Source organism: Syzygium oleosum, unplaced genomic scaffold (assembly GCF_021117445.2).
Source record: "Syzygium oleosum isolate NSW1041296 unplaced genomic scaffold, Sole_v2.1 Sole_v2.10, whole genome shotgun sequence".
Taxonomy (NCBI): Eukaryota; Viridiplantae; Streptophyta; class Magnoliopsida; order Myrtales; family Myrtaceae; genus Syzygium; species Syzygium oleosum.
In genome coordinates this window covers 3,548,138-3,620,226 of record NW_026607494.1, presented here as the reverse complement: position 1 = coordinate 3,620,226, position 72,089 = coordinate 3,548,138, and the positions used below count along the sequence as shown (strand labels likewise).

The 72,089-nt window shown below is 40.8% G+C and overlaps 2 protein-coding genes, 1 long non-coding RNA gene and 4 pseudogenes across 4 annotated transcripts; 2 read left to right on the top strand and 5 right to left on the bottom strand.

The window, feature by feature from the left end:
- Positions 1–11,400: 11,400 nt before the first annotated feature.
- On the top strand, positions 11,401–15,320 carry LOC115678645 (leucine-rich repeat receptor-like tyrosine-protein kinase PXC3). The gene is made up of 2 exons (XM_056315431.1): positions 11,401–14,503; positions 14,645–15,320. Exons 1-2 carry the CDS (start codon positions 12,160–12,162, stop codon positions 14,968–14,970), a joined length of 2,670 nt encoding a protein of 889 aa, XP_056171406.1. The 5' UTR covers positions 11,401–12,159; the 3' UTR covers positions 14,971–15,320.
- An 887-nt stretch (positions 15,321–16,207) lies between these two features.
- On the bottom strand, positions 16,208–19,503 carry LOC115678572 (uncharacterized; annotated as a pseudogene).
- Positions 19,504–25,861: 6,358 nt separating this feature from the next.
- On the bottom strand, positions 25,862–30,386 carry LOC115678697 (disease resistance protein RGA2-like). 2 transcript variants are annotated; one of them, XM_030602111.2, is made up of 2 exons: positions 27,657–30,386; positions 25,862–26,147 (listed from the first exon to the last, which is right to left on the bottom strand). In XM_030602111.2, the coding sequence occupies exon 1, from the start codon at positions 30,258–30,260 to the stop codon at positions 27,657–27,659; it is 2,604 nt and encodes an 867-aa protein (XP_030457971.2). In that variant the 5' UTR covers positions 30,261–30,386; the 3' UTR covers positions 25,862–26,147. The 2 variants fall into 2 exon arrangements, with proteins under 2 accessions (XP_030457971.2, XP_030457972.2); XM_030602112.2 differs by having other exon boundaries at positions 25,862–26,142.
- Positions 30,387–41,635: 11,249 nt separating this feature from the next.
- LOC115678698 (disease resistance protein RGA2-like) lies at positions 41,636–42,921 on the bottom strand (annotated as a pseudogene).
- Position 42,922: 1 nt separating this feature from the next.
- On the bottom strand, positions 42,923–44,226 carry LOC115678573 (putative disease resistance protein RGA3; annotated as a pseudogene).
- A 2,615-nt stretch (positions 44,227–46,841) lies between these two features.
- On the bottom strand, positions 46,842–50,546 carry LOC115666780 (putative disease resistance protein RGA4; annotated as a pseudogene).
- Positions 50,547–54,906: 4,360 nt separating this feature from the next.
- On the top strand, positions 54,907–57,170 carry LOC130139135 (uncharacterized). The gene is made up of 2 exons (XR_008817358.1): positions 54,907–55,079; positions 56,860–57,170. It is a non-coding gene; the product is annotated as an uncharacterized LOC130139135 (long non-coding RNA).
- The last annotated feature ends 14,919 nt before the right edge of the window (positions 57,171–72,089 follow it).

Here is a 72,089-nt window from a genome sequence, read left to right as displayed (position 1 = left end):
ATACAGTAGGGCGCGGAAATATATTATTAGCGTCGACACGATCACGGTCGAAGAAGGACGATGGTCAGGGCCAAATTCCAAATCTTCCCAAATGGATCTGAAAATTGTTGAGCTCTTTTCATCATTGGCACATTGATTTGCTCGTTTGTGTTTTTTTGCTAGAAGATTTGCTCGTTTGTTATTACATTGGCCCAATATGAAAATGGCGAAGTAGATTCAAAGATGGAATACAAAAAGCCCATATTTCCAAAGGCCTTTTCTTCGCTTGGGGCTGGTCCATGGGCCTCGCATCGGAGCAATCATAAGGCAAACAGGAACATTTGCATGGGAAAAAAATAATTTTTTCAATTTCATCGGACCAAATTTTCTTTTTCTGAGTAAAACTGCAGAAATTGCAAACGTGCAGCCTCCCCTGCTTTCCATTTAGCGTACAAGTTACAACAGATAGCGGAAAAAAAATTGGATGGTCTTTTCTATGTTCTTAATTATAATGAAGAGCGATTCTCAAATTCATCATAAAAAAAGAAAGATGACGAAGTTTACTAACTTTAAACTGTAAGGGGGACATGGCTGAAAAGGGGGGAAAACCTGTAATTGGGACATGTGACCAAATAAACTTGAAGCTATAATTGGGACAAGAGTTGTGAAAAAACGGAAATTACACGAATCGCCGGTTATACGATAAAGTACTGAGAATGATTATAAATTTTGGGCCAAACAAAACCTATTCATCAAAACTTTTGGTACGAAAGAAGTGAAGATTTCGTCCGAAACTAAACAAGAAGGTTGATTTATCTACATATTATTAGTAACAATCTACGCACCACGACCAACCGCTAACTCCAAAGATAAGGGCATTACCGATAACTTGTTGAGTCGGATTAGGTTTCGAGGACCCGCCACATGAATCTCGAGCCAGACCTAAATCTGTAGGATTTTTCAAAGTGGGGACATCTCCAAATCACCCAAAACATCTAATGTGAGAGAGAGAGAGAGAGAGAGAGAGCAGGAGGGGACCCCCTTGATGCCATGGACAGGAGAGACAGGCCATGATGCAAGGGGGGGTCATGATGCATGTCTACTAAAGGGAGAGCCCCAATCTCAATCAATCAAGATTCTTTATTTCTCAACAGGTCCTATCAGTGCCATCACCCTTCCACCTTTTGCTTTGGTTTTTTCCCTGCCTCTCTCTCTCTCTGTGCTGGTTTTGTGAGGTTCATATGGGAGGACAACCATCCAAAAGTGGCTTCCCCACACCATCACTCGAGCACATGCCCATGGGTACAAGGGGTGGACAGTGGAGTCATGTCTCTCAGAAAGTGAAGTGGAAAAGGTTTTGGGTCGGGGGGAGGTGGGGAGGGTGGCTTTGTCCCTTTTTAGCTGTTCTTGGTACAGAGGATGAGCACCTTTTTATTATTTAATTTGATTCATTTTCTTGATTAATGTTTAACCCTAAGGGGTGATTGGGGGAGACCTGTAACTTTAATCGATTGTGTGGACTTTACCATTCAGTTCAATCAAAAGCTCTTGAAGGTGCACTAAGTTTGGCATGAAGCATGATGCATAGGCTCGAGGATTTACTAGGCAAAAAGCAAACATACTTTCAATGAAAATTATCAGGCTGTTATGATTGAACAGTTGAGAGGGAGAGGGAGAGAGAGTCCATGAAGCCAAATACACCTCCTGCCGACTAGCAGAGAAAACAGTATCATTTAAGGGTAATTCTTTTTACTAACACTCATGGGTTATTTTCGCAATCGATGAATATAAACTTTTAGAACTATTGGAATACGATGCATATGATATTTTGTAGTTTAGCACTACCCCGACGCGAAAACTAATGGTGAGAAAATCTTAAATTATTTGAATCCAATATGAATTATCCACGGACAAGGTACTGTAGAAATCTAAGGCAAGAAAAGAAGTTCATAAATGTATGAAAGGAGGTGCATGAAGAACCGAGTTCTAGTCATTTGATTTCAGCATCAGATATGCACGCCATTCTACACTCCAAAGACGATATTATAACGACTTTGAGGATCCACGTGGGTCGTGTCGCGCGGTTAACGTCGGACTTGGTGTTTGACAAACTTTCTCAACAATATTCACCGTGATTTAGTTCATTACCATCCTCTGCCTATCCTAATAGTCACTTTATCCGAATCCTCTTTTACTCGACTGATCATTCTCTACCCTCTTTGGATCAACTAAGAATCTCATATGTTCTCGAACCAAACGTCTACCGGAGAGGATCTTGTTTACGATTCCATCTATCTATCTGAGTTAGGTAAGCCAAGCCCTCGAGGAGGAGTATTAAAGTAGTTAGTAATCATTTGGGAGGGGGTCTATAAATAGCATGGCAAGCCCTCTTTTGTATTTGATGTGGGATTATAAGTGTCATAATACATGTTCTCTTTTATTGCTTTATCTCTAATCTTGGTCGCTTTACCTTTTATAGTGATTTTGTGGGCAGTGAGAGAATGAGACAATTCTTCGTTCCTTGAAGAGGAGGCAGGTTTCGACCAAAAAACATAAAAAGAAGAAGAGGAGGCAGGTCTATGAAAAAGAGGGTTGCCGTTGCCATTAATCTTAAGGTTAATATCAAGAAAAATCTCAAATTGATACATCAGTGACAAGTTTATCATAAACTAATTTTTAAATCATAAATAACCTCCAAACTAGTACACGTGACAAATTTAATACTATAAAAAATCACAAACTGGTAAATCTGATACCAAACCCTAAATTGGTACTCCGTAAACTGCCACGTGTCATTTAACTCAGCAATTTGACGATAAAATTTAACGAAAACTAACAGAGGATAAATTTGTCACAAGTGTACCAATTTGGTATTTTTTGTGATCCTTTTTTTTAGTCGGTTGTGTTTTCTTGTGATAAAAAAATTAATTTGGGGTAAATTTATCACAGGTGTACCAGTTTGGGGTTTTTAAAAAATATATATTGCTAAAACACTATGGATAATTTTTTTTTAAATATGGATAATTTAACATCCGTTAAATTGGATTAATATTATGAAAAATCACAAACTGGTAAATCTGATACCAAACCCTAAACTGGTACTCCGTAAACTGCCATGTGTCATCCAACTCAGTAATTTGACAGTAAAATTTAACGAAAACTAATAGAGAGTAAATTTATCACAAGTATACCAGTTTAGTATTTTTTGTGATCTTTTTTTTTAGTCGATTGTGTTTTTTGTGATCAAAAAATTGATTTGAGGTAAATTTATTATAAGTGTACCAGTTTGAGATTTTTTGTGATATTAAGCCTAATCTTAACCACATTAAAAAGCACTTTTGTGTTAAAATCTCAAAGGTCTTTCTTTCTCAAATATATCGATGTAATGGGGCTTCTAAAATCCCGCATCAGATGGTAGAGACTTTCTCAAGTGATTTATAAGTAAGACTCACGCTAAATAATTAATTACTCATTTGTAGACCTGTCAAATGGGTGGACCGAGTCGAAAATGGTCCGACTCATATTGACTCATTTAACCCGTTTTGATTCATTTTCATATAGTACAATTTTAGCGACTCATATTTGACCCGATTTATACTCGACTCGACTCATATTGCTAAAAATACTTCAATATTAAATCCAATTTAGAAAAAACTTGTTTCTTATACATTTTTAAAAAAATATATATTGCTAAAACACTATGGATAATTTTTAAAAAATATATGATTTTTTTATTTTTCTTTATTTTTCTTTCTTTCTTTCTTTTCTTTTTTTCTTCTACATTCGGTGACCGGCGACGACCGGCAATCAGTAGTGGCCGACAGCGTCCGGCGACGATTGATGACCGATGACCGATGACCGGCAATGTTCGGTGACCTCTAATCGGCTGGCGATTGGCAACCTGCAATGACCGACGACCAGTGGTGAACGGTGATCAGCCAATGACCCTTATTAGATTTTCTAGAAAAAAAAAAAGAAAAAGAAATAAATTAAAATTAAAAAATTATGAAAAATTAGAAAATTAAAAGATTAAAAAAAATGACTTATCTATTTATGACTCACTTAAACTTATTCGATAACTAACCTATTTATGACTCATTTAAAACCCATTTAAGATACATTAAGTTGATAACTATACCAATTAAGCTTGTTCTTAAAAGTTAAGATAACCCATTTTTTACTCACACCATTAAATAAATGTTAATATATGGGTTATAGACCCATTTTGCCACCTCTACCCGCATGATGTAGTTACACCTGGATACTTATTTCTTGAGTTTGGGTTACAGGGGACGGATTGGGTTATTACAAATGGCATCGAAGCAGGACATCTTCTAGTAAACGTGGTTCGTGGGTGGACTAGATCCATACTCACTCGATGAGAGTGGAGAGTGGTCATCGGGCAAGAGAGTTGGACAAAGTGCAACTCCTAATAGGCTTCTAAGATGGTAGGGGTGAACTGAATTGACTGAATGATGCATAGAATGAAAAGGAGCATCTCTGGCGATATCCGCCAACACTATGGCAATGTCAATGCAAAGTTTGCGATATCTCAATTTCTTGTTCCAAATTAGAAATGCCTTCTTGAGTGTTTACAACTGAACACTCATTTTAAAGACTTGCATATAGATCAGGTCAAATCATTTAGTTCATTACCATCCTCTGCCTATCCTAATAATCACTTTATCCGAATCCTCTTACTCGACTGATCATTCTCTACCGTCTTCGGATCAACTAAGAATCTCATATGTTCTCGAACCAAACGTCTATCGGAGAGGATCTTGTTTATGATTCCATCTATCTATCTGAGTTAGGTAAGCCAAGCCCTCGAGGAGGAGTATTAAAGTAGTTAGTAATCATTTGGGAGGGGGTCTATAAATAGCATGGCAAGCCCTCTTTTGTATTTGATGTGGGATTATAAGTGTCATAATACATGTTCTCTTTTATTGCTTTATCTCTAATCTTGGTCGCTTTACCTTTTATAGTGATTTTGTGGGCAGTGAGAGAATGAGACAATTCTTCGTTCCTCGAAGAGGAGGCAGGTTTCGACCAAAAAAATAAAAAGAAGAAGAGGAGGCAGGTCTATGAAAAAGAGGGCTGCCGTTGCCATTAATCTTAAGGTTAATATAAAGAAAAATCTCAAATTGATACATTAGTGACAAATTTATCATAAACTAATTTTTAAACCATAAATAACCGCCAAACTAGTACACGTGACAAATTTAACATCCGTTAAATTAGATTAATATTATGAAAAATCACAAACTGGTAAATCTGATACCAAACCTTAAACTGGTACTTCGTAAACTGTCACGTGTCATCTAACTCAGTAATTTGATGATAAAATTTAACGGAAACTAACAGAGGGTAAATTTATTACAAGTGTACCAGTTTGGTATTTTTTGTGATCTTTTTTTTTTAGTCGGCTGTGTTTTCTTGTGATAAAAAAATTAATTTGGGGTAAATTTATCACAGATGTACCAGTTTGGGGTTTATTGTGGTGTTAACCCTAATCTTAACCACATTAAAAAGCACTTTTGTGTTAAAATCTCAAAGGTCTTTCTTTCTCAAATATATTGATGTAAGGGGCTTCTAAAATCCCGCATCAGATGGTAGAGACTTTCTCAAGTGACTTATAAGTAAGACTCACGCTAAATAATTGATTACTCGTATGTATACCTGTCAAACGGATGGGCTGAGTCGAAAATGGTTCGATCTATATTGACCTATTTAACCCGTTTTGATCCATTTTCATATAGTACAATTTTAGCAACTCATATTTGACCCGATCTATACTCGATTCGACTCATATTGCTAAAAATACTTCAATATTAAATCCAATTTAGAAAAAAATTGTTTCTTATAAATTTTTAAAAAATATATATTGCTAAAACACTATGGATAATTTTTTTTTAAATATGATTTTTTTATTTTTCTTTCTTTCTTTCTTTTCTTTTTTTCTTCTACATTCGGTGACCGACGACAACCGGCGATCAGTAGTGACCGGCACCGTTCGATGACGATTGATGACTGATGACCAGCAATGACCGGTGACCTCTAACCGGCTAGCAATCGGCGACCTGTGATGACCGACGACCAGTGGCGAACGACGATCAGCCAATGACCCTTATTAGATTTTCTAGAAAAAAAAGAAAAAGTAATAATTTAAAATTTAAAAATTAAAAAATTATGAAAAATCAGAAAATTAAAAAATTTAAAAATGACTTGTCTATTTATGACTCATTTAAACTTATTAGATAACTAACTTCTTTATGACTCATTTAAAACCCATTTAAGACATATTAAGTTGATAACTATACCCACTTAAGCCTGTTCTTAAAAGTTAAGATAACCCATTTTTTACTCACACCATTAAATAAATGTTAATATATGGGTTATAGACCCATTTTGCCACCTCTACCCGCATGATGTAGTTACACCTGGATACTTATTTTTTGAGTTTGGCTTACCAGGGACGAATTGGGTTATTACAAATGGCATCAAAGTAGGACATCATCTAGTAAATGTGGTTCATGGGTGGACTAGATCCATACTCACCCGATGAAGGTGGAGAGTGGTCATCGGGCAATAGAGTTGGACAAAGTGCAACTCCTAATGGGCTTCTAAGATGGTAGGGGTGAACCGAATTGACTGAATGATGCATAAAATGAGAAGGAGCATCTCTGGCTATATCTGCCAACACTATGGCAATGTCAATGCAAAGTTTGCGACATCTAAATTTCTTATTCCAAATTAGAAATGCCTTCTTGAGTGATTACAACCGAGCACTCTTTTTAAAGACTTGCATATAGATCAGGCCAAATCATTTTATATTGTGCTAGAGATGATAAGATTGATGTACAAAATGAGTTACGTACTCTTAGTGAATGCTTACATATGACCTATTATTTAAATACCGACTTTAGATTTGTCTTATAATTAGATACAAATTAATTTTATAAATCAAAATTTATTTTCCTTACCGCTTCACTTGAATAAGAATGGCATGCTCGTTCAGCTTTCCCATTTCTCTCGAAGTACATAATTTATTTGAGAGCCATTAATTCCGTATCGTCACATCTAATTAGGAAGTAGATGATTGTGCATGTATTCTACAACATGGATAATTGCAAACTTTATAAATATGTTGTGAATCTTAGTGGTTATTAATGAATGGGGATGTGTCAAGCTATATTAGACCAACATCATAGTAAGCTATTGACAATTAAATATCCAATCTTCTCTTTCTGCCACGACAACTGCTATCGACCGTAGTTGCCGTCTTTGTTGGCACCGCTTCCCTTCTCTTACTATCTCTCCAACTCTCGCTTGCTCAGCCATGACGAAGAAGATGGCACGACAAAGGCTCTAGCATCAGTGCCAAACCCTTCGGTTTCGTCACCGGCAAGTCCGACACCACATCTCCATGTTGTGGCCGCAGTAGGAGTGCGCATACGAAGAGAAGAGACAAGGTTGAGACTAGGGTTTCGACCGACGTGTAATTTCATGCAAAGTTGTAGGCCTAATGCGGGACATTACATTTGTGATTTAGCTAAATCTTGATTCTCAATTATTTAAGTTTGTTCTCTGCCTGCAACCAAATAAGAATAAAATGAAATGGGAAAATGACACAAATGGTTCTAATGTGATCTCTAAATTTTAATTTATTCAATGTGGTACCTAAACTTTAACTAAATATGCAATGCAGTCTCTGAATTTTTAATTTATTCAATATAGTCCCTGAACTTTTGGCACATGTTCAATTTAGCCTCTGAACTATATGAAGATGTTTAATGTAATCCTTCAATTAATTCAAATCATTAATTTAAGATTAGGGACTACATTGAACTTACATTGAACATATATAAAAAGTCTAGGTATTATATTGAACAAATGACCATATGGAATATTAGGCTAAAATTCACGGATCACATTAAACAAATTAAAAATTTAGGGATCACATTAAGTATTGGGTCAAAGTTTATAAATTATTTATGTCATTATTTCAAAATGAAACTAGTCACTCCGGACTCTTAGGTATTGGCTAAAACTTAAACGAAAAGTCATTATATACTTGAAAATTAACATAAAAAATTTCTAATTTCAACTCCTTCCAAAGCTTATAGAACCTCTTGTCCGCATTGATCACTCCACATTTCAAAACACACGTCACATCGAATTAATTAGCACCCTAATAAATGCATTCATTATAAAAATTAAAGAAGGGGGGTTCGATAGGGGGCCCCACCAATAGTAGTGCAAGCAAATATAAAATTAGGAATTGCTCAATGTTGGTCTTGGCACGCGAGCCAAAAAAATCCATTATAGCTGCGAAATTCCCGCTCCAAGCCATCACCATCGTCATCGCAACTCTTCGAGTAAAGTCTCGATTGCTTATTCAAACATTAATCATTAGCGCAACGCCAAAAATACAAACAAAATAAAGAAATTACCATTATCATTTAATAAAAAGATGAATGCGCTGAAAATCTTAAAACTCATGACGAAAGTGTAATCGAATTCTAAAATTTTCAAAAAATATAATCAATTACTAAAACTTGTCAAGAAAATACAATCGAGCCCTAAAATTTTTAAAAAATATAATTAAGTCATAAAATTATCGCAAAAATACAATCGAGTCCTAACACTTTTAAAAAATACAATTAATGAAAGGATTTAATCGAACCAATTTAACAAGTTTTAAGTTTTAGGATTTAATTGTATTTTCGTGATAAATTTTATGACTTAATTACATTTTTTTAAAGTCTTAAGATTTAATTGTACTTTCATAATAAATTTTATGACTTTCGATGTATTTATACCTTTAATAAAATATAAATTAGGAAGCACAAGGTTGAAAATTTTGGACTTTCGGGCACCAGTCCAATAATTTTTTATTTGTGGGATTTGGGATGGGGCCTCGCGTGGAAAGTGGCGGTATACATTGACACTGCATATCATGAGCAAAAAGTTGCTAGGGCATCTATTGGCACAATGATGTTGTCCATGCTCCCTTTTTTTCTTTTCTTTTGTACTAAAGTCTTGCGTATAGGTCAAAAAAATCATTTATCTTTATTGTACATGGTATCTGAAAAGAAATTGGGGCAAAAGGACCCCGAGGTCCACATGAAATGATTCACACCAATTATGTGCACAATTATCTTTTTTCATGGGGGGGTGGGATTGCGTCTTTCGGCGAAGAATTTATTAAATGGTACGGAAAAATTATAATATTCTTCATCAAAATGCCCGTACAGGAGAAAAACTAAAAAGAAAGGGTACTTTAGTATACAAAGGATATTCAGATTTAAAAAGACAAAGTAAGAAAAAAAATTCAATTGGTGATTTTTTTTATGACGCATGGCCTCTTTCTTGATTATGTTTCCGGCAGCCCTGTGCGCCGAACGTGATTTTTCTGAGGGTAAGATATTTTTATGAACTATTTGATTTATTATTTCTCGGCAAATTCATCGTGGTAGTATAGAGAAAGACGGACCACAATAAATTTGCATTATCGAGAGGTTACTGCATCTCGTATTTTGAAATTATTTCGAAATTGGATTTTTGTACTGACAATTTCAGATAAATTAATTGCACAATATTAAAGTGACGTGATAAATTTTCGTCGGGTGCTTACTGGGTGTTAATGAAAAAAGAAAAAAAAATCTTATTCAGTAAATATTTGCGATCGTGAAAAGGGAAAGCGTCCGCTCGGGGAATATAATGAAGATGGCAGAAGACCCACCTGAGAGAATCCTAGGTTTGCGTTATTGTTTTTGCATGGACATGTTTGTTTTATTGAGTGTCTTTGCCCATTTGAATAAGTTTTTAAGTAGCCCAAGGGCAGAAGAATAAGGCTAGCCTTTCCATGACAAATTCTTTTCTCTCTTTTTTTTTTTATGATTTTATTAAAAGGATTGAGATGAACTTTGGCCATGATCACCAAAGTTAAACCTACTTTTAGGAGATCTAGGGATTGGAATACTAATAATACATCGTATATTGATTCTTGCGAGCTTGTATATCTATCATTTTTGTTTGATTGCGATCGGTTGATGTTCTCGGTTATTGAGTTGGTGATCTAGATAGCATCTCATTCTGCGTTCTGTTGTACTCTTGCTTTTTCAGTAGTGCATGGCGATGAGATGGGAAGGGGCTCGCTACTTCTAGCCTCGCTCCATAGCCCTTGACGCTGTGTGCAAGTCCTGTCCTCCTCCGTTCGTGCCTAGCTCGACGATCCACGCCATTACGTTCCATGCCTGTGCAGTAGAACGATGCGGGGCTTTGCATTGTTTTCCCATTTGCCTTGTCAAGATGTTGCTCAAGAAGCTCTTACATTTGATGTGCCATTTATAATAACAAGGTTTTATTAGAATGAAAACGCTATATATGGTAGTAAGTTATATAAGATCTCAAATTAAGGAGCTTTTGAGTTTTTTTTTTCACGCAACAAGGGAAACTTGGTAGAATTTTTGTAAAAATTACGTGGTACTCGCTCGTATTAGGAACAAGGAAAAGAGAAACAAGAGCAATGAAGTATGACTCATGCATGATTCATGAGCCATGAGCTCTTCTTCAAGTAAAACATGCAAAAAAGTGTGAGTTTTTAAGTATCTCTATGTTTAGTTTTATGTTTTCATTATTACTCGTGACTACCCTTCGGGGTTCTGTCATAGGAGAATAGTTCTCTGTCAATTTCCAAATTCTCGAGTGGTGGGCGTTACCTTGGATCAGACTGAAAATGTAGATATAATTTGGTGCGTAATAGTTGATTCATATTATTTTCAACATGCATGCAAGAGACACATTGAACTTGGACACACTCACAGAATCATGCATGTCGGAGATTATGCATAATGATAAGCCAGAAAAGAAGAAAAATAGATTGCCGAAGACATGGAGGTTAATCAAGAGCTCGTTAAGGCATCTTTGCTTCTCAAAATGAGAGGCTACAAGGCAAATATTGGCTTGCAGAAGCACGACTCAAAAAAGTCGTTACTTACATATCTTACTTTTAATCGAGTCGAAGTATCAGCTCAATTGAAAAGTAAAAAAACAAGATTGAAAACATCAGGCTGACCGCCCGAAACAGACCAGACCAAGAAGCATGGCTTATAAAAGCATCATCTCAATGGTCATAAATCTTAGCTGATGCATAATACTCCTTGAGGTTGACGGACACATTGGTGTACATCTTCAGTAGCAGCACCACTTGAGAAGAGTTTTTCAACGTGAAAGTACCTGATGAAAACCCATTGCTGGAGCTCAATTGTGGAGAACAGAATGATTAATAAACAAAGCCAAAAGGTTAAAAACATCAAACCAAAACAGGACATGAATCCCCTGACTAGGAACAGCGAAAGCAAAGCCCCCCCCTGACGTTGTACCTTCCTCCTTCCCCCAAAGTTAAATTTGCTGGTTTTTCTCGTGCACCATTTTGCCAAGACAAAAGCAAGAAAGTCACACAGGCTCCGCATTTGTCGTGACAGGACGCAAGCGCAGACCACCAAACTCTCTCTCTGTTTCTTTCTCTCTCTCTCTCTCTTGGAGAGACAGAGAAACACCTGGCCCGTGAAGCGCTTGTCTTCTGTACTCGGTGCTCTCTGTGCCCTATTGCTTCCCTCGCCTCTTCCACGTTTGCGCTCTGGTGAGCGAGTCTCCATCCGGGGGTCGTTTTCTCGTTCGATTCTGTGCGCTGATTTGAGCGGACCAGGATGGGCACTCTCGTCTGCCCACCACCACCACCCACGTTCTGTGAGCTCTGCCCTGCTGCTGCTTTTGGTCCTGCCTCCGTTCCTCGTTACCTCGTGCTTGTTCTCTAGCGCTCGTATTATTGTTGGCTCTGCATCTAAATGGGGCCGTCGGTTTCACATCAAGTTCGAATCTTGTCGTCGGCAACTTTTCTTTCTTTGAAAGGTTTGGTCTCGACAGAGTTGAAATGCAGAACTAGTCGGGAGGGGCTTTAGGGGGACATGGTCGCTCCTGGTGAAGAAATCTTGAAATGGGTTTCGTCGTTTCCGGTGGATTTGTGAAGATGTGAGTGTTCTTGTCGAGAAGGCAAGAGTGTGAGAGAGAGCCCAAACAAGAAAAATCAGTCTAAAGCAGAAGTGGGTTTCGTTTCTCATGATATAAGGGTTGCTTTTGGAGGAGATGCAAGTGAAGAGGGGGCGATAGGCTAAAATGGCAACGTTGTGCCTTCTCACTCTTTTGATAGCAGGGCTTTCGTCAAATTTGGAGCTTGTGGGGTGTGCTCAGCTCAGTGATGAAGCTACACTGTTGGCCATCAACGAGGAGCTTGAAATACCAGGATGGGGCTTCAACGGCTCTGATTTCTGCTCTTGGCCTGGCATTGGCTGTGACCTGAGAAATTCCACTGTGGAAGAGATTGACCTCTCTCATCGATTCCTCAGAGGTAATGTCACTCTCATCTCTGATCTGAGAGCACTCAAAAGGCTTGACCTTTCCAGTAATAACTTCCATGGTTTGATCCCTCCGGGTTTCGGAAACTTGTCTGAGCTAGTATTTCTTGATTTGTCCATGAATAAGTTTGGTGGGTCAATTCCGAAGGAGTTGGGTGGTCTCAGGAATCTTAGAGCACTAAACCTCTCCAATAACTTGCTCACTGGGGAAATACCTGATGAACTAGAGAGCTTGGTGAAGCTCGAGGATCTTCAGGTGTCTAGCAATCAGTTGAATGGTTCGATACCGTCTTGGGTAGGTAACCTGACCAGTTTGAGGGTTTTCTCGGCTTATGAGAACGAATTAGGAGGAAAGATTCCGGATAATCTTGGTGCTGTTTGTGAACTTCAATTGCTGAACCTTCACTCGAACCACCTTGAAGGATCAATTCCCAAAAGCATATTTGCGATGGGGAAGTTGGAAGTTTTAGTTCTCACCCAAAACCAACTGAGTAGGGATATTCCTGAAGAGATTGGTAACTGCAAAAGCTTGTCGAATGTTCGGATTGGGAATAACAATCTCATAGGAACCATTCCATGGACGATTGGAAATGTGAGCAGCCTTACCTATTTTGAAGCAGACAACAACAATCTATCTGGCGAGATTGTTTCCGACTTTGCTCAATGCAAAAATCTTACCCTCCTAAATTTAGCCTCTAATGGTTTTACGGGATCCATCCCCCCGCAGCTCGGCATTCTTGGGAATTTGCAGGAATTGATTCTTTCCGGTAACAATCTCTTCGGTGATATTCCCTTCTCGATTCTTGCATGCAAGAATCTCAACAAGCTCGATCTTAGTAACAATGGATTTAATGGCACCATTCCTATGGAAATTTGCAACGTGTCAAGGTTGCAGTACTTACTTCTAGGTCAGAATTCTATAAAGGGAGAGATACCTCATGAGATTGGAAATTGCATGAAGCTGCTTCAGTTGCATATCGGTAGCAATTATTTGTCCGGTAGCATTCCTTCTGAGATTGGTCACCTCAAGAACTTACAGATATCTCTGAATTTAAGCTTTAATCATCTTCATGGGCCACTTCCCCCTGAGTTAGGGAAACTGGACAAGCTTGTCTCTCTAGATGTCTCCAACAATCAGCTCTCTGGTGCTATCCCACCCGATTATAGGGGAATGTTGAGCTTGATAGAGGTAAATTTCTCAAATAATCTTCTCACCGGGCCGGTACCTAATTTTGCGCCTTTCCAGAAGAGTTCCAATTCGAGCTTTCTTGGAAACAAAGGGCTTTGTGGAGAGCCGTTGACCTTCTCATGTGGAAGCTCTAGTGGGCCTGACCATGAGGGTTATCATCACAGGGTTTCTTACAGAGTCATACTAGCCGTGATCGGCTCTGGTTTGGCAGTTTTCGTGTCCGTTACTGTAGTTGTTCTTTTATTTATGATGAGGGAGAGGCAAGAAAAGGTGGCAAAAGCTGCAGGGGTTCCAGAGAATGAAACCAGTGATCTCCCAACAATATTGGCGGGGAATGTCTTTGTCGATAACCTCAAACAGGCCATAGATCTTGATGCTGTCGTCAAAGCCACAATGAAAGATGCCAATAAACTCAGTAGTGGTACTTTCAGCACGGTTTATAAGGCAATTATGCCTTCGGGGCTGATTCTGTTGGTGAAGAGACTAAAATCTGTTGATCGATCCATAATTCATCATCAAATCAAGATGATTAGAGAGCTAGAAAGGCTTAGCAGACTCTGTCATGATAATCTAATGCAGCCCATTGGGTTTGTGATTTATGAAGATGTTGCCCTTTTGCTGCATCACTACTTACCAAATGGGACTTTAGCGCAGTTGCTGCACGAATATACCAAGAAACCCGAGTACGAACCCGACTGGCCTCAAAGACTATCAATTGCTATTGGTGTGGCTGAGGGTCTGGCTTTCCTTCATCATGTTGCAGTGATTCACCTCGATATATCTTCAGGAAATGTATTCTTAGATGCAAATTTCAGTGCCGTGGTTGGCGAGGTTGAGATATCAAAGCTCTTAGATCCATCTAGAGGCACTGCAAGTATTAGCGCAGTTGCGGGATCCTTTGGGTATATTCCTCCAGGTATGTTTCCCTGAATACATTAATGATGTCTGGTGTTTCCTTCTGAATAGATTTTTCTTGCTTGCGAGGCATGTATTGTTTAGCCCCCCTTTTTGAACTATCTCCAAGTTTTATCTGCTGACTGTTCACTGCAATGCTCAGAGTATGCATATACGATGCAAGTCACTGCACCTGGAAATGTGTATAGTTACGGTGTAATTTTGCTCGAGATCCTTACAACAAGGATGCCAGTGGACGAGGTCTTCGAGGAAGGGGTGGATTTGGTGAAGTGGGTTCACAGTGCTCCTGCAAGAGGGGAGACCCCGGAGCAAATTCTTGACGCGAGGCTCAGCACAGTCAGTTTTACGTGGAGAAAGGAGATGCTGGCAGCTTTGAAGATTGCATTGCTCTGCACCGATAGCATCCCAGCGAAACGTCCGAAAATGAAGAAGGTTGTGGAAATGCTTGAAGAGATTAAGCAGAACTAATCATCTCATACTTTTAACGCTGTTAGATCTATGGTCCATGATTGGTAATCTTCAGGGCCTAGAAGATTGTAACCTGTGGATGCGTAACGCATCTGCTGGAAAATGTCATTTGTGAGGGATGTGGCAAGTTCACTGCAATGCTCATCATCCGTCGACGAGATTTGATCAGATTTGGAGCTCATAGTTGATAGCATTCACCAGTAGTGGGAAAAAGAATTGCCTCGAATGCATCAGTTTTACTGAGCTTTCATCTTTTATAGTGGGCCTCCAAATGTAATTTTGATGTCTCTGGTTGGAACTGTGTTGATTTTTTTGCTTTTATACAAATCATATCTACACTTTCAATGGGAGTTCTCTGACCTTGAAAGAGGGGCTATTAGCTTATTCTGAGTCGAACTCCGCATGCTTTTCGTGGGAGAGATCGGATTGAAGATGGCGAAAAGGTTGCTTTCATTCCGAGTCTTTCTTGAATAGGCGACGCCACATTGTGGTATCTAGCATGACCTGGACTTGCGGTTTGATCATACATGGTTGTTCAAAAGCTTGCCTGTTGTTCATGGACAGCGGCGATGCCTCAAATAGCTGATCGGGCATATGACATGAATGGTAAGAGATGCAGAACATATCACAATGTAATCGAGGTTGAATAAGATCGGTCTCACACGCGATAATCATTCGACTGAACAACTCCGCCGGCGAGTTCAGTTACCGGGATGTGAGTGATCTTGGGCCGTTCCTCGCCAGCTTCAGGCTGATATCACCAACTCGATTCTCCACATTTTACTATACCTGACTTTCTGATTGAAGCGAGGTGACACACTCCCTGCGGTATGAATGATATCTTAGGACTCGGATTGAGCATGATTGTATGATGTTCTTCAACTTCATATATGAGGGACTAAAATTTCCAATTGATTCAAAGCTTCAGCCTATTCCGATAACAATCATTAAAAGAAAAAGTACGCACATATATATTTATATGTATATCAGATTCCAATTTCTAAGTAAAAGGAGAAAAAAGAGAATCCATCATAGGAATCAAATTGCACTTTCAAGTGCCACATGAAACCGGGAAATTGGAATTTGCCAAAAGTTGCGTAATGCATTATTCTCTTATCCTAATTTTTTTTAAGTAATGAAGTCAGGAAAAAATTATAAAAATAGAATCTCAATATATATGGCCATTTTACATCTAAGAACGAAGAAGAAATGAAGGGAGAGGTAGATTGATGCGTACCTAATCCTCCGTCCATCGTACACGTTGAAGATCAAGTTGAATTCTAACAACGTGAGCAATTTTGGGCCAGTCCTTACCAGTTGACTGACATCTCTTGCTCAGTTCACCACAATGATCGACGAGTAATTCTTTCAGGGTGGTGGAGGACCGGATTCCTTGCGGCATTGACAGTAAGTTGGGACGTCGGATCAAATGAATTAATCTGAGATGTGTATGATTGGGCGGCAATTTGGGTATAGCTGTCAAGATTGGGCAGTCAAAGACAGAAAAGAGCTGCAAATTGTATGCTGGTCCTTCGAGACATCGGAGCAGCTCCTTCACTTGTTAAGACTTTGATATTCTCATCTTACGAAGATTTGAGAAAAAGTTGGACTTGTTTTCCTAAGTCCATATGAGCTTGCTATCATGATTTACCAAGGACCCTAGGAGAATAATTTCCCGGCAGACAGAGATATTGGTCTCCTAAAATTTTGAATTTCGAATTGCCGAAGGCTAGTCAATCGGTAAGTACTTTCGAACAAAAATTGGAGATTTTCGCAGCTATTGAAGCCCAAATATTGCAGATTTTCCAAGTATTGTATTCTACTTTCTTGTAGACTCTTCTGCTTTGTTGTTTAGTTTAGATGTTTAAGGCTGATGAGCCTTTTCATATCTTTGGGTAAATGGTAGGGGTGAGCATGGTCCGGATGGACGATTTCCACCCTAAAATAGAAGAACCACCTACTAAGGACCGGCTCCGAAAAATTAGAACCGGGAACCGCCCATTAGTTTCATGGATCCACCGGGAACCGGACCGTTGATCTGGTCCGGTTCCTGGGTGGGTCCATGGAACTGGTCCCACTAGCCAAGGACGAAGACGAAAAAACGGAGACGAAGACGGAGAGTTAGAGACGGTGAGGTGATTATCGACTGAGAAGAGTGAGAGTGAGCGTGAGGCGAAAGTGAAAGAAGGTGTTTCTCGGCTCAATGTGAGGTTGTGAACGTTGAGCGAGTTAGATTTAGTTTAAAGATTTATGATTTTTTTAAATTAAAAATTAAATAAATATATTATATTATATTATATATTTATTATTATATTATCAGTCCGGTCCGGGAGGCGGGCGAGCGGTTCCACGCCTGGAACCGGGAACTGGACTAGTACCCACCGGTTCCCAAAACTTGGAACTAAGAACCGGACTGGTTCCGGTTCGGTTTCGGGCAGTCCCAAGCGATCCGGGCGGTTTCCGGTTCTTTTGCACATCCCTAGTAAATGGCCTAGCTCTGAGCAACCACCCAAGGATAAGTGTAGCAAACTCTGCAGCTTACAAATAATTTTCGGAAGCTTCTTCAATCGCTTTTTGTAATTGAGACGTAACGACTTCAATTGCTTAGAGTTGCATATGGAACTTGCAAGCTCCTCAAAACTACCATCTAGATATCGTAAGTGGTTACACTTGGAGTACATGTTCTAGCAAACTCTCTAGTAGTAACTCCATCATACACTACGAAGTGAAATCTAGGGCACGTTTGGTAACCTTTCTATTTCTCTATTTTTCTGTTCTTCTGTTCCCTAGAACAAAAAAAAAAACAGAAATCCGTTTGGTAATGCATTTTATTTTTCTATTTCCTGAAATAGAAAAGTGGCCAAGAAATAGATTTGGAGCAGAAATAAGAAGTAGATTTTTTCTACTTCTTTATTCCCAGAAATAAAAAAAGAAATAGAAAGGTCCGGTCCTCAAGCCGTAACCTCAGCTCCTCCTCCATCCTCCGTCGTCTGTAAACCGTCTCAAAGCATAGGTCCGTTCCATTCCCTGCGGGAATAATAATAATAAATTCATAAAAAATTTAAAAAAATTAAGAAAATTCCAAAAATTCATAAAAATCAGAAAAATTCTCAAAAAATCCATAAAAATCTGAAAAACTCAGAAAACCCACAAAAATTTGCAAAATTATGAAATTGAAAAAATTAAAATTAAATTCATAAAAAATTTCTGGAAAATAAAAATAAACAGATTTAGGAAAAGTAAAAAATTTTAATAAATTTTACCCCAAAAAAATAAAAAAATTCATAAAATGGCTTGAAATACATGTGGCCACCCACTTTGAGTGAAATTTAAATTTTTTGAAGTGCCCAAAAAAATCAAAAAATTTAAAACTTCACAGAATGGCTTTAGCATACATGTGGCCACCCACTTTGAGTGAAATTTAAATTTTTTTAGGTGCCCAAAAATAATAAAAAATTCAAAACTTCACAGAATGGCTTAGAATACCTGTGGCCACCCATTTTGAGCGAAATTTAAATTTTTTTAGGTGCTAAAAAAAATCAAAAAATAAAAAATTCAAAACTTCACAGAATTGCTTTGAATACCTGTGGCCACCGACTTTGAGTGAAATTTAATTTTTTTGAGGTGCCCAAAAATAAAAAAAATTCAAAAATTCAAAACTTCACAAAATGGCTTAGAATACCTGTAGCCATCCACTTTGAGAGACATTTAAATTTTTTGAGGTGCTAAAAAAAAATCAAAAAATTCAAAATTTCACAGAATTGCTTAGAATACTTGTGGCCATCCTCTTTGAGTGAAATTTAAATTTTTTGAGGTGCTAAAAAAAATCAAAAAAATCAAAAAATTCAAAACTTCACATAATTGCTTAGAATACCTGTGGCCACCCACTTTGAGTGAAATTTAAATTTTTTGAGGTGCCCAAGTGGTATTTTTGAATATTCCTTAGTTTAGGGATTAAAAGGGATTTTAAACCCCTAAAAAGGATTAGACAAACCAATAAACCATGCTTATTGATTTTTTTCCACTTATAACTTGTACTTATAGTTAAATAAAAAATATAGATTTGAATGCAAAAAATTGGGAATAGAAATTTTTTTGGTTGTACCAAACGCATTTCTGTTCTTTTTCTATTTCAGGAATAGAAATTTTGTGCAGTTACCAAACGCATTATTTTGCTCAGAAACTCTTCGAGGAAATAGAAATAGAAAAAACTATTTCTGAAAAGAAATTATTCCCAGAAATAGAAACGTTACCATACGCACCCCTAATTGCTTGCAGCTTCTTTAAAGTTGCCTTTCTCAGAAATGGTGGGACTCCAAAATTTGAGGTTCCCTCTAATGAAGTGCTATTTAACAAAACGTATCGATCTCTTTCCGAAATGTCGACAGTATCTAGGTTTTTCTCTGTTTTGTTCTCTCTCTCTTGATCTCGAAATGCATCTTCAAGTTCAAACACCATAATTGTACGCGAGGTTTCTGCACCAAGCACTGCTAGGTTGGGTTCAGCTAATGGCATCCTTGAGGAGGCAGTCATACATGCAAACCACCAATGATCATGTAGAGTTTGGGCAGTTTTTTAAAGAGGGAATTTGTGAGGCTTTAGAGCTTGATGGATGCCACGGGTTAACTGAAGTTGTATCTGATGATCTGATGATGTTGACAGCAGCAGCCACCCCGAGAAGGACAAACTTGCGGATGGAGAAGAGGATGAAATGCTTGGTAGTGTATTCGCCTTTTCTGAAGATGGTAGGTTCAATGCTTTGTGGAAGTCTCTACGCGACCCGATTCTTTCAATGTGCTTTTAGCTCAATCAGAAGGCCCGTCTTAATCAGTTTCTAAAAGCAGATTAAGCAGGCCACATGCACGTGGAGTCTGCTCATGAGGTCATCCATGGAGTTGAAGTTAATACAGAAGAGGAGGCTCCTACATAGAGTAGATAAATGATTCTAACTTGACTGTGCTAAAGAACATCTTCACCATACACAAAAGTACGCTTCTAGTTTTCTGGATAAAACTGCAGTTGCTGTGAAACATAGCGGTGAGTTTGGGGATAAGTTCTCCATTGTCCAACTGATATGCACGTGCACTCTAAAAAAGTCCATTTTCCACCATCAAGAAAAGTCAAAATTATGCACTTTCATGACCAGAACACCAAGTGAAAGCCGATAAACACTCAAAAACAGGCCTTTCATCCCGAAAATCCTCAGTAAACCTGTCCTTCCCACTAAATGAATAGTCCACTGTAGCAACATCACCGAAAGCTGTCACCTCTAAATAATAATCTTACACCAATTTTACCATGGTAATAAATGAAGAAACCATCTAATATTGCAGATAATTAGCTAGTGATCTCTGCGATTCCACATTGCACAAGAAGTTGCCCACAAATAAAAACCAGAAATAAAGCAAGTATCGCACAACATCTTCAGCGGTTCGGAATACAGAGCAGGCACTAATCTGGCCATGATAAATGAATGGACCATATGCCACCGCAAAAAACTCGATCACCACAGCCTCAAGAGCCAAAACCTGACCTGAAGTTCTCCCAAACTGCAACCCAGGTAAGTTAAAGACAACCGTAGAAAGGTTTTGATCTCAAGCGTTACCCGACCACACCTGCCGCAAATCATGCTAATTTCCTCGTCACAGTAGGGTCATGCTCTACTCCTCCTTCACAAAGATCGGCTTGATTGTTGTGACATTTCTCTTGAAGAGATCGCAGGAGCGCTTTCCTCATCTCTATTGTCCTCACTTTTCTCCGGAAGCGCTCCTGTGATCTCTTCAAGAGAAATGTCAGAACAATAGAGCCAATCTTTGTGAAGGAGTAGAGCATGACCTCCACCGTGATGAGGAAATTTGGCATGATTTGCGGCGGGTGTGGTCGGGTAACGTACAGGATCAGATATGTTCTCCTAACCTTTCTACCGCCGCCTGTAACTTACCTTGGTTGCAGAAGGACGACCGACTTCACCAAGCGAACCCAGCTCTTCCGAAAGATCCGTCATCTCGTCGGTTTCCGATTTGGGAGATGGTAGGGGTGTTGTATCTCCACAGTCGAACATCACCGGGTGCGGAGGTACACTAGCGCGCTGCTCCTTCCCGGAGAGAGAGAGAGAGAGGAGGAGGAAACGTGCAGGGATGAACAGGTGATATTTTGCATGGAAAGAGGTTGAAAGTCGGAGAGTTCTCCATCACACGCATCTTTCCATTTTGGGCAAACCAAACATTTTTTGGATATGTTAACTAGAAATCCTAAAACTTATTACAAAAATGTAATTGAGTTCTAAAACTTGATTTTTTTTATATTGCACGTGACAATGATGTGGCTTTTTTTCAATCATTATTTAAATATTAATTTTATTTAAATTAAATTTAAAAATAAGCTAAAATTAAAAAAATTTAAAAAAAAGGAAGAGGAGGACAGTTGGGGAGGGAGGGTTGACCCTCCCTGCCGCCGCCCCATCATCACCGAGAGGGGCTGGCGAGGGTGGGGCAATAGCAGGCGGGGGTTGCTGGTTCTCGGCCAGGGGCCAGCGACCCTCGCCAATGGCAGGCGAGGGCCTGCGAGCCCTCCCCTAGATTGAGTGAGGGCCGCTGGCCCTCGCCCAGACCTAGCCGACCCCCGCTAGATTTGGGGGAGGGTCGCCACTAGTAGGGGTTGGCCACCACTGGTGACCCTCGGCCAGGTTTGGGTGAGGGACGACAACCCTCACCCGATTTGGGGGAGGGCCTCGACTCCTCGCCCCGATTTGGGCGAGGGTCGCTGGCCCCGGGCTGAGGTCCGGCGACCTGGCCTGCTGTCCCCCGACCCTCACCGGCCTCTCTCGGCGGTGGTGGGGCGGCGTCCTCTTCCTCCTTTTTTTGTTTTTTTTTAAATTTAAATAAAATTAGTATTAAAAGTCAAATTTTGGCCAAAACGACGTCGTTTTAGTCACGTCATCGCCACGTAGGAGAGAGAAAATTTTAAAATAAACCATGTTAGCACCACGTCAGCATTTTACATCATCACCACGTAGGAGAGAGAAAATTTTGAAATAAATCACGTCAGTACGCATTTTCCGTTAGTAAGTTTGACAGTGTTAACTTTAGGACTCATTTGAATCAATTTGACAATTTTTAGGACTTGATTGCACTTTTTGCAAGTTTTAGGACTCAATTGTACTTTGGTGACAAGTTTTAGGACTTTTAGTGAACATATCCCAATATTTTTTTGCTGTTTCTAGACATGAACTACATTTGTTATCTATGTAACAGGCCATTTAGTATTCTCGGTAATTAGGAAAAAGTGCCAAAAAAGTCATAAACCTTTTGTATTGGTGTCAATTTAGTCATAAACCTTTTTTTTGTCCTAATTCAGTCATAAACCTTTTGCATTAGTGTCAATTCAGTTCTAAACCTTTTTATGGTGCCAATTCAGTCCTTCCAGCCAAAATTGGTCGGAAGGACTGAATTGACACAAAAAGAAAACGTTTAGGACTGAATTGACGCCAATATAAAAAGTTTATGACTGTATTGGCACCAATGCAAAATGTTTAGGACTGAATTGACACCAAAAAAAGGTTTATGACTAAATTGGCATTAATGTAAAAGTTTAGGAATTTTTTGACACTTTTCCCTTGGTAATTATGAACTGCAGATGTCCTTAGGGTGGCAAATGCGCGGGGTCCGATTGATTCTTATTCTTCAAGTTGCCGTTAGGTTTAGAAATTTTCTCTAGAATTGTATTGCTTTACTTGTAAATACCAGTCTTCTGCTTACTCAGTTGATAACTACTATCTATGTCATGTTACATGGTGTTCTTCTGCTTTCTGTTTTCCATGCTGCCATGAAATTTGGTTAGGTTTCAACAAAATGTGTTCATGGCTGCGTGCGAATGAGTGTTATATTCGATCTTTTAGTAAGTTGGTAAACTTGACTTTTGCATTCAATTCGAGCCTTGTACCTTGTTTGGAAATTTGTGATTGTTTCTAGTTGGGATATCGATTCTTTTGATTGATCTGTTTTCAAAAGTCATCTTGATTACTTCTCCATATACTTTTTCGTACGACCCACGGGTTCTATAATTTTGGTAGAAATACAGCCACTGATTTCAATTGCGTCATCGTAGATCGTTTCATCTTCTAGAGGTAACTTATCGATTTATTTATTTTTATCTAATTTAGATCTTTCTAAGTGGTTGACCTCGTATCCGCAATATTGGCCCAAGCAACAAACTACTTTTCGTCACATTATGGTAGAATATTTTCCTAATCAGTTGCAAATCACTTGTTTCTATTATTCTGGCAGGAACACGACAAACACTTTGTGACATTGGAATGCGATTCTTTGCGCGACCTCGACTGAATTACACGCTTTGGCACATAGCTTTTCCTACACACTTCATTGGAGGTGTCCATCACTTGGTTCTTCACGTTCTCGAACGCAGATTCAGACCACATATTTCGATCAATGCTTTACAGCACTTGTACCTACATTCGAGTATCTTAAGTGGGCTTTTATGAAGTATGGTTAATAGATAGGAAGCAAATACTGAAGTTTTCTTCCCATGAGAAAAATGTTGATATGCATCCAAAAAATTTGTCAAGAAACACATGACTTCATGGGCTTATTTCACAGTTGCCTGCATTCTCTATGCGGCATTAGTGCCACGCGGTGTAGGGCGCTCGTGATCGCGGTGGTCCCCGAAACGAAAGGGAAGACTCTTGAACAGATTCACGCAGCCATCAGCAACAGAAAGAGAATGGAGAACACCGCAAGTCATTACTCATTACTCTTTCTTGTAGGCTCGTTTGGGCTTTAGATGAAACCTCCAGTTCCACACATCCAGAGATGTAAGGTGATTATGAAGCAGGCAACAACAGTTTTCATTCGATAAAACGACATGATTGCTGAGATCCGTCGGTTCATGCATTGAGTGGTTCTACCGTGGGAAAAGAGACGAGTAGATTTATTAACAGATCTAGTACCATTACACAGAGTGATTGATTGATCTATGAGAATAATATTGCAATTAGCTGTTAGCAAGTAAACATTGTTTTATTTTTTCGAATGCGAATATTGCACCTAGTCTATCCATGCATCGGTCCACGACGAAGCTAGTGAGTTCTTAGTCGTGGTGCGTCACTGGTTGAGAAATTGTCTTATTGTTTTTTTTTTTGTCATAATTTGTTACCCAATCCAAAATAAGCAAGAAGAGGACATGTCGGGGATTCTGCTAGTTGGGACAACGGATTCTCCGATGAGGAGACCGTGTACTTCCTGGTGGCTCTACTCGTCGCTGGCTACGAGTCTGCCTCAACAATCACGACGCTCGCGGTCAAGTTCCTCACCGAAATGCCTCCCTGCGTGTACAAACGATAAGTCCGCCTAATCGAATTAGATTGATTATGACCCAAAATTGCTTTAAGGGTCTACCACTTGTTGGCTGCCTTTCAATAATGTTAAAGATATAAATATCGGGACCTATAGAAGTCCACCCTGAAGATGAAAAATCCTATTTGTTTACACTCGGCTTAAGAAATTGCTGCGGGAGGGGACCCCGACATCGGGAAGCGGAACAGGGAGTGGCAATGTCTGCATAATAGCATAGCAGTGAATCACATCCCCGCTTCGGAAGGTGTGAATGTTCCTGCCGCTCGTGTAAGATGGGGTCAAGAACCCCTAAGACCATCATAGACCATCATCTTCGTTTTTTGCCACCAATTGCAAAGGAAATTCTGGCGTGATTTGGGGGTCCCCAACATCATCACAAACAGTTCCTTCAGCAAGGACGCTAGGAGGTAAATTCGCGACAGCATCCGAAGCAAGGTTCGGTTTTAAAGACCTCAGATTCCGTGGGAAGTGATGTCTCCTAGGGGACTTCCGTAACTAACATCTCTGTCTGTCTAAAGCAGGGGAGTTTTTCGCAGTTGTTAGGAAGAAACCTGACCAGGGGCGGATAAAGCTCAATATTGATGGTGCTATATCTGTGAAAAATGGATAATGTCAGGGGCGGACGAGTCCAGAGAGATCATCGTGGAAATTGGATAGCCGGTTTGTCCAAAAACACAGAGAGAGCTGGTGCTTCTGCAACTGAAATATGGGCTCTTAAGAGATGGAATTAGACTTGCCATAGATTGATCATAACATCTCACACCTTAATACTGAACTTATGCCGAAAAGGATCAGTTTTGGTCTTTTTTATTTTCTTGCCATTGGAAAGAGAGCATCATGAACCGAGACGACGAATGCCGATAAATTCTGGTCTTTGGCAGGTGATCATAATGGCTATACTAAAAGCAATCCAATTGAAAGGATCATTCTATTTCATAAGCAATTGACAGAACATTAAACCATTGGTTCTTCTAGGACATATATGAGTTAATGGTTATCCTTTTGTTTCCTACTTTCAGGCTGAAAAACGATTTCAGCTTCGAAGGATCCCAACTTGGCTAAATTTGTGGACTGAGCCCCCTCGACCTCACTCTCTTCTTCATAATGTCCAATTTGGGCAGTACCGTGCGCTCTAGTGTAGTTATCAAATCGATTGAGGAGGTGTTGAACTTTTGAGGAACTATAGCATATATAATATCGAGTTCAAACGAATGTACTTGGGAGACTAAAACCGACAAAGGCATTGAGCAGATAACATAAACTTATATTGTTCATGCAATTTGTGCATTAATTTTTCATAAGATCCGGTCTTAACAGCAAAATGGGCAAAGTAATCCTCCTATTTAGAAGTGAAGTAGGACAAATTAAAAAAAAGGGGAAAATCAATGTGGTTTTTCAAATGCATAGTTTCGAGGAAACTCTTTAATAATCTAGAGGAAAATTATAAAAAGATTGAGTAACTGCCTCTAATTTACCAAAAACAAGATTTGGTGATGTGTCGTGATCTCATACACTATCCATGAATGAAAGATAAATAATGTTCTGAGGAAATTCACATATAGATAATGCTCCAGTTGGCCTTATACAATACGAATAAGGTATTTTCTCCATTGAGAAATTTGTAATACAAACACAAGCAAATCATAAAGAACAACACTGATTCAAGGAAAGAAAAGAGTACAACATCAGTGGCCATGGTTTCCTCCTGAAAATTAAAGAGATTGGCGAATGATTAGATGAGTGCACATACAATTGTTTGCGGTGATCCACATGACATGGCAAAGAGATCATGGGAGTTCACCTGCACTCACAAGAAGAAAAAGAGGAAATGAGGTTGGAGTATCTATAACACAGTATTATGGCAATTATTGTGGTGCCATGCGAATTGGTCATTCTTAGATATTCTATTTACCAAGATATGTGCGTACAATTTCTTTCAATAAAAACCGATGTAGGAGTTATTGTTTTGTATAAAAATGAGTGTAAATTTTGGTGTTCTTGTTTCTGAATTTCTTTTTCTTTAAAAATAATATCATCACTCAAAGGGACAAATATCCAAAATAACATGTGGAAACCATACTTTTTATATGTTACACACTATGGGTAAGCGCTTACCTGTTTGATGGTTTATGTTATTTTTAAACAGTGTGCTAATGGTACTCAAATAATGAATCTTAATTTACTATTATTAGGTTACATCAAAATGGAGAGTCTACATATAGCCCTAATCTAAAAACCTATGACACAGACATTAACGCTTTTTGTTAATAAAAAACACCTGAAACTTTGATAAAGTTTAAAATGTCGGCAAGTAGATTCACGTATAATATTCTCATAATTTTCTGAAATTCGAATAATATTTTAAAGTTTAGTGAAAAAGCAAAAATTTACGTTTTACTTTTGCTTAATGGGAAATAAAACAAGTCCTAAAAGTTTGGTTGAGAACCTGCAATGCTTGAAGGAAGACTGCAAAGCTTTCAATTTACTATATATTAATAATATTGGGTCCATATGACATGGTTTATTTATTGGGAAAAAGAAACTGAAAAATGTTCCTAAGTACTTATAGAGCTCCGCTGAATGCGTTTCGAAAATTTAAGGCCTTATCTGGTGCCTCAAAGTTTCCAAAATTTTTATTTACTTTTCCATGTAAGAATGAAAAAATATTGCGAAAATGCATTTGATTTTTCAAAAAAATTGTCAAATTGAAATGAAGGAAACTGTTTTCGAATTAAACGTATAGACTCAAAATAACATAAGCAAGTACTCAAGTGCATTTTCTTCAATAAATTTCCAAAAATTTCACGATTTCTTTTCGATATAGTTAATGAACCTAACTAGTCCTTTTAGGACACTTGCAACAGATTTATTTGATAAATTATATTCAAACTATCAACTTTGGCTAGAGCAGCTTTTTTATGTATTGGGGAAATGAAATTAGGTGACCATAAAGTGAGTTCAGGTGTAATTTGAACAACGACCACCGATGATAATATCATGATTGAGTATGAATGTATGATGTCCTTTCAACTTCATATACGGATGAATTAAAATTTCCAATTAATTGATAGCTTCAGCCTTCTGCAATGATAATCACTTTCCAAGTAAAAGGAGAATACGAGATTCCATCGGAGGGAATCAAGTTTTACTTTCAATGTGCCACATGAATGAGCATACTGCATTGTTCCCTTATCCTAGTTTATTCAAGTGAGGAAGTCAGGAAAAATATTTGTAAGGAGGGGCTCTCAATATATATGGTTATTCTTACATTTAACAACGAAGAAGAAATGAAGGGAGGAGCAAATAGATGCGTACCTAATCATCTGTCCATCGTACTCGTTTCCGATCAAGTTTGATTCGAGGAATGTGAGCAATTTTGTGCCAGTCCTTGCCGATTTGGGGCTTACATCTTTTGCTCAGTTCACCACAATGTATGATGTGCAGTTCTTTTAGGGCACTAAGGGACCGGGTTCTTTGCGGCATGGACGATAAGTTGGGACATCCGATTAAGCGAATTAATCTGAGGCAAGTATGATTGGGTAGCCATTCAGGTATAGACGTCAAGCTCGGGCAGTCATAGACAGAAAAGGTCTCCAAAGTGCAAGCCGATCCTTCGAGACATTGGAGCAGCTCCATTACTTGTTCGGAATTTTTTATTGCAAGTGCATGAAGATTCAACGGAAAATTGGACTCCTGGGTAAACATGAGATGGGAGTCAATAATTGCCAAGAACTCTAGGGCAATTAATGCTCCAAAAGGCACATATATGGGTCTCCCACAATTCACAATTTCCAACTTCCGAAGGCTAGTCGGTTGGCAAGTACCTTCGAACAAAACTTCGAGATTTTCGCATCCATCGAGTCCCAAAAAGTGCAAATTTTCCAAGTATTGTATTCCATTTTCTTGCAAACTCTTCTGCTTTGTTGTTACATATAGATACGTAAGATTGACGAGCCTTTGCATATTCTTTGGTAAATGGGCTAGCTCTAAGCACCCATTAAAACTTAAGGTTAGCAAACTATGCAACTCACAAATGGTGTCTGGAACTTTCTTCAATCGCTTATTGTCGTTGAGAAGTAGTGATCTCAATTGCTTCAAGTTGCATATGGAACTTGGCAGCTCCTCAAAACTACCACTTGACAAATCCAGATGCCGTAAGGAGTTACACTTTGAGATGCATATTCTAGCAAACTCTTTAGTAATAACACCATTGCCAACTTTGTATTGAAAAAAGATTGTCCTCAGCCTCTTTGAAGTTGGCTTTCTCAAAAAAGGTGGGACTCCGGTGAAGTTTGAGATTCCCTCTAACGAAGTGCTAGAGAGCGAAACGTACCGAATTCCTTCTGAAATCTCTGCCGTATCTAAGCCAACAATAAAATACTCATTGTGTGCCACACTCATTGCAAGAGAATGGACCAGATCGTGCACTTTAAATATAAACTTTGAGTCCAACTCCTCCACTTCTTGGATCAAAGATCTCTTCCACAACTCTTTGACGTACTCAACACCAACGTCTTTCAATCCTAGTTTGTTCCTTGTTGGACTAATGAGTCCAAGAGCCATCCATAATTCAGCCAAATTAGTGCTGTTGATTTCATGTCCTCTGGGGAAAAGTGATAAAACTAAAAAACATCGTTTTAAGTGAGATGGTAAATGATCATAGCTAAGCTTAAGTACCGGCATAATGTCCTTTTTCGCTTCTACTAGATCCCATGTTTCACTATCCCTTATATGCTCCCAATACTGTGCTTCATCCTTTGTGTAAAGTAGACTCCCCAATGTCTTGACAAGGAGAGGTACTCCTCGGGATTTTTTAACAATGTCATTTCCAATCTTAAGGAGATCATGACGCGGTTGCTTTTCCTTTTCATCAAATGCCCACCTTTTGAACAAGGCCATAGAGTCATCATGAGAAAGACCTTTTAGATTATACGCCGGATGACTACCCATTATAGAAGCGACTTCTGAATTACGTGTCGTCACAATGATCTTGCTTTCACTATCTCCTACACTTAGCAAATCCCTCAATTCTTTCCATTTACAGCGATCGTTGCTCCATACGTCATCCAAGACAAGTAGATATTTCTTGTCTTTGATGGTGTTTTGCAAATGAGTCTGCAACTGCTGAATACCAAGAGTTTGCAACTGCTGAATACCAAAGTTACTCAAACTTTGATGAGTTGAATCTTTAATGATTTCCTCAACAATTGTCCTTAAATCGAAGTCCTCAGGTACACACACCCATATTCGTATCTCAAATTGCTCCTTCACACTATCGTCATTGTACACTAATTTAGCCAGAGTCGTCTTGCCCAAACCTCCTAATCCAACAATAGGAATCACTGAGAGGTTTTTGTCATCTACTTGCCGCAACATCTTGATTATCTTTTTTTTATCAATATTTCTTCCAACGACATCCGACTTGTTTACGAATGAGTAAGTCATCTCTCTTGATCGGGTATGTGCCACATCATTGCCAGCACTTTGTACATTAAGATCAAATTGATCTTTCTCAGTGGAAATTCTGGACAATCTCTCACGTATCTCCTTGACCTTATCACTGAGTTTTGCACGGAGGATTAGTGGATTAGAGAGGGTAAAGAAGCGGCATACCTTCTCTTTGGTGCCCCCGTAGCGACTTATCACCTGCTTCCTTAAGGCTTCGCACTCGACTTGATCTAGCACGTCCTCCGCATCGTATAACACATCTCGAAGCCGATCTAACCACACTTGCAAGCGGTGGTTCTTTGCCTGCTGCTCCTCCGCATCCAGCAACACTGCCTTGATGGCAGTCAGCGTCTCTCTGAGCTCGCTAATCTGGTTCTCAACACCATAAATCGCGACGGCTTCTTGGAGGGCGCGGGAGGCTATCTTCCCAAGCACCCCCTCCGCGATGCCGGAAAGGAGTGATTCTGCCATGTCTTTCCGACGGAGGGAATGGGCCAAAAAGCTGGAGGAAATTGATTCTTGGCTATTTGGCTTGAGAGCCTGATGGTCTAAAGAAGAGTGTCTCCCTGTCTACATGTCAGATTAACATTAATCCCATATAAAAACAACGATTCCCCGTCAATGATGGGAACGACCTGAATATAAAAAACACTGTAGGTTGCTAATTATTGGTGAAGGGATATGGACAACTATCATAAAATGTATATCATATATTGCTAATTGTTTATTGTTAATCCATGTACGTTACAGCTAAAGATGCCTTGTCACGACTCTATAATGGCCGTTCAATGACGTTTGTATAGGCCTAATTTCCTAAAAAATCCCAAATTTAGGTCGAATCCCAAATTTACCCCGAACTTTTTTTTGTCTTAGAAAAAATCCAAAACTTTAGATCCAGTTTCAAATTTGTCCCGAACCTTTTTTGTCTTAGAAAAAATCGCAAACTTTAAGTCTAGTCCTAAATCCGTCCCAAATTTTGTTTTGTGCACAAAAAATCACCAAAATTCAATTTATTTTCAAAAATATACCCTCGTGATCCAGTCCCAACTTGACGTGGCACATCTACGTTGATAACAAATCCACATCAACAAAGTAATGGGGCTTTCTTTTAGACAAAGAAAAGTTTGGGATAAATTTGGATTGAACCTAAAAATTGGATTTTTTTAAATTAAAAAAAAGGTTTTTGGGGTGGATTTGTTATCGTCCCTAACTTTCATATCCTAGAATAATTTTATTTTAGAGAATTTCAATAATTTTTATTGGGTTGGATTTGTTATCGAAGTAGAAATGCGATGTCAGCCAGTACCTATCGCCTCATTACTTTGCTGATGTGGGTTTGTTATCTACATGGAAGTGCCACGTCATGTTGGGACTAGATCACATGGTATGTTTTTTTTACACAAAACAAAATTCGAGGTAGATTTAGGACTGAAGTTAAAGTTTGGGATTTTTTTCTGAGACAAAAAAAAGTTCGGGGCGGATTTGAGATTAGACCTAAAGTTTGGGGTTTTTTCCGAGACAAAAAAAGTTCGGGGCAAATTTAAAACTTGACCTAAAGTTGGAGGGTTTTTTAGGAATTCACCTCATGTGCATATCATACTTCACGTGAATATTTATTACTTTACTAGTTTTGTTTTACACGTTATAATGGGAGGAAAAAAAATAGTACTAAACTTATCACATGAATTAGAACGTAGTCATAAACTTTTGAAATTATCCTAATATAGTCCTAAATTTTCATGGGAAAATTTGATGTAATATTTTTGGTCAATTTTAACTTGAAAGTTTTGACATGATGGTTCAGGCACTGCTGACTGTACTACATGGCACGATTAGCGATTTGACGTTGAGATGTTTTAAATATTTTGATTTTTCTGATTTTTTTCTTTTTTCTTTCTTTTCGTTTCTCCTGATTTCTGGTCATCTTATGAATTGGTACTGTTCACCTTCCTTTTTTGTCCTCTGTTTTTTTTTTTTCCTTTTCTCTGTTTTTCTTTACTCAAAGTAAAACTCTTTTGAGTCAATGGAAAAACCTGGATGGTCTGGGCAGCAGACATGCCAATAACTCCAACTAATTGTCCGTAATTCTTAAGGCACAAATCAAAGCCTTCAATTTAGTGGTGCAAGAATCATGTCAGCTAAATGGAGAGGCATAAGATAAAACCCAAGGCGGACGACGTCATGACGATTGAACAGCACAATCATCTTGAGTCAACACATGAAATTTTGGATAACCCCTAGAGCGGTCAAAGCGATAAATGAGGAGATAATGACACGAATAGTCCATGAATTTTGGCCCAAAATGTAACGTGATTTATGAACTTTTAATTTATTCAATGTGTTTCCTGAACTTTTGATATATGTTCAAACTAGTCCTTAAACTATATGAAAATATTCAATATTAATCTTTCATTAATTTAAGTTCAGAGACAATATTGAACATTTTCATATAGTCCAAGGACTAGTTTAAACAGGTACCAAAAGTTCAGGGACCACATTGAATAAATTAAAAGTTCAGGAACTACGTTGAGCTAAAGTTCATGATTCACATTGCATATTAGGCTAAAATTCAGGACCATTTGTATCATTTTCCCGTAAACGAGTAAAACTACGCTGAAGCTTTCTGTGGTGCGCGTTGGCTCCTTCCAGACATTGTCCTTCCCATTCATATCTAATGGAGACAACAAAAATACTTCAGTTCGAGGGAGAGAAGGCGATCTGATAGAGATCTCACACCGATTGATCTTTCAAGATGTTGGCCTCTGCAATCCCCCTCTCTCTACCCCTCTTTGTAAACTGGTCTCTGATCTCTTTAATTCGACCAGAGTTGAGCTCGAGACCCAGATTTGGTAGCTCGACCTCTGCCGCAGGGTCGAACTCGAGCCCTGGCTTGAGCTTCTTCGCGGCATCGACGGCATGGAGCTCAAGGCCCAGATCTGTTTAGCTCGTCACTGAGGGTTCGATGGACGAGATTAAGGAGATGCTAGAGCGGAGCGGCCCAGCTTGGAAGCTGGCGGACTGGATCAACCCAGATCTGGCTCGTCTGCTCTGGAGATTGAAGACGAACAGTAGAGGACAAAAAGAAACAAAATAAGTAAAATGGCATCGTTTTTTAGTGAAATTGTTCACGTTGAATCGCTGATTAGCTGGCAATAACTAGACCGTAATATCAACAATTTCAAGTGAGTCTTCGTCGGGAGGATTACATTGAACTTTTCCTCTAAGATTTAGAATTTACATTGGAATAATTGAAAATTTGAACCACATTAAAAACTGTACAATAGATTTAAGACTAAATTGATAATTTTTCTAAATTATTCATAAGTGAGACCCTCTATCAAATGATCACAATCTCGATTTGTCACTTTGAATGCTTCTTTTACAAACTTAGCCAATGGGGAGAGGAATACACGAGATCATTAAGACCCAACCTAATGAGCGCAGAGAGTGGTCATCGGGGTCAAGAGATTCGACAAGTTGGGACTCGTGGCAAGTTTCTAGAATAGCACAAGAAACGGGAATGGAATAAAGTTTAGACCGAACAAGGAGAGAGCATTTAAAGTAACAAATTATAAATTGAACCTACTCATAAGAGGTGCTTTGGGTGTCACGTTATCGTTTGTTATGCAAATTTCAATAGTAAGCATGCTCAAGTCAAGGTGGGTAATACCATGAGTAAGTTAATCAAGAGATCTTACTATATACTTTGCAAGTGAAAAGTGCACGGGAAGTCATAAGCCTTGTGTATGGAATGCAAGTCTTAAATCACTCAAGTGGTTCAATTAAATCCTAAAATTTCTCTTAAAAAGTGCAAACATGTCCTATTAATGAAAAGTACCTAAATTGCCTATATGAATCATCCAAAAGTGCTTATGCGGCATATTTAAAGTGCACATTTTAACTTAATTTTACGACTTATTTGTACTTTACTATAAAAGTTTATGACTTGATTGAATTAATTGAAAGGTTTGGGTCTCGATTGAAATTTTAAGGTATAGAGCTTGATTGAACCAATTGAAAAATGTTGAACTCAATCGCATTCCCTACATACGATACATGATTCGTAGTGCAATTTATCGGTTATCTTGCCTTGGATAATTTTAGTATAATAAGATTGAAATGAACTTTGCTGTCCCTGCAGAACTCCGCATACGAAGAGAAGAAGAGACAAGGTTGTTGACTAGGGTTTTGATGGATGCGTAACTTTGTGGAAAGTGCGAGGCTAATGTGGGGATTCTATTTGTGATTTAGCTAAATCTTGACGCTCAGATATTTATTTAGTCATGTGTTATTAATTCAAGGAGCTGAAATAAATTTACCCAGATTCCAATAGCTTTACTTTGTTCTATGCTTGCAACCAAATGAAAATGAAAGTGGTCATCCCATTGCGGATTCCTAGGTATTAGCTGCAACTCAAATGAAAAGTTATATACTTACAAGTTTTGTTAAAATTTCTGATGTCGCCTTTTCTAAAGCTTAAAGTTTCTAATGTGCAGTGGTCACTCACACTATAAAATATACATGTTACATCCATAGTAGTGCAAGCAATAGAAATTGCTCAATGTTGGTTTGGGAATGCGAGCCAAAATCCATTGTAGCTGCTAAATTTCGCCCCAATCTATGACTATTGTCGTGGGATTTTCATGTAAAGTCGGGATTGATTATTCAAACAATAATCGTTAACATAATCCCAAAAGGAAACAAAATAATAATAAAAAAACATTAAACACGATTCCAAGCAAAAAGAAGTATCATTATCAACTGACGAAATATAAAATTAGGAAACAATTGTTAAAAACTTTTTGGACTTTCGGCACAGGTTCATAGACTTTTTATGGAATTTGGATTGGCCCCACATGAAAATAGCAGTATATTGACACTGGATATACGCTCATCGTGAGAAAAAGTTGGCAGGGCATCATCTATTGGCACAACATGTTGTTTTTTTTTTTTTTTGATAACCCAGGGAACCCCGCACGACCGACAGCCGGGAGGTAAACCCTGGGGGCGACACGTGCTAGCCACCACACACGTGCACCGGTTAAGTCACCCTGCGGCACCCGGGATTCGAACACTCAACCTTTTGCGAGAGGAAGAGTGCCCTTTTCAGTAGCGTCACCCGGGATTCGAACACTCAACATGTTGTCATTTGCTCTTTTTTGCAATAAAGTTTTGAGTATAGTCAAAAAAATAATATTTTTTCTTCAGTAGGAATATTCTTTTCACTTTTACCTTCCCACTTTATTGGTTGTGTTGTCCAATTCTAGAGAGACAGAGAGAGAGCCCGACGTTTTTTCCCACGTTCCTCCACTGTCAGATGTTGGGTCGGCCATTTCGTGGCCCTTTCATCATGTTTGTTCATTTGATTAGAAAAGGCAATATAAAAAACGATTTGATCCTATATAAGAAGAAAATTGCTATTTGCTAATCCGGTTTCTTACCGAGGCTATCGCATGAAATTTAGATTAATTAATCACGTGTAATTTCTTGTACTTTGGTTTTTCTGTTACGTCATTTGACACTTTGTACTCATTCGAACTTGATTACTCACTAATGTTCTTGCGGGGAATCAAACTCCCACTTTTTTCAGATTTTTATGATTCAAACAAAATTCGAGGCATAATTATTTTTTGAAGCTCTTTCTCTGTGGTGTGGTTCTTTGTAGTCTAGTCATTGTCCTTTGATACTATGCATTGATTCTTTATTTATCTTTGAAAGTAATAATATGAAACTACTTATGGAAATTATGGGTCAGAATCATGGCAAGTGCATTTAGCCGCGAGCTATTCGAGAACGAGTCGCTAAAATTTTATTGCATAAAAAATGGATTGATTTAGGTCGGGCCCATTTTCGACCCTCCAAATCCGATATGATAAACACGTTTGATAGGTCTAGATAACTAAGCTCAAACATTCACATACATATTACAGTGGCTCCTCGGTTCCATAAGAAATCTAGTAGGGAGCTCCGCAATAATGGAATTGAATTGCAATATCGAAGTTAAACGGAGAACTCTTTTTTAAGATTTCTTATACTAGATCAAGGAAAATTGTTCAAAAAGTCCGAAACTTATTATATTTTTGTCAATTCATTATTAAACATTTTAATTTTGCCAATTAAGTCTATCCAGCCACAATTACTGATGTGGACGCTAGCCGGCATACGTGGCGCTGACGTAAATAATTTTTAATAATATTTTAATATTTTTCAATTTTTTTTTTATTTTTTCTTTTCTTCTTTCTCTTTTCTTTCTTTTTTTTTTCCTCCCCTTCTTCCTCCTCCATCCGATTGCCGAGCCTCAGCTGCGATGGCCGGTGAGGTTGGCCTTCCTTAGCCATGGTAAGGCTGAGCCTTGCTTGGGGCCGACGAGGCTTGCCCTGACTAGTGGCTGGCGGGGAAGAGGCTCGCCCGAGGTCGTTTGGCTGGTTGCCGAGGCCCGACAACAAGCTAGAAGACGAGGAAGGGGAGGAAAAATAAAAGAAAAAGGAAATAGAATAGAAAAGAAAAATAAAAAATAAAAAAATTCGAAAGATATTAAAATTTTATTAAAAATTAACCATGCCAGCGCCATGTAGGCCGACCGGCATCCACGTTCAATGATTTCTGGCCAAAATTAACAAGATGGACTGAATTGATAAAAGCGAAAAGGTTTAGGACTCAATTGGTAAAATTGAAATGTTTATTATTGAATTGGCAAAAATGTAATAAGTTTAGGACTTTTTGAACAATTTTCCCTATCAAATCAAGTGTTAGAGTTTCATGGTCGACTAATTTTCGTGGAAGCTCGATCTCATGGACTTGAGAGACATAAGCAAGCACCTGAACACAAAATTATGTACAGCCTAATCTAAGAAAAAGACAGACACCAACAAAATCATTGACAGCATAAAAAAACAAGCTCGAGCATCGAGCATCACTATACAGGATAGAACGGAGCGAGTACTCGACTTATGGAGAACATAATTGGAAAGTCTCTTGAGGCAGTAGACAAGAAATATTAGTCATTGACCTTTGAACTAGTCAGCTGGAAAAATTAAACTCTTCCACAGCAACACCGCAAATCTCGGAGTAATTATTCATCTACTAGACATGTAACTCATTGATGCGAAGACGGTGCAAAAAATCAAAGCCTCGGCTCGATTGCGCTTAAAGTTACTAAATGTCGTGTGATTCGCTTCCCGTCCTTTGAATTAGTCTGCTGGAAAACAATCATAAATGAGATGGACCAAAAGAGTTCTAAGAAAGGGAAGAAACCTATTTTCCCACCAAAGTTCGTCCCTAATCTTATCTTAAGTACCGCAAGAGTTCACCTAGGGACTTCTAGAAACTTGTAGGTTAGAGAAAAATCTAGGAAACTCTAGTAAAGAAAAAAATTGATCAGCAATTTAACACTAACAAATATCACAAGCTTCTGTCTTTTTTTTTTTTCCTTTTTTTATGGGGTTTTTGAGGGTGGTTGGTTGATGAAACTATAACAAAGCACAACATCAGCTATAAAAGACGGGCATAAATTAAAGAAAATTTCATTGTGCCGATTTGGTGGTCATTTCTGCCTTCCCCACGGCTTTTATGTTCACTTCAGGCCCACCACATAACACGTGCTTTTACGAGACGCATCCCACTTGTTGTATATGATGCTTCTCCGAAGAAGAGAGCTTTAAGAGATGCCAAAATATATTATGGTTGAACTGCTCTGGCGAACTTAATCCGAATTAGATAGCGACCCGATAGTCGTTGGCCAAACAGTTGAAATATCTCAAATGTCGCTCAATGTCCAAGGTCCAAAGTATTTTTTTTTTTTGGTTGAACCAAGGTATCTAATTGACTGGCTGATTATCTGATCAGGCCTTGATTTGGTAGCGTGCCTCGAGACTTTTTTCAAGAATTTTCTTTAGATCAAATCATCGATAATGCATCCCCATATTCTGATGTCGGAGTATCAAGACAGCTTCACGAATTGCAAACGAATGCCAACGCTGTCTCGTCTTTGGCAGGCGATCCTAATGGCTATACTAAAAGCCGTTCCAACCGTCTGAAAGCATCATTCTATTTCATAAGCAATGGACCGAACATTAAGTATGGTGCCAGCCCACCATTGAGTCTTCTCGGACACATGGGTTAATAGTTATCTTTTTTGTTTTCCTACTTTCGAGCTCAAAAACTATATCTGTTACCAATGATATCGACTTGGCTAGAAAATGAGTCACTTTTGTTATTTAATTATTTTCCTTAAAGTACACTGAAAACTGTTACAAATCAGGGTATTTCCTGGATTCTTTTCGTTTTCTTCCTCCTTTTCTATAAAAATAGAAAAGCGATGAAGTAGTTAAGGCGGGTACTTGTTCCAAATGATTTAATAAGTTATGGTCTTTTAATTTAATTTCAAATGCTTTAGATGTTAACTTCGTCGATGTAATCAAAATCTTTAATGTTCATTTTCCTTAGTACTCACTGCCATGAATTAACCCTTTTGATTCAGAAGACAATGAAGAAAACTAACTTTGATGGGATAATGGAGCAAGAAGGAAGTTGGCTTAAGAGAAGGAAACAATGAGATTGAAAATTGGAAATAAGTGGAGAAATTTTTGAGCATTTTATTCGAGGAAGTAGTAGAAATTCATGTTCTACCTCACTCGACCCATTTAGTAAGCAAAGCCCAAGGTGTCCAATCTCTTTTTGAAGATCATCCAATGAAGAAGGCCGTGGAAATGCTTCAAGAGATATAGGGGAAATGAAAGACGGTTCATACTTTTGACGCCGTTGGATCTACGGTCCCAGAATTGGTAATCGTCTGGGGGTAGAAGATTGTAACCCATGGACGCGTAGCTAATCTGCTGGAAATATCATTTATGTGGGATGTGGCGAGTCGCGGCCACCACCACCAGTGCCGCAGCCGCAGCCGCAGCCACTGCCACCGTCGACGTCACTGCTTTTTCCTCTTCGCACGACCGAGCACTGCGACAAACGTCTCTGTCAACCATTCAGTGTTCAATGGTTGTGATGTGTTTTCCTGGAAAGACCAAAAGCTTGAAAATTTCCGCTCAAAACAATAAGAAAAGAATGTAAACTCATGGGATGTGATTGCTTGGAACGGAAATCCTTTGATGGATTCCTTGTCCATTGAACTAAACGAGGCTTTAATGTTTGAATTTAATGTCAAATGCTCACTCCGTGCCACTGATAAAGCAAGACTGTACACTGGATCGTGCATTTTGAGTAGCACAGACTCAACGTACTCCTCAGCTTCTTTTTGACATGATCTTTGCCAACTTCTTGCGGTGCTTGGTTTTCGCTCGACGGAAGTATTAGTCCACATGTGTTCCAAAGATTGCTCAGAAGAGAGCAGGTGTGCCAGTAATCTTTGGGAAACACGAATCAAAATGAAAAACATCTTTTCATTTGGTGCGGCAAATCGTTGTCACTAGTTTGAGCGCAGGAAGGATGTCGCTCTGTCTTTGTACCGATTCCCACACACTGCCATTGTCTCTTATCGCTGCCCAGTATTGTTGATTAGTCGCTTTTAGTATGAAGTAAGCCCCCGAGAGATTTCACAGCAATTGCATTTGTTGACGATTCTGACTACAATCGCCCAACTTGCATTTTCTTGCTTGCAGTCGAATGCCCATCTGATAAAATTTTAGCGTAACTTAGCGAGCACGGTTTGCCTTTCCATCCCATCCCAATTATGGGAGGGCATGCGATCCAAGCTGGCTCGGCACACTCTGCGATGTCGAAAAGGATCATTTGGCCATTCTTTTTCTTGCCATTGGAAAAACAGTGTGGGGCACCAGGAGAGCTCATGAACCGCAGATGACGAATGCCTATAGTGAAAAACGTTCTAGATCATTCTGTTTTATTAGCAATTGCCAAAACATTATGGTTTTAATATGGTTCGAGTCGACCATTGGTTCTTCTAGGACATATGAGTCAATGGTTATCTTTTTGTTTCCGACTGAAAAATGATTTCAGCTTTGAATGATCCCAACTTGGCTAATTTACGGACTAAGACCCCTCAATCTCATTCTCTTCTTCATGATATCCAATTTGGGCAGTTCTGTGCACTCTGGTGGAGTTATCAAATCGATTGAGGAACTTATGAGGAACTATAGCATATATAATCATGAGTTCAAACGAACGTACTTGGGAGACTGAAACTTACAAAGGCTTTGAGCAGATACCAAAAACTTATATTGTTCATGCAATTAGCCTTTGTGCATTATTTTTTCATAAGATCCGGTCTTAATAGCAAAACTGGAAAAAATCATCCTTCTATTTAGAAGTGAAGTAAAACAAATTAAAGAAGGAAAAATCAATGTGGTTTTTCAAATGCATTGTTTTGAAGAAACTCTTTAAAAGTCTTGAGAAAAATTATAGAAAAACCAAGTAACTAACTTTAATTTACAAAAAATAAGATTCGGTGATGTGTTGTGATAAATAGTGTTCTAAGGAAATTCAAATATAGATAATGCTCTATGTGGTCTCATACAATACGAATACAGTATTTTCTCCATTGAGAAATTTGTAATACAAATACAAGCAATTCATAAAGAACAACACTCGTTCAAGGAAAGAAAAGAGTGCAATATCAATGGCCATGTTTTCATCCTTGAAAATGAAAGAGATTGCTGAATGATTAGATGAGCGCACGTCCAATTCTTTACGGAGATCCACATGACATGGCAAATAGATCATGGTAGTTCACCTGTGCTCACAAGAAGAAAAAAATGAAATGAGCTTGGAATATCTATAACACAGTATTATGGCAATTATTGTGGTGCCATGCGAATTAGTCATTCTTAGATATTCTATTTACCAAGATATGTGTGTACAATTTCTTTCAATAAAAACCGATGTAGGAGTTGTTGTTTTGTATAAAAATGAGTGTAAATATTGTTTCGGAATTTCTTTTTCTTTAAAAATAATATCATCACTCGAAGGGACATATATCCAAAATAACATGTGGAAACCATACTTTTTATATGTTACACACTATGGGTAAGCGCTTACCTGTTTGATGGTTCATATTATTTTTAAACAGTGTGCTAATAGTACTCAAATAATGAATCTTAATTTTCTATTATTAGGTTACATAAAAAATAGAGAGTCTACATATAGCCCTAATCTAAAAACCTATGCATGACACATACACTAAGGCTTTTTGTTAATAAAAAAGGGCAGCACTATTTCCACCCCATTTTCAGCTAAGGCAATTTCGGTGGAACATAAGCATGTACTCAAGTGCAATTTCTTCAATAAATTTCCAAAAAATTTCACGATTTCCTTCGATATAGTTAATGAACCTAACTAGTCCTTTTAGGACACTTGCAACAAATTCATTTGATAAATTATATTCAAACTATCAACTTTGGCTAGAGCAGCTTTTTTATGTATTGGGGAAATGAAATTGGGTGATCATTAAGTGAGTTCAAGTGTAATTTGAACAATGACCACCGATGATAGTATCATGATTGAATATGAATGTATGATGTCCTTCAACTTCATAGACGGCGGAATTAAAATTTCCAATTGATTCATAGCTTCAGCCTTCTGCAATAATAATCACTTTCCAAGTAAAAAGGAGAATACGAGATTCCATCCGAGGGAATCGAGTTTTACTTTCAATGTGCAACATGAAATTGGGAAATTGGGATTTGTCAAAAGTTGTCCAAATATATAGTTAAAGTCGTCAGTATAATGAATTATCATACTGCATTATTCTCTTATCCTAAGTTCTTCAAGTGAGGAAGTCAGAAAATAAAAAATATAAGGAGGGACTGTCAATATATGGGCTATTCTTATATTTAAGAACGAAGAAGAAATGAAGGGAGGTGAAAATAGATGCGTACCTAATCATCTGTCCATCGTACTTGTTTCCGATCAAGCTTGATTCGTGGAACGTGAGCGATTTTGTGCCAATCCTTGCCAATTTGGGGCTTACATCTTTTGCTCAGTTCACCACAATGTACGATGCGCAATTCTTTTAGGGCAGTAAGGGACCGGATTCCTTGCGGCATGGACGATAAGTTGGGACATCGAATCAAGCTAATTAATCTGAGACGTGTATGATTAGGTAGCCATTCAGGTACAACCGTCAAGCTCGGGCAGTCATAGATAGAAAAGGTCTCCAAAGTGCAGGCCGATTTTTCGAAACATTGGAGTAGCTCCATTACTTGTTCGAACTTTTGAATTACCAGTGAACGAAGATTCAATGAAAAATTGGACTTATTCTCCTGGGTAAACACGAGCTGGCATTTAATAATTGTCAAGCACTCTAGAGCGATTAATTCCCCAAAAGGCACGGAAATTGGTCTCCCACAATCTAAAATTTCCAACTTTCGAAGGCGAGTGAGTTGACAACTACCTTCAAACAAAATTTCGAGATTTTCACATCCTTCAAGTCCCAAAAGGTGCAGATTTTCCAGGTATTGTATTCCACTTTCTTGTAGACTCTTTTGCTTTGTTGTTATGTATAGATATCTAAGGCTGATGAGCCTTTTCATATTTTTGGGCAAATGGCCTAGCTGTGAGCAACCAACAAGAGATAAGTATAGCAAACTCTGCAGCTTACAAATGGTATCTGGAAGCTTCTTCAATCGCTTATTATACTGGAGAGACAACATTCTCAATCGCTTCAAGTTGCATATGGAACTTGGCGGCTCCTCAAAACTACCAAACGACAAATCCAGATACCGTAAGGAATTACATTTTGAGATGCATATTTTCGAAAACTCTTTAGTAATAACTCCATCGGCAACTTTGAATTGAAGTTTGATTGCACGTAGCCTCTTTGAAGTTTGATTTCTTAGAAAAGGTGGGACTCCATCGAAATTTGAGATTCCCTTTAATGAACTGTTAAAGAGCGAAACGTGCCGAATTCCATCTGAAATCTTTACAGTGTCTAAGCCAACAATAGCACAATCATTTTGTGCCATGCTCATTGCAAGAGAATGGACCAGATCGTGCACTTTAAAAATATTAATGTAGATTCATGCTCCTCAACTTCTTGGATCAATGATCTCTTCCACAACTCTTTGAAGTGCTCAACACCAACATCTTCGAATGCTAGTTTGTTCCGTGTCGGACTAATGAGTCCACAAGCCATCCATAAATCAGCCAAATTAGTGCTCTTGATTTTATGTCCTCTGGGGTAAAGTGATAAAACAGAAAAAACATCGTTTTAAGTGGGATGGTAAATGATCGTAGCTAAGCTTAAGTGCCGGCATAATGTCCTTTTTTGCTTCCACTAGCTCCCATGTTTCACTATCCCTTATATGCTTCCAATACCATTCTTCGTCCTTTGTGTAAAGTAGACTACCCAAAGTTTTCACAAGGAGAGGCACTCCTTGAGATTTTTCAACAATATCATTTCCAATTTCAAGGAGTTTGGGACAAGGCTCCTTTTCCTTTTCATCGAATGCCCATTTTTTGAACAATGCCATAGAGTCTTCATGAGAAAGACCTTTCATATTATGCGTTGGATGGGTACCCATTATAGAAGCGACTTCGGAACTACGCGTTGTCACGATGATCTTGCTTTCACTAGCTCCTACACTAAGCAAATCTCTCAATTCTTTCCATTTACGGCGGTCGTTGCTCCAAACATCATCCAAGACAAGCAGATATTTCTTGTCTTTGATGATGTTTTGCAAATAAGTTTGCAACTGCTGAATATCAAAGTTGCCCAATCTTTGACCCATTGCATCCTCAATGATTCCTTCAATAGTTTTCTTTAAATCGAAGTCGTCCGGTACACACACCCATATTCGCAACTTAAATTGCTCTTTCACACCTTCATCGTTGTAGACTAATTTAGCCACGGTCGTCTTGCCCAAACCTCCTATTCCAACAATGGGAATTACCGAGAGGTTTTTGTCATCTACTGGCCGCAACACCAACTCAATTATCTTTTCTTTATCAAGATCTCTTCTGAAGACATCCGACTTGTTTACGAATGAGTAAGTCATCTCTCTTGATCGCGTATGTGGCACACCAATGTCAGCACTCCGCGCATTAAGATCGAATTGATCTTTTTCAGTGGAAATTCTGGACAATCTCTCCCTTATCTCCTTGACTTTATGACTGAGTTTTGCACGGAACATTAGTGGATTACAGAGGGAAAAAAAGCTGCACACCTTTCTGTTGACGCCCTGTAGCGACTCATCACCTGCTTCCTTAAGGCTTCGCACTCAAGTTCATCGAGCACATCCTCCACGTCGTAAAACACATTTTGAAGCCGATCTAACCACACCTGCAAACGGTAGTTCTTCGCCTGCTGCTCCTCCGCATCTAACAGCACCGCCTTAATGGCGGTCAACATCTCTCTAAGCTCGCTCATCTGGTTCTCGACGCCATAAATCGCTACGGCTTCTTGGAGGGTGCGGGAGGCTATCTTCCCAAGCACCCCCTCTGCGATGATAAAAAGGAGTGATTCTGCCATGTTTTTCCGAGAAGGGGATGGGCTAAAAAGGCGGAGGAAATTGGTTCTTGGCTGTTTGGCTTGTAAAATTTGATGGTCTAAACAAGAATGTCTCAATTTCTACGTTTCAGATTAACAGTAGTCCCATATAAAATGAAGTATCCCACGTCAAGAAAGGTAAACGACCTGAATATAATACCCGGTCGGCCGCTAATTATTCATGGTCAGCGGATGTCATAGATGTTAAGCGGTCAGAAAATGTATATTATATGCTGCTAATCGTCTATTGCTGATCCATGTCCATTCGGTAATTACCTGCTCCACTGCTCAGCCATCAACCACCCCCGCCTCCTCCAAAAAAAAAAAAAATCTAGCAACGGATAAATTACCCAAACTACAAAATCAAGAAATCCTGGACATGGAAGGAAAAAAAAAACACTAATAAAGATTTAGATGTTGATGTAAAGCAGCAGCAAGAATTATAATGTTTGCTTGGCTTAGAAAAATTCAAAATTAACATAGCAACATGAATGCTCCGTTTGTTTCGCAGAAAATGAATAATTTGATAAATCTCTACCTAAAAATGATTGCTTGCATCGCTTACAAAAATGAATAAACAAGAAATATTTTCATCGTTTATGAAATTGTTTAGACATCAAACTATGCGGATGGAGGCGTGATGGAGAGGCCTCGTGACGGCGATGGTCGGGCAGCGACACGGTGACAGGTGTGCGGCGGATCTATGCGGCCTGGGTCTGGATGGGAAGACGAGGATCTGTGCGGCAGATCTATGCAGCGAAGGACGTCGTTTCGTCTTTGTGCCAATTCCCACGCACTGCTAGTGTCTCTTATCGATGCTCAGCATTGTTAATCGGTCGCTTTCGGCAGGAATTAAGCCCCTGAGAGATTTCCCAGCAAGATAAACACCCTTGCATTTGTGGACGATTTTGATTGCAATTACCAAACGTGCATCTTGTTGCCTGCGGTCGAATGCTATCTGAAAAAAAAAACAAGGGAGTGTCCAGAGAAGAAGGGCCTTTTAACTTGAATGCTAATACAAATCCCATTAGGTAAGCGACTTCGTGACTGCAGGTTGTCGCAGCTAGAAAACTTCCCTTAGCGCCAAACATGAACAAGTCTCTCATCTTGTTCCAGTTTTACAGTAAACTGTCGTCTTATACATCATCCAGCACAAGGAAAAGCTTCTCAACGTTTATTAAATATCTTAAATGAGTCTGCAATTGCTCCATGTCCAAGAAATCTAACTGTAGTTTTGAACTCTAATCAAGCCTTGATTAATAGCGTCTCTACAGAGTTTTTCAAGAGATTTTTTAGATTCAAATCATTGGAAAAGCATATCTATTGTTAGAGTAATCAAATATTAAATATGCATTCATCTAACAGTTTAAGCTGTTAGAACAATTGGTAGTAGTCCCACAAAATCTCACATCTAATACTGAAATGCATACTGAAGACCTTTTTGTGGTTGTACACGAACTCAGCGAGCATGGTTTTGCGTCAACATTTCATTCCAATTATGGGAGGGCATGCAATCCAAGCTGGCTCATAACACTCTGCCATGTTTTTTTATTTGGTCGAAATGCTTTGCCATTATGGATTTGGTCATTTTCTTTTCTTACCATCAGAAAAATAGTAGGGTGTATCAAGAAAGCTTCATGAACCGAGACAACAAGTGCCAACGTAGTCTTGTCTTTGGTAGGTGATCATAATGGCTATACTAAAAACCGTTCCATCTAAAAGGATCACTCTGTTTTATAAGCAGTTGACAGAATATTAAGGATTTAATATGGTGTTAGTCGACCATTGATTCTTCTAGGACATATATGAGTAATGGTTATCTTTTTGTTTCCTACTTTCTGGCTGAAAAAAAGATTTCAGCTTCGAATGATCCCAACTTGGCTAAATTTACAGACTAAGCGCCCTCGACCTCATTCTCTTCTTCATGATATTCAATTTGGGTAGTTTTGTGCGCTCTAATGTAGTTATCTAATCGATTGAGGAGGTGCTTAACTTATGAGGAACTATAGCATACATAATCATGAATTTAAATAAATGTACTTGGGAGACTAAAACTGACAAAGGCTTTGAACAGATAACAAAAGCTTATATTGTTCATGCAGTTAGCCTTTGTGCATTCATGTTCATAAGATCTGATCTTACCAGTAAAAGGGGAAAAAGTATTCCTATGTAAAAGTCAACTAAAGCAAAACAAAAAGGGAAAAATCTTTTAAATGCACTGTTTCGAGGAAACTCTTTAAATAGACTAGAAATAAATTACAAAAAGATGGAGTATCTGAATCTAGTTTACCAAAAATAAAATTCAGTGGTCTAATCGTGATTTCATACACCATGGATAAAAAATAAATGTTGTTATAAGAAAATTCAAACGGAGATAATGCCAAAGTTGGTCTCATACATTATGAGTAAGGTATTTTCTCATAGAGCAATTTGTAATACAAACACCAACAAATCATAAAGAAAATTCATTCAAGGAAAGAAAGAGAAAAGTACAATATCAATAGCCGTTGTGTTTCATCCCTGAAAATGAAAGAGATTGATGAAGGATTAGCTGAGCATCCACATCTTTGCGGAGATTCACATGGTGTGGAAATAGATCACGGGAGTTCACCTGTGCTCAAAAGCAGAAAAGAAAAAGAAAAGAAATGAGCTTAGCTATTTGATGCTACACATTATTTTTTAACATTGTGCTGATGGTACTCAAATAATAAATCTTAATTTACTATTCCTGGGATACATCAAAATGGAGAGTCTACATAGCTCAGTCCAAAAACCTATGACAAGACACTTAGGCTTTTTGTTAATTAAAATCAACTGAAACTATCATAAATACAAAATGACGGCAAGTAGATTCGCATATAGTTTTCGCTGAATTTTCTGAATTTTGAATCAAATTTTAAATATTAGGTGGAAAAGCAAAAAAAATATTTTTTTACTTTCGTTAATCGGAAATTTAGAAGTCCCAAAAGTTTGGATGAGAACCAGCAAAGCTTTCGATTTTGCTATATACTAATCATATTGGGTCGATATGACATGATTTATTTTCAGGAAAATGAAATTGAAAAGTGCTTCCAAGTACTTATGGAGCTTCGCTAAATGTGCTTTGAAAATTTAATGCCTTATTTGGTTCCTCAAAATTTCCAATTTTTTTTTTATTTACGTTTCCATTTAAGAATGAAAAAATATCGTGAAAATGAATTCGATATTTCAAAAGCAATTGTCATATGAAAAAGTGGGAACTTAACTAGTCCCTTTGGGACACCAGCGACGAATTCATTCGCTAATTTATATCCGAGCTATCAACTTTAAGCTAGAGCAGCTATCTAATGTATTGGGGAAATGAAATTTCCCCCAAGTATAATTTGACATGAGAAATCGGTTTTAAATGATCATTATGTTTGAAAATAGCAACCACCGATGATGGTATCGTGATTGAGTACGAACGTATGATGTTCTTCAACTTCATACACGGCGGAATAAAGTTTCCATTTGGCTAATAACTTCAACCTTCTGCAATAGTAATCATCGAAAGAGTGGGTACACGTTCAAAACATAACGTCAGATTCCAATTTCCAAGGAAAAGGAGACAACGAGATTCCTTCGTAGGGAATCATATTTTACTTTCAATGTGCCACATGAAACTGGGAAATTGGGAAAAGTCGTCAATATTGTGAATGAGCATAATGCATTATTCTCTTATCCTAATTTTCTTCAAGTGAAGGAAAAAAAATATGTATGTGGCTATTATTACATTGAAGAACGAAGAAGAAGAAATGAAGGGAGGTGCAAATAGATGACTCCCAATCATCTCTCCATTGTAGTTGTTTCTGATCTATTGTAATTCGAGGAACGTGAGCGATTTTATGCCAATCCTCGCCAGTTTGAGGCTCGCATCTTTTGCTCAATTCACCACAATCCACTATGAGCAATTCTTTTAGGGCAATAAGGGATCGGATTCCCTGCGGCATGGACACTAAGGGCTCGTTTGGTAACGTGCCAAATAGTGAAAATTTCTGTTCTTTTGTTCCCAGAAATAGTTTGGGAACAGAAATGCGTTTGGTAAATTTTTTGTTCCTTGGCACATTTTTGCAAAAATTTGTGTCGAGAAACAGTTTTGGAAGAGAAACAAGAAGTAAAAAAAAGTTGCTTCTTGTTTCTCGGCACAATTTTGAGAATCAGTTTTTTTTCTTTTCTTTCTTTTTTTTCGTTTCTTATTTTTGTGTTCTTCTTCCTTGGGCTGGGCTGGCCGCAGGCGACCGGCCGCCGGCGGAGGCGAGGGTCGCCCTCGCCGGCGAGGGCGAGGGCCGGACCCTCGCCGCTCGGGCGAGGCGGCCTCGCCCGAGCGAGGGCGAGGGTCCAGCCCTCGCCCTCGCCGGCGAGGGCGACCTCGCCTCGCCGCCGGCGGCCGGCAAGGGCCGTGACGCCCTCGCCGGCCGTGGGCTGTGGCCGGTCGCCGGCGACCGGCCATGGCCAAAGAAAAAAATGAATAAAAAGAAAAAAAAAATTAAACAATTCAAAAATATTATTAAAATATTATTTGGGAACAGAAATTTTGTGTAGTTACCAAACGCATTTCTGTTCTTTTCTACTCTAGGAATAGAAATTTTGGACAGTTTATCAAACGCCTTTAAATACTCAGAAATTGTTTCCGGGCACAGAATCAAAAAAAATCATTTCTGTTCAGAAATAGCGCCGGGGCACAGAATGGTATTCATGCGCACCCTAAGTTGGGACATCGAATCAAACGAATTAATCTGAGACGTGTATGATTGGGTAGCCATTCAGGTACAGCCATCAAGCTCGGGTAGTCATAGACTGAAAAGGCCTCCAAAGTGCAAGCCGATCCTTCGAGACATTGGAGCAACTCCATCACTTGCTCGAACTTTACAATTACCAGTGTACGAAGATTCAACCAGGAAATGGACTTATTCTCCTGGGTCAACATGATCCGGCAATTAACAATTGCCAAGAGCTCTAGGGCGGTTAATTCCCCAAAGGGCAGAGATAATGGTCCCCCACAACTTCGAATTTCCAACTTCCGAAGGCGAGTCAGTTGGCAAGTACCTTCAAACAAAACTTGGAGATTTTCGCATTGATTGAGTCCTAGATAGTGCAAATTTTCTAGGTATTGTATTCTAGTTTCTTGCAAACTATTCTACTTTGTTGTTGTATGTAGATATTTAAGACTGACGAGCCTTTTCATATTTCTAGGTAAATGGTCTAGCTCGGAGCAACCAAGAAGAGATAAGTATAGCAAACTCTGCAGCTCACAAATGGTATCTGGAATCTTCTTTGGTCGCTTAATATTCTGGAGAAGTAAAATTCACAATTGCTTCAAGTTGCATATTGAACTTGGCAGCTCCTCAAAAGTACCCCCTGACAAATTCAGATACCGTAAGAGGATACACTTTGATATGCATATTCTAGCAAACTGTTTAGTAATAACTCCATCATCAACTTTAAATTGAAGTTCGATTGCACGCAGCCTCTTCGAAGTTGGCAAGTTCTAAGCCATTGAGACTCTGTAGTATAGAGTGCTAGATAGTGAAACGTACCGAATTCCTTCTGAAATCTCTGCAGTATCTAAGCCAACAATAGAACAATCATTTTGTGCCACACTCATTGCAAGAGAATGGACCAGATCGTGCACTTTAAATACTATCGATGATTCAAGCTCCTCAACTTCTTGGATCAAAGATCTCTTCCACAACTCCGTGACATACTCAACACCAACATCTTCCAATGCTAGTTTGTTATTTGTTGAACTAATGAGTCCAAAAGCCATCCATAAAGCAGCTAAAATAGGGCTCTTGAACTTATATCCTCTGGGGTAAAGTGATAAAACAGAAAAACACTGTTTTAAGTGGGATGGTAAATGATCATAGCTAAGCTTAAGTATCGGCATAATGTCCCTTTTCACTTCCACTAGCTCCCACGTTTCACTATCCCTTATATGTTGCCAGTACCGTTCTTCATCCTTTGTGTAAAGTAGACTCCCCAAAGTTTTCACAAGGAGAGGCACTCCGTGTGATTTTTCAACAATATCATTTCCAATCTCAAGGAATTTAGGGTGAGGCTCCTTTACCTTTTCATCGAATGCCCATTTTCTGAACAAGGCCATAGATTCTTCATGAGAAAGACCTTTTAGTTTATGCGCGGGATGAGTACCCATTATAGAAGCGACTTCTGAACTGCGTGTTGTCACCATGATCTTGCTTTCACTAGCTCCTACACTTAGCAAATCTCTGAATTCTTTCCATCTACTACGGTGATTGTTCCATACGTCAGCCAAGACAAGTAGATATTTCTTATTTTTTGTAACAGTCTGAATTTTCGATCCTTTTCCCGGGATTTAAGAAATGAATATTTTGGCCAATGCACTTATAGTGAGATCTCACCCGGAAATGCGCATTCACGGGATGCTAACCTTAGGGGTAAGGCTAGTACGGGATTGAGTTCGCACGACCAAAAAACTCGACCTTGGTTCGATCTTCGACCATATTGATTGACGAGGGAATGTTTTGAGCCAACTGAGACCGGTCTATTTGATTGATCGTGTCCGAAGGAAACTAGCGACAGACCCTCGCAATTATATGACAACCGAGGTCGTTCCGGGTAGAGTGAACTTAAACGTGATTTGACTTAGTGTCGGTCACGAGTCGAGAGCGCGTAATCCCAATGAGCCACCCGTTCGCTAGAGATAAGCTAAAGTTGCGATTGCTCGATTTTAGTCATTTCTTGGAATTCGGGCCCGGGAATCGAGAATTTTGAAAGTGAAAATTTTGGACGGCCGATGACGTTTTTGGCTTGGCCAACCTTGGGGCCAACCATTTCTGCAAAAAAATGGATTTCGGTTCGGAACCGGGAAAATTACGATTTTGCCCCTGTGGACACCGATGTTGGATTCTGAGGCCGTTTGAGGTTATTTTTCGAGGCCGATGCCGTTTTTGGGTGGCCACGCATATCTGGAGTGGTTTCGGACGAAAATTGGAATTTTGGCTCGGAAGTGAAAAATAATATTATTTTATTCCCGGAACTTTGCAGTCGATTTTCGGGGGCTTAAGAAGCTAATTTCGCGATTCTGACGCCATATTATGTTGGCTACGCACATATGAAACACGTATGTGCAAAAATTGGAATTTCGGTTCAGGATCGAAAAATTACGAAAATGCCCCTAGGCCATTTTTGAGTAATTCCGAAAATTGATTAATTTTTGGGGTTTAACAAAGGCTGGTTAAGGCTAAACCAGGTCTGGTCAGCTTGGGTTAAGGACAAATGACCATTTTACCCCTACATTATTGGATTGGATCAAATTTGGGCCATTGGATTAGGGGCAAAAGTGTCCAATGCTATGGATTAATGACACTTGGATTCCACCCACACTTTGTTGACCTTTTTGACCAGCTGACCTCTCTCTCTCTCCTCCCTCTTTTGGCCAGAACCCCCCCTTCCACGATCACACACACACACACACACACACACACACACACACACACACACACACATACACACACACACACACACACACTCTCTCTCTCTCTCTCTCTCTCTCTCTCTCTCTCTCTCTCTCTCTCTCGTTCTCTTCATCTTTGTTCCTCCCATCATCACCGTGGCTGCTGCAACTGCTGCCGTTCCGCCCATTTCAGCCGCCCATCCAGCCGGTTCTTCTCGCCTTTCTTAGGTAAGTGACCTCCCCAAATGTCGCCTAGGACCTCGGGTATTGTTAGGCTGGTTTAGGGCTCGGTTTAGGGTGAATTTAGTGGCTAGTTTGCTCGGTGGTGCGTGTTGACTGATTTCCGGCTAGGCTGCTGCTGCGTCGCCAGATTTTGTTATTTTTACTGTGACTTGTGTGGCCCGAATTTGAGGAAGTGTTCCTATGAAAATTGTTCCCAACATCTTGAAGTATAACATATTTTAATTTGGAAATTTTTGGAAATCATTTGATGCCATTCGGAAGTCCATCTTTGGACCGAAATAAAACTGCTCGATTTACTGTTCACCCGACCTTCGGGTCTGTTCGAATTTTTATAAATTTTCCAGGCCTATTTTCAAAATACTTCCTTCAAGGAAATTGTTGGGGACATTTGTGGCTATAACATATAAAAATTTCAAGATTTTCCAAAATTATTTGGGTACCGAATGAGTTGTATTTTGATGGCCTGAGGGGCTGTCTGAGCGAACCGGATTTCATCTGACTTTGAGTGTTAAAACGAGGTGTTTACAGTTAGAAATGGGTTTTGAGTTCTTCACGGAAAATGTTCATTGAGATGTTTTGTACAACATATTAAAATTTCATAATTTTTGGAGTTGGTTTACTATTTATTTCAAATAGATTTCTGTCACTGCGCAACTGCCCAGTTTGGACCCAGTTTAGGCGATTTTGTGACTGTTTTAGGGGCTGTTCGGGACTGATTTGAGTGACTGATTATTTGGTGGTTGCGGACTGATTAGGCGAAGAATTTTGAGGTTTAGGGAGCTTGGATTAGGGCTGTGATGTTGAGGTTTGAGTGGAATTAATTTGTGCGATTAATTATTGGGATTGTGCCTTGAATGGGAATTTGTGCGTGATTCTGCGATTTGTGGTTATTTGGCTGATTTGGGATTATGTTTCGGGTTGTGTACGTGTGGTCGTATATGTCACGTGTGTGGCTGTGAGGTGTGATGGTGTGGCAGTGCGATTGCGCAATATGTTCGCGTGCCAAGAATGTGTGATTGTGCTTTGGGATCGCGTGTTATATATGTATGATTGTGTGGTGTGCTTGTATGGTGAGACTGTATATTTGCGAAGTGTATGTGAATTGTGAAATGTGCGTGAAAAGTGAAATTGTGTTTGGGCCGTGCGGTTGTTGGCTGTGTGGAAGTGTGGTTTGAGTGGAACGAGGGTACGGAAATGTAGGATTGGTTAGAAAAGTGGATCCGTCCTGAGGCGTGTACGTTTACGTGGGACGATGCCGTCCCTGACGAGGTGACGATGCCCGGCCTGACGAGGTGTCGATGCCTGACGTGGTCAGAAGACCGTTGGCCTGATGCGTTTTACGCGGGCGCGGTAGAAGGAAAGTATGTGTAGGATTCCGTCCTGAGGCGTGTACGTTTACGCGGGACGATGCCGTCCCTGACGAGGTGACGATGCCCGGCCCGACGGGGTGACGATGCCTGACGAGGTCAGAAGACCGTTGGCCTGATGCGTTTTACGCGGGCGCGGTAGTGGTGGAAGAGTTGAGAATGAGCGGAAATTGGCTTGAGGTGCGAGGATTGAGAAAGTGACGCATGGTGTGAGTTAGTGTGCGAGTGTGTTTGTATCGCGTGATGTGATGCTTAATTATGGGGTAGAAACTGCTAGGCACGGTATGGGACGTGCCCAAGTGGTTTCTGTCTTATAATTAAGGCACGCGCGCGTCTGTGATTCCTTGCTGTGATGTGTTGGCTGTGTTATTGTCTAACGTGCAGGAACATGCGTGATGGATTCCAGGTAGGGTCGCATGTAACAGCCTGAATTTCTACGTAATTCCGGGATCAATAAAATTGATATTATTTCGCATTTCATTTTAGTAAGTCTCACCCAGAGCTGATCACTCTCGGGATACTAACCAACAGGATATGGCTAACTAGAAAATGGTACGTGGACCAGGGACCCGATCGTGAATTGGACACCGATCATGAGAAATGATAAGAGATTGTTTTGAGCCAACGTGGGCCGATCTTAGGAAAAAGTGATGGATGTGGTTTGGCCAAGGCCAACGTTGTGCAATCAGATCGCAGGTGATTCTGCATGACTGAGAGTACACGTGGCAAATCAGTCCTGAACTTGAATCGAACGATCGTAACCTCTGGGACTAGTGATAATTTCTCATTCTCTTAATGATCGAGACCACCGTGACTCGGATAACCCTAGGTCGATATGCGTATGTTCTAAACAGCCGCCCGTTAGTGAGAGACCCTAAAACTTGAAACCGAGCGAGTTTTAATCACGAAATTGGGCCCCGAATTTCGATGTCGATTTTCGAAGGGTTAAGAGACTATTTTTGGGAATCTGACGTCATATTACGCTGGCCACACATGTTTGGAGTTAGTACGTGTAAAAATTGAAATTTCGGTCTGGGGGTGAAAAAATTACGATTTTGCCCCTGTGGGTGCCGGTGTTGGATTTTGAGGGCGTTTGAGGTTATTTTTCGAGGCCGACGCCATTTTTGGGTGGCCACGCATACTAGGAGTCGTTTTGGACAAAAATTGGAATTTCGACAAAAATTGGAAAAATAATATTATTTTATTCCCGGAACTTCTCAGTCGATTTTCGAGGACTTAGAAAGTGAATTTCGCGATTCTGACGCTATATTATGTTGGCCACGCACATATGGAACACGTATGTGCGAAAATTGGAATTTCGCCCCGGGACCGAAAAATTACGATTTTGCCCCTAGGCCTATTTTTGGGTATTCCGAATTTTGGGGATTTTGGAAATTGAATTTGGGGATTAAATGTGGATAAATATCAGCCCCAAAATATTGGACAAAAACGCCCTTAGATATTTTGGTTTGGAAGAATGTAGACCAAGTGTTTTAGGGGCAAAATTGGAATTAAGAAAAAATTTGGTCAAACCTTGGACCAAATATTTAATTGTTTCTCTCCTCTCTCTCTCCTCATTCCTTCTCTTCTCACGGCAGCCCCTCCAACAGAGAATTCTCTCCCTCTCTCCCTCACCAAAAATCCTCTTATCTCTCTCTCGGCCTTGGACCGCCGATCATTGCCGGAGCATCGCCGGAGCAAGCCGCCACCGCCGATCGCCGCCGGCCAGCCGTTCCCCCTTGCCACTCTAGCCGAGTTAGTCTAGAGTTCGGGTAAGTCGCGATCTAATCCCTATTTAGGACGTCGGGTATTTTCGGACTCGTTCGGGTATGGTTTAGAGGATTTAGAGGGTGATTAAGGTATCGATAATGGTTTTTGGTGGCTGATCGTGGCTGTTGATGGCTGATCGTGACTGTTAGCAGGTGTTGCGGGTTGGATTAGACGTCGGGAAATGAGTTTAGGCGGTTGGAATTCGGTAGGAATCGGTTCGGGTTTGAATCCGTGAGGTTCGGGGAGGTTCGGGGTGAATCACGGATTCACGGTTATTGTACCTGCCCGGTTTGCTATTTTTGTAGAGAATTTTGGGGGCCGAATTTGACGAAATTTTCTTCATCAAAGTTGCTCCCAACATCTTTAAGTATGACATATTTTAATTTGGGAATTTTTGGAAATCATTTGATTCCATTCGGAAGTCCATCTTTGGACCGAAATAAAACTGCCCGATTTACTGTTCACCCGACCTTCGGATCTGTTCGAATTTTTATAAATTTTTTCAGGCCTATTTTCAAAATACTTCCTACAAAAGTTGTTGGGAACATTCGTGGATATAACATATAAAAATTTCAAATCTTTTCAAGGTGATTTGGGTGTTGAAATAAATGTATTTTGAGGACAAAACCGTCTGTTTGAGCGAACTGATTTTGGTCTGACTTCGAGGGACAAAAAGGCATGGTTGCAGATTGAACCGGATTTCGTGTTCTTCATGAGAAATGTTGATCAAGATGTTTTTTATGACATATCCAAAATTTTGAATTTTTGGAGCTGGTTTACTATTTATTTCAAATGGATTTCTGTCACTGCGCAACTGCCCAGTTTGGACCTGATTTTTACATATTCTCGATTTTTCTCTCTCTCGAGAATTATTCAGTGTTACAGTGGCATTTTGATGGGTAGTTTGATGCTTGAATGAGCTCGTATGTGTGATTGTGTGGCTGTGAGGTGTGGTGGCATGATTGCGCATTGAGTTCGCGTGCTAAGCTTAGGTGTTTGTGTGGTGTTCGCGTGATGAGGATGGGTAATTGTGAAAAATGTGTGCGAGATGTGAATTTGTGTGTGACCGTGTGTATGTGTGGTCGTGTGGTACATGTGGAGAGTGTGGAATGAAGGTATGGGAATGTAGGATTGATGGGAAAAGTGATACCCTGAGGCGTGTTCGTTTACGCGGGGTAAGGTCCGTCCTGAGGCGTGTTCGTTTACGCGGGACGATGCCGTCCCTGACGAGGTGACGATGTCCGGCCCGACGGGGTGTCGATGCCTGACGAGGTCAGAAGACCGTTGGCCTGATGCGTTTTACGCGGGCGCGGTAGTGGTGGAAAGAGTTGAGAACGAGCGGGATTTGGCTTGACATGTGAGGATTGTGAAAGTGATGCATGGTGTGAGTTAGTGTGCGAGTGTGTTTGTATCGCGTGATGCAGTGCGCGATTATGGGGTAAAATCTGCTAGGCATGGTATGGGACGTGCCCAAGTAGGTTTTGCTTTATAATCGAGGCACGCACGCGGCTGTGATGTATTGCTGTGGTATGATTGGCGCGTGTATTGATATGTGGAAAGTGTGTGATGGCATGTGTGCAAGAATTGTATGTTGGGATTGTGGGCTAACGTGCATGGTGCGCATGCAGAGAGTCCAGGTATGTGTGAATGTTTGATTGCTGGTTGTGTGGTTGTTTGGTTGCGCATTTGGATGTGTTTGGAATTACGTGATAGCCTAGGTGGGGCTTAGGTTGTGACTTATTGAGATGTGATCTCATGGTTGTTTCAACCAAACCATTTCAGAGCCCCTGCCTGAATGTCGAGATTGAGGACGACTCGGAGTTGTCAGGTGAGCAGACAGCTGCGGAGGATTTAGGTGGTGATGCCGAGGACAGTGAGTCAGAGTGGACGCCTTCGAGAGGGCGTATGGGATAGTTCTGGGAGGAGGATGCGCCCCATTTTTGGATAGTGCTGACCTAGAGAGCTGATCTTGATATTTTGGTGGTTTGGAGTTTATAGTTCGGTGTGCTTATAAATTATTTTGTGGTTTGTATTGACGGATGATGTAAATATTTGGAAGTGTAATATATGCTTGGTGGTTTGACGATTTGTTCCTTCCTGGTGTTCTCCAATTTTAATGTCCGGGATTTTTGATTGCTTCTGCCGCGAGTTAACTCTGATGGATCGTTGGGTCGGCGACGTTATTCTTGGGACGTCGCACTCTGTTCGACCGGAGGCGGGATGTCGCGGGCCCGACGGAGGTTCGGGGCGTGACATCGCATGTGATTGTTAGTTTGGCCGATCATTGTGTGTTATGTGTGTTTTCGTCTGGCGGTACGTGAGTGCCTACGTGGGGTTTGGGGTTGTACACTTATTGAGATTCGTCTCACGGTTGTATAACCGCCACTTTCAGACCCCCGGCCCTAAACCCGGGAAGTGCGCCTTTTCTTTTTGGAAGTCCGAGGAGCTGCTTTTGGTGCCCAGTTGTAACAGCCCGAATTTCAATGTAATTTCCGGGATCAATGAAACTGATATTATTTCGCATTTCATTTTAGTAAGTCTCACCCAGAGCTGATCACTCTCGGGATACTAACCAATAGGGTATGGCTAACTAGAAGATGGTACGTGGACCGGGGACCCTATCGCGAAAGGGATACCGATCACGAGAGACGTTGAGGAAATATTTTGGGCCAACGTGGGCCGATCTTAGGAAAGAGTAATGGATTGGGTTTGGCCAAGGCCAACGATGTACGATTGGGACGCAGGTGATTCTGCAAGACCAAAAGTGCACGTGGTCAACCAGTCCGGAACTTGAACCTAATGATTGTGACCTCGGGAACTAATGATAATTTCTCATTCTCTCAATGATCGAGACCATCACGATACGAATAGCCCTAGGTCGATACGCGTAACCTCTAAACAGCCGCCCGTTAGTGAGAGACCCTGAAATTTGAAAGGTTAGCGAGTTTTGTTCACGGAATTGGGCCCGGATTTCGATATCGATGTTCGAAGGCTTAAGAGACTATTTTTGGGAATCTGGCGTTATATTACGCTGGCCACACACGTTTGGAGTTAGTATGAGTAAAAATTGGAATTTCGGTCCGGGGGTGAAAAAATTACGATTTTACCCCTCGGGACGCCAGCGTTGCTTTTCGAGGCCAAATGAGATTATTTTTCGAGGCCAATGCCATTTTGGAGTGGCCACGCATACCAGGAGTCGTTTTGGACAAAAACTGGAATTTCGACAAAAATTGAAAAAATAATATTATTTTATTCCCGAAACTTTGACGTGGATTTTCGAGGGCTTGCGCGATGAATTTCGCGATTCCGACGCCATATTATGTTGGCCACGCATATATGGAATGCGTATGTGTGAAAATTGGAATTTCGGTTCGGGATCGGAAAATTACGAAAATGCCCCTAGGCCATTTTTGATTAATTCCGAAAATTTGATTTAATTTTGGGATTAACCAAGGTGAGTTAAGGTTAAACCAGGTCTGGTCAACCATGGTTAGGGACAAAAGACCATTTTACCCCTAAATTATTGGATTTGATCAAATCTAGTCCATTGGATCAAGGGTAAAATTGTCCAATGGGCTTAGATATTGACACATGTCTTCCACTAATCCATCTTTGACTCATTTGACCAGACATTTCCTCTCTCTCTCGTCCATTTTCTGTTCAGCCCAAGCCATTCCCCCTCTTTCCTTCACCGTATCTCTCTTTTCCCGTTTTCCATTTCTCGCACCCCCCGCTTTCAGACATCCCGGTACTGTTCACGCCGAACAAGCATCAAATGTGAGCTATCCCCACCGAGCCAGCACCACTAGCAGCTAGTTTCACCCAAGAGCAGCCACCATCAGCCCCGGTTTCAGTCCAAAAACAGCTCTCTCTCTCTCCTTTTTCCCTCTTTTCTCATTTTTCCGTTTTACAAACAAGACGCCGGAGCTTCGCGGAGCTCCGATCGCTGCTTCGTCGACACCCAGGCCTCCAAAGACGTCCATACGTCGCCGTTCAGCCCCGTCCGTACAGTGACCGTACGGTGACTGTACGCGTCCCCGTACGGTCACTGTTCATCCAGATCGTACGGCCCGTCGCCGCCGTGACCGGCGCCTCGCCGGCCACCGTTCCCAGCCGTCCGCACAAGTGTCCGTACGGGGGTGGTACTGTTCACGCCGTCCGGGGGGATACTGTTCACCCGTCCGTACACCGCGCCGCCGTCCGCCGGGAATTCCGCCGCCGGTTTCACTGTTCATTAGTGATTGACCGCTGTTCCCCGTCATCGTGACCCTTGTTTTGGTGAGTAAAATTCCTAAACCCGGATTAGGACTGATAGTGCGTTTTTCCTGGACTGGTTTAGGTATTATCGGTGCATTTTTGACTGGCTTAGATAATAGCAGTGTGTATTTGAGACTGGGTTGAGGACCGATTAGTAGAATTTATTATCGGGAAAATTTAGTGGATTAATGAGAATCGTTGGGGAGGATAATGGGGTTTAATGACCAATTTAGGAGTTCGTCGGTGAAATTGCCGGGTATGCCCGGGTTGACTGATTGTACGTCAATTGTGCTTAATTGTGGTTGATTTCGTACTGCTATGTCGTATGTTGTGTGGCTGATTTTGTGGAGTGTGATTGGCCATTGGTTGGTTACAATGAATTGCTGATTTGTGAATCGCACGTTAGGTCACACGTTATTAATTGTGCCAATTAAGCACGTGTTGTGACATTGGGTGTCCGAATTATGTTGGTCCTCGTGGTGCATTGCATTGCATAATATGGACACACATTGTGTATGCCAAGAGTGAGGCATGTGATGAAATATTGCGAGAATGCGTGTCTGCCATGAGCATGTGATCACTTAAAATATCCTGAAGCGTTATACGCTGGGTTCAGATAAGAATGAGCGTGTGATCACCTAAGGACCTTCGGGTCGATACCGTCCTCATGCACTTTGAAGCGGGACGATGCCCGGTACGTCCGGAAGGGCGACCATCCTCATGCACTTTGAAGCGAGGCTCGGTTCGCAAGGAGAATGAACAGTGTTGCGCCTCATGCACTTTGAAGCAGGCTAGAGACACCGGGCCGGATCGGTTCTTTGCGCCTCATGCACTTTGAAGCAGGCTAGACGCACCGGGCCATGAAAAATTGATGACTCGAGTCGTAATAATAATTAATTGGGCAAGTGTGCCAGTGTGGGCCAGTGGGCCAAAGAAATGTGCATGACATTTGCATGCATAAACATGCATTGAATAGCATGCGAGTGTGTGAGACTCGATGCATGAGCATGTGTTTGGCGTACGTGTGACTGTGTGTGCCACGTATGTGCCATGATTGTTATATATTGATCTGTCTAACCTGCAGGGTCAGAGAATTGTATGATTATGGTTGTGTTATGATTTTAAATGTTTGTTTCCAGTCAGGAGATTGCATGCTAGCCTAGCCTAGGTTTAGGGGTTAAACTCACTGAGATTCGTCTCACGGTTGTGTAAACCGAAACATTTTCAGACCCCCAGCAGTTGGATGTCAAGGTCACCACCTCTTTTTGGGAATATCGCCTTTTATCCAGCAGTCGTCGAGCATGTACCCCGGTGGGGATGGAGCAGAACGGAGAAGTGGCTGTTTGGGTTATTCCCAGCTGTTGGTGTTTCCTTTTTGGTTGTCGTGAACACTGTAAAAAGAATTTTAAAATAGTAATATAAGTATGTACATATTTTCTGCGTTGAATCTTGTTTATTGGATGGCTATCCTTGGCTTAATTGTAATTGTCTGGGTTTGTTTATTTTATACTTCTGCTTGTACTTGATCTCTGTATGGGCGTGGGTCGACGACTCTTCCTGGGACGTCGCAATTTATCGATCGAAGGTGGGATGCTCAAGCTTCGTGGGGTACGGGACGTGACATCCCCGTTTGAATTGGTATCAGAGCAAGGTCAGCTCGATTCCTTTGGTCGAGGTTTGGAGTAATAAGGAGCGATGAGACCCTGGGTAGCCAGTAGGGTGACCTCGTGTGCTACATGCATCTCCTGACAGCTTGTGATTGTTTTTTAATTGCGATTGTGTGGCCCGTAAGTGCAGATGTGGCAGGACCTGAGGTGAGTATGTGAGTCCCTTGGGTGCTGAGTTGGCTAGTTTTTATTAAGCCGCATGCTGACTGCTTGATTGTTGTTTAATACCTGCCTAGGACTTAGACTGGGATAGATTCGTTTAAGTCTTTAATTCCTTTGTGGAATTATAGCAGGTAGTCGTAGAACCGAGTGACCAAGATGAGTAGCGAGGGGAGAGGTATAGGAAGAATTCCCAGAAGGGGTGTAGGAAGAGGAATCCGAGGTAGAGGTCGTGCTCGAGTAGAAGCAGTAGATAATCTGGGAGTTAATGTGGGAGCTGTAGTAGACCCCCAAGTTGATGTTAGACCGGTGGAAGATCCACGTATGGAAGGGGTTCTACGAGTATTAGAAAGGATTGGGAACGTGCTAGATAGGCAGGCTCAAGGGCGAGATAATGTGGCAGCCCAAGCCGCTGAGACTGCAGCCGCCGCTGCTGTGAATGAGAATCAAGCCAATTTGGGACAGGGTCAGCCAGCGGGGGTTCGACAAATGTCCCAGTTAGTAGAACAGTTTATGAAATTAAAGCCGCCCAAATTTCATGGTCGTGGTGACCCCGAGGCTGCGCCAAGATGGATTGAGGAATTGGAGAAAACTTTTAAAGTTCTGGGGTGCACCGATGAAGAGAAAGTGACGCTAGCAGCTTATCAGTTATAGGACGGTGCCAATGACTGGTGGAATGCCGTGGAAGGTAGAGTGTTTCCTGTAGGAACGGCCCCGACTTGGGCTGTGTTTGTGGAAAACTTTTATGAAAAGTATTTCTCGGAAAATGCGCAAGAGAAGAAGTTGATGGAATTTATGCGCTTGCGCCAGGGACAAATGACCGTTGATCAGTATGAGGCCGAGTTCGCGAGATTAGCTAAGTTTGCCCCAACTATGGTGGAGAACCCGAGAGATAGAGCGCGAAGATTCCGGGATGGACTGAAACCGGACCTTCGAAGTTTGATTTTATCTCATGATATCAAGGACTATGGGGAGATGTTCAGACGGGCTCAGATCATGGAACGAGATCAGCAGGAAAGGGCAGCCGCTTCAGGATCGCGGTTTGCTCAAAATCGAGATAATCGCCATTTGGGAAAGAGGCCTATGACTGGAAATAGGCGATTCGTCCCGCCAGCCAGGCGGAATATCGGGAAACCGAGTCCCCAGTTGGGTAGATATGGGGCGTGTTTTAAGTGCGGGAATATGGGACATCAGATCCACGATTGCCCGCAAATGCAGCCATCAGGACCGTCCAGAGTACCGCCACCACGAGCTGGAAATCAAGCCGGACCTCCCCCACCGGCTAATCAGGGACGACCGCCAGCTCAAGGAAGGATTTATGCAATGGCACGCAAGGAAGCTGAGAATGCGCCGGGCGTGGTCACAGGTACGATTTCTTTGTGTGATCATGCCGCGTATGCATTGTTTGATCCGGGGGCAATCCATTCATTCGTTTCAGAGCAATTTATTGAGTTGGTTGGTATGAAACCAGTGCTGCTTGAGCATGTGCTTTGCGTGTCGACACCTGTGAATGATAGGTTGCTAGTTTCTTTTGGATGTCCTAACTGTAAGATAATTATTGGAGGTAAAGAAGAGAGTATCGACTTGGCAGTAATAGCCATGTTCGATTTTGATGTGATTATTGGAATGGACTGGTTAGTCCGACAGAAAGCTATAGTGGATTGCAGCGATAGGACGATCCAATTTAATCCGGATGGACGCCCTAGTTTTGTATTTCAGGGAAATCGAGGAGGAACCTCAATCCCTTGGATTTCCTCGCCCGAGGTAAGTAAGCTGTTGGACGAGGGGTGTGAAGGATATTTGGTGAATGTTGTGGATCCAACAGTTGTTGAACCTAAGTTGGAAGATATACCCGTAGTAAGCAATTTTCCCGATGTATTTCCTGAGGAATTGCCGGGTTTACCGCCTGAGCGAGAGGTAGAGTTTGTGATTGAATTGGCGCTAGGAACAGAGCCGATTTCAAAAGCGTCATATAGGATGTCCTTATTAGAACTGAAGGAGTTGAAGGTTTAGATACAGGAATTACTGGATAGAGGTTTTATTCGCCCTAGTGCGTCCCCATGGGGAGCGCTAGTCCTGTTTGTCAAGAAGAAAGATGGAACTTTGAGATTGTGTATAGATTATCGGCAGTTGAATCAAGTGACAGTGAAGAATAAGTACCCACTGCCGAGGATTGATGACCTGTTTGATCAGTTGCAAGGAGCCTCAGTGTTTTCCAAGATAGATTTGAGGACCGGGTACCATCAGCTAAGGATCAGAAATGAGGACATTCCCAAGACTGCTTTCAGGACTCGGTATGGGCATTATGAATTTACGGTTATGCCCTTTGGATTAACGAATGCCCCAGCAGCTTTCATGGATTTGATGAATCGTGTGTTCAAGGAATTCCTGGATCAGTTTGTGATAGTTTTCATTGACGATATACTAGTGTACTCCAAGAGCCTTGAGGAACATGAGATACACTTGACTAAAGTGCTACGGACTTTAAGAGAGCATGCATTGTATGCCAAGTTCAGCAAGTGTGAGTTTTGGCTCAGCAGAGTAGGATTTCTTGGACATATCGTTTCTGGGGGTGGGATTTCTATGGATCCAGCTAAGATTGAAGCAGTTACCAAGTGACCTATACCGACATCAGTAACCGAAATCCGAAGTTTTCTAGGATTGGCTGGCTATTACAGGCAATTCATAGAAGGATTTTCATCAATAGCCATGCTAATGACAAGGCTGCTTAAGAAGGAGGTGAGGTTTGAGTGGGATGACAAGTGTGAAAGGAGCTTTTAGGAACTGAAACACGGGTTGACAACTGCTCCTATATTGACCATTCCGTCGGGCCTAGGAGGATTTGAGATTTATAGCGATGCTTCGCTAAGAGGATTGGGCTGTATGCTGATGCAGCATGGAAAAGTGGTAACATATGCGTCGCGTCAGTTGAGACCACACGAGATGAATTACCCGACGCATGACTTGGAATTAGCTGCTATAGTGTTTGCACTTAAGATCTGGAGGCACTACTTATGTGGAGAGAAGTTCCAGATTTATACGGATCATCAAAGCCTCAAGTACCTATTTTCGCAGAAAGAGTTGAACATGAGGCAGCGCCGATGGATGGAGCTTCTAAAGGATTATGATTGCGACATCCTGTATCATCCTGGGAAAGCCAATCGAGTGGCAGATGCTCTGAGTCGAAAGTCTAGTTTGGCGCATCTAATGGTCAAGGAATGGACCTTATTGGAAAGGCTCAGGGATTCAGAGTTTAAGTTGGAGATGAGTCACGTATCGAATTTACTAGCCGCCTTAAGGATTGAGCCAGAGATTCAGATCAAGATTAAGGAACTACAGTCTACGGACCTAGAAATCCAAAAGATTATGGAGATGGATGCAGCTAAGAGGAAACCGAACTTTCAAGTGTTCGAGGATGGAGTTCTGAAGTTTAGAGGGCGACTCTGTGTACCAGATGATGTAAAGCTAAAGGAAGAAATCTTGTTGGAAGCTCATAGGAGCAATTACAGTATCCACCCGGGAAGTACAAAGATGTATCAGAATTTAAGACAACACTACTGGTGGAATGGAATGAAGGTGGATGTGGCCAGGCACGTAGCTAAGTGTTTGACGTGCCAACAAATGAAGGCACAGCATTGTAAGCCTGGAGGACTATTGAGACCGTTAGAAATCCCAGAGTGGAAATGGGAACATGTTACGATGGATTTCGTGATCGGACTGCCGAGAAGCCAGAGAGGAACGATTCAATCTGGGTAATAGTAGATAGACTAACTAAATCAGCGCACTTTCTGGCTGTGCGAAAGGACTTTGAGTTGGAAAGATATGCAGACTTGTATGTGAGACAGATCGTGAGGTTGCATGGGATACCGGTGACGATTACTTCGGATCGTGACCCGAGATTTACAGCGAACTTCTGGAAAAGTTTACAAGCGGCCTTAGGAACGAAGTTACAATTCAGCACGGCATACCATCCACAGACCGATGGCCAGTCTGAAAGGACCATTCAAACCCTGGAGGATATGCTGAGAGCTTGTGTGATAGATTTCCAAGGCAAATGGGAGGAACAGTTACACTTGGTGGAGTTTGCCTATAACAATAGCTATCAGCAGAGCATTCAGATGGCACCGTTTGAAGCCTTATATGGTAGGGCGTGTAGGACGCCAGTATGTTGGGATGAAGTGGGTGAACAGAGTATCACGGGTCCAGAATTGATCCAACAAACCGTTAAGGCAGTTGAGGTTATTCGAGACAGACTCAGGACAGCGCAGAGTCGTCAGAAAAGTTATGCCGACAGAAGACGACGACCCTTGGAGTTTCAGGTTGGAGATCACGTATTCCTTAAGGTGTCGCCTATGAAGGGACTATCTAGATTCGGCAAGAAGGGAAAACTGAGTCCTAGGTATGTCGGGCCATTTGAGATTTTGGAAAAGATTGGGGAGATGGCCTATCGACTTGTCTTGCCGCCCAATTTGTCCCAAGTACACAATATTTTCCACGTGTCGATGTTAAGAAAGTATGAACCAGACCCGACTCATGTCTTGCGGTACGAGGAGATAGAAGTGGACGATAGAGTGTCGTACGTGGAAAGACCAGTCAGGATCGAGGATAGAAAAGAACGGGTGCTGAGGAACAAAACGATCCCGATGGTCAAAGTTGTCTGGGAGCACCACGGAACAGAAGGTGCCACGTGGGAAAGTGAAGAAGCGATGAGACGTCAATACCCCCAGTTGTTTGAGTAGATAACGATAGATTGCAAATTTCGATGACGAAATTTTTGTAAGGGGGGAAGATTGTAACAGCCCGAATTTCGATGTAATTTCCGGGATCAATGAAACTGATATTATTTCGCATTTCATTTTAGTAAGTCTCACCCAGAGCTGATCACTCTCGGGATACTAACCAATAGGGTATGGCTAACTAGAAAATGGTACGTGGACCGGGGACCCTATCGCGAAAGGGATACCGATCACGAGAGACGTTGAGGAAATATTTTGGGCCAACGTGGGCCGATCTTAGGAAAGAGTAATGGATTGGGTTTGGCCAAGGCCAACGATGTACGATTGGGACGCAGGTGATTCTGCAAGACCAAAAGTGCACGTGGTCAACCAGTCCGGAACTTGAACCTAATGATTGTGACCTCGGGAACTAATGATAATTTCTCATTCTCTCAATGATCGAGATCATCACGATACGAATAGCCCTAGGTCGATACGCGTAACCTCTAAACAGCCGCCCGTTAGTGAGAGACCCTGAAATTTGAAAGTTTAGCGAGTTTTGTTCACGGAATTGGGCCCGGATTTCGATATCGATGTTCGAAGGCTTAAGAGACTATTTTTTAGAATCTGACGTTATATTACACTGGCCACACACGTTTAGAGTTAGTATGAGTAAAAATTGGAATTTCGGTCCGGGGGTGAAAAAATTACGATTTTACCCCTCGGGACGCCAGCGTTGCTTTTCGAGGCCAAATGAGATTATTTTTCGAGGCCAATGCCATTTTGGAGTGGCCACGCATACCAGGAGTCGTTTTAGACAAAAACTGGAATTTCGACAAAAATTGGAAAAATAATATTATTTTATTTCCGAAACTTTGACGTGGATTTTCGAGGGCTTGCGCGATGAATTTCGCGATTCCGACGCCATATTATGTTGGCCACGCATATATGGAACGCGTATGTGCGAAAATTGGAATTTCGGTTCGGGATCGGAAAATTACGAAAATGCCCCTAGGCCATTTTTGATTAATTCCGAAAATTTGATTTAATTTTGGGATTAACCAAGGTGAGTTAAGGTTAAACCAGGTCTGGTCAACCATGGTTAGGGACAAAAGACCATTTTACCCCTAAATTATTGGATTTGATCAAATCTAGTCCATTGGATCAAGGGTAAAATTGTCCAATGGGCTTAAATATTGACACATGTCTTCCACTAATCCATCTTTGACTCATTTGACCAGACATTTCCTCTCTCTCTCTCGTCCATTTTCTCATTCAGCCCAAGCCATTCCCCCTCTTTCCTTCACCGTATCTCTCTTTTCCCGTTTTCCATTTCGCAATTCCCGTTTCGCACATCCCGGTACTTTCACGCGAACAGCATCACCGGTGAGCTATCCCCACCGAGCCAAGACCACTAACGACTAGTTTCACCCAAGAGCGACCACCATCGGCCCGGTTTCGGTCCAAAAACAGCTCTCTCTCTCTCTCTCCTTTTCCCTCTTTTCTCATTTTTCTGTTTTACAAACAATGCCGGGAGCTTCGCGGAGCTCCGATCGCCGTGCCGTCGACACCCAGGCCTCCAGCACGTCCATACGTCGCCGTTCAGCCCCGTCCGTACAGTGACCGTACGGTGACTGTACGCGTCCCGTACGGTCACTGTTCATCCAGATCGTACGGCCCGTCGCCGCCGTGACCGGCGCCTCGCCGGCCACCGTTCCCAGCCGTCCGCACAAGTGTCCGTACGGGGTGCTACTGTTCACGCCGTCCGGGGGGGGGGGGTACTGTTCACCCGTCCATACACCGCGCCGCCGTCCGCCGGGAATTCCGCCGCCGGTTTCACTGTTCATTAGTGATTGGCCGCCGTTCCCCGTCGTCGTGACCCTTGTTTTGGTGAGTAAAATTCCTAAACCCGGATTAGGACTGATAGTGCGTTTTTCCTGGACTGGTTTAGGTATTATCGGTGCATTTTTGACTGGCTTAGATAATAGCAGTGTGTATTTGAGACTGGGTTGAGGACCGATTAGTAGAATTTATTATCGGGAAAATTTAGTGGATTAATGAGAATCGTTGGGGAGGATAATGGGGTTTAATGACCAATTTAGGAGTTCGTCGGTGAAATTGCCGGGTATGCCTGGGTTGACTGATTGTACGTCAATTGTGCTTAATTGTGGTTGATTTCGTACTGCTATGTCGTATGTTGTGTGGCTGATTTTGTGGAGTGCGATTGGCCATTGGTTGGTTACAATAAATTGCTGATTTGTGAATCGCACGTTAGGCCACACGTTATTAATTGGGCCAATTAAGCACGTGTTGTGACATTGGGTGTCCGAATTATGTTGGTGCTCGTGGTGCATTGCATTGCATAACATGGACACGCATTGTGTATGCCAAGAGTGAGGCATGTGATGAAATATTGCGAGAATGCGTGTCTGCCATGAGCATGTGATCACTTAAAATATCCTGAAGCGTTATACGCTGGGTTCAGATAAGAATGAGCTGTGTGATCACCTAAGGACCTTCGGGTCGATACCGTCCTCATGCACTTTGAAGCAGGACGATGCCGGTACGTCCGGAAGGCGACCATCCTCATGCACTTTGAAGCAGGCTCTGGTTCGCAAGGAGAACAGTATTGCGCCTCATGCACTTTGAAGCAGGCTAGAGACACTGGGCCAGATCGGTTGCTGCGCCTCATGCACTTTGAAGCAGGCTAGACGCACCGGGCCATGAAAAATTGATGACTCGAGTCGTAATAATAATTAATTGGGCAAGTGTGCCAGTGTGGGCCAGTGGGCCAAAGAAATGTGCATGACATGTCAATGACATTTGCATGCATAAGCATGCATTGAATAGCATGCGAGTGTGTGAGACTCGATGCATGAGCATGTGTTTGGCGTACGTGTGATCGTGTGTGCCACGTATGTGCCATGATTGTTATATATTGATCTGTCTAACCCGCAGGTCGAGAATTGTATGATTATGGTTGTGTTATGATTTTAAATATTTGTTTCCAAATGAGATTGCATGCTAGCCTAGCCTAGGTTTAGGGTTGAACTCACCGAGATTCGTCTCACGGTTGTGTAAACCGAAACATTTTCGACCCCCAGTAGCTTGGATGCCGAGGTCACCACCTCTTTTTGGGAATACCGCCTTTTATCCAGCGAATCGTCGAGCATGCACCCCGGTGGGGATGGAGCAGAACGGAGAAGTGGCTGTTTGGGTTATTCCCAGCTGTTGGTGTTTCCTTTTTGGTTGTCGTGAACACTGTAAAAAGAATTTTAAAATAGTAATATAAGTATGTACATATTTTCTGCGTTGAATCTTGTTTATTGGATGGCTATCCTTGGCTTAATTGTAATTGTCTGGGTTTGTTTATTTTATACTTCCGCTTGTGCTTGATCTCTGTATGGGCGTGGGTCGGCGACTCTTCCTGGGACGTCGCAATTTATCGATCGAAGGTGGGATGCTCAAGCTTCGTGGGGTACGGGGCGTGACACCAGTGGAGTTGCAGGTGAGTGTCCGGAGGCTCAGACCCGAAGATTCAGAAGCAGATTGAAGGAGGGCGATCCTTAGGTTTTTCCCTAGAGTTTTAGGGGTTGTGTAAATCGGGTTGACCCATAGGGAAGTTAAGTTAACCAGACCTTGATCTTTTGTTAAAACGGTGGTGGAGGATGTTCGTCTGTATTTATGTCTGTAATATGATGTGTGTATATTTAGTGCTGTATGAGGATGTTGTTGTTTGTCTGTTCTGTTGTTCTACCCCGTTGTCGTCATCTTTTTGTCCGGGGTTTTTATATTCGCTTCCGCATGTGGCTCTGATGTTTGGGTTGGGTCGGCGACATTCCTGGGACGTTGCATGATTTCGACCGGAGCAGGGGATGTCGCGAGCTCGATGGGGTTCGGGGCGTGACATTTTTGATGGTGTCTTACAAAAGAGTTTGCAACCTCTGAATATTGAATTTTCTGAAATTTTGACTAGTTGCATCTTCAATAATCGAAGTCCTTGGGCACACACACCCATATCCGCAAGCCAAATTGGTCTTTCACTCTGTCATCGTTAAAGACTAATTTAGCTAGGGTTGTCTTGCCCAAACCCCCTATTCCAACAATGGGAATCACCGAAAGATCTTTGTCAGGCTGCACCAACATCTTAATTATCTTTTCTTTATCAATATCTCTTCCGATGACATCTGATTCGTTTACGAAGGAGTAAGTCATTTTTCGTGTTTGTGTGTGTGCCACATCATTGTCAGCACCCCGCACTTTAAGATATAATCGATCTTTCTCTATGGAAATTCTAGATAATGTTTCCCTAATCTCCTTGACTTTACGACTGAATTTTGCACGGAGTATTATGGGATTAGAGAGGGAAAAGAAATGGTGTACCTTCCCTTTGACGCCCCCGTAGCGACTCATCACCTGCTTCCTTAAGGCTTCGCACTCAAGTTCATCGAGCACATCCTCCGCATCGTAAAATACATGCTGAAGCCGATCTAACCACACTTTCACAAGGTGGCTCTTCTCCCGCTGCTCCTCAGCATCTAACAACACTGCCTTAATGGCAATCAACGTCTCTCTAAGCTCGCGGATCTAATCTTCAACGTTATAAATTGCGATAGCTTCTTGGAGTGCCGGTGATGCTATCTTCAATAGCACACTCTATGCAATGCTGAAAAGGAGTGATTCAGCCATGCTGAGTGAGGAGGAAATGGATTCAGGCTATTTGGTCTGAGTCGAAAAAGAACACACCATTTCTTCCTTTTATGATGATAACTTACTTACAATTGGTGAAAGGGAGGTTCTTTCCTTACGGGTGGCCTGCGGGTTAACAGGACATGCTTTCTACCTTTTTCTTTATCTTGCTTTCCAAGGAACAATACAGAATCGAGATTACTTCAAAGATCAACAAAGTCTGTTCTAAGTGTCCATTCTTTGCTTCCGTATGCAATCTATCAAGAAGAATAATTCCATGTAAGCAATGAGAACCCTTGTCCAGCAAGGAAAGGTCGACTTTGGAGTTTATCAAAAAATGGCGATCCAAGCCCCTGGCATCCAGTTGCAAGTGAGAAGAGAGAGCTTTAAACAACTCACCGCAATGACAAAGAATGTGTGTGACACACCAGATAGCATCTGCAAATTCTCTTCAAATATACACGCATTTAACAAAACAAAGTAAATATGGCTTTGTCTATCATTTTCACTTAGCATTCGTTAATGTCTTTTCCATCGGGGGTGGTGTCGAGGAAAAGTTTGTACATGGCGAGCATTCCTGATGGTGCATGTAACGACGCCACCATCAGAATCCCCCCTCACTGGAACACTTCGATTGCAGCGATCATCTGCTCTGCACATGGAGGATCTGGGCACCTAACGTTGTGCATGGCAGTTTGTAGTTAGTTAGGGCAACAAATCACAAGCAGGGCCGAGTGATCAGTTATCCAGAGAACAAGTCGATCACAAAACAAGTAAAGCCACATTCCTATGTCCTTTCCAGTAGAGTTATCAGTTTGCAGATGATTGCAGACATTGCTAATCTGAAGTTCTCACGACATTATAAAAAAAACTCAAACCTTATTTATCCTATTAATCAAAGAGAGTATGTGCTAATCATGACTAGCTCAAATATTCACATACATATAAAGTATCAATTCCACTTTTTCCATCAGAAATCTTGCAGAGAGCGCCGCAATAATGGGATTGAATTGCAATATGGACGTCAATTGGAGACCTCCTTAATATTTCTGAGTTATATATCATGGCCTAGAATGGAAATTGATAGATGATGATAAATAGAGAGTTCTTGTCCTTGTACCAGATCAATTGTCAAAGTTTCGTGGTTGACTAATTATTGTGGAAGCTCGCCCTTATGGACTTGAGAGACATAAGCAAGCACCTGAACACAAAATGATGGACAGCCTATGCTAAGAAAAGACAACCCCAAGAAAATCATTGACAACATCAAAAGAAAAGCTTGACAATCAAGCATCACTGTACATGATATGATACACTGATTCGAGTACTTGACTTATGTAAAAGATCATTGGAAGATCCCTTAAGACCGTAGACAAGAAATAGCAGTCACTAACTTCAAGTAATTCATCATTTCCATGGTGTAAAAAGAAACTCTTCGACAGCAGATTTTGAGCTCATTATTCCAAAGAAAAGCATATGGGCAAATTGCACGTCCACTTCAGCACCTGCCTACACGAGCTTGGCT

Coding starts and splice junctions, on each gene's coding strand:
- LOC115678645 (XM_056315431.1), top strand. CDS start 12,160: ATGGCAACGTTGTGCCTTCTCACTCTTTTGATAGCAGGGCTTTCGTCA. Junction 14,504..14,644: donor CTTTGGGTATATTCCTCCAG/GTATGTTTCCCT, acceptor TGCAATGCTCAG/AGTATGCATATACGATGCAA.
- LOC115678697 (XM_030602111.2), bottom strand. CDS start 30,260: ATGGCAGAATCACTCCTTTCCGGCATCGCGGAGGGGGTGCTTGGGAAG.